At 35.9% G+C, this 66,496-nt stretch overlaps 3 protein-coding genes and 1 long non-coding RNA gene across 17 annotated transcripts; 1 reads left to right on the top strand and 3 right to left on the bottom strand.

Moving 5' to 3' along the window:
• Positions 1–8,036: 8,036 nt before the first annotated feature.
• On the bottom strand, positions 8,037–15,707 carry zgc:163022 (putative ferric-chelate reductase 1). The gene is made up of 15 exons (XM_052595422.1): positions 15,387–15,707; positions 13,516–13,652; positions 13,268–13,365; positions 12,550–12,634; positions 12,250–12,441; positions 11,794–11,895; positions 11,570–11,717; positions 10,974–11,087; positions 10,766–10,881; positions 9,880–9,966; positions 9,710–9,801; positions 9,568–9,626; positions 9,343–9,483; positions 8,817–8,842; positions 8,037–8,703 (listed from the first exon to the last, which is right to left on the bottom strand). Exons 1-15 carry the CDS (start codon positions 15,562–15,564, stop codon positions 8,614–8,616), a joined length of 1,665 nt encoding a protein of 554 aa, XP_052451382.1. The 5' UTR covers positions 15,565–15,707; the 3' UTR covers positions 8,037–8,613.
• Positions 15,708–16,616: 909 nt separating this feature from the next.
• LOC128013231 (uncharacterized) lies at positions 16,617–26,554 on the bottom strand. 8 transcript variants are annotated; one of them, XR_008183272.1, is made up of 13 exons: positions 26,407–26,554; positions 25,803–25,974; positions 24,613–24,675; positions 22,640–24,046; positions 21,685–21,839; positions 21,405–21,514; positions 21,041–21,152; positions 20,069–20,203; positions 19,857–19,950; positions 19,030–19,716; positions 18,739–18,884; positions 17,625–18,029; positions 16,617–17,506 (listed from the first exon to the last, which is right to left on the bottom strand). It is a non-coding gene; the product is annotated as an uncharacterized LOC128013231 (long non-coding RNA). The 8 variants fall into 8 exon arrangements; XR_008183271.1 differs by having other exon boundaries at positions 17,625–17,746; positions 17,832–18,029; positions 19,030–20,203; XR_008183274.1 differs by having other exon boundaries at positions 17,656–17,746; positions 17,832–18,029; positions 19,030–20,203.
• A 433-nt stretch (positions 26,555–26,987) lies between these two features.
• On the top strand, positions 26,988–35,310 carry frrs1b (ferric-chelate reductase 1b). Of its 2 annotated transcripts, none has more exons than XM_052596053.1 (16): positions 26,988–27,244; positions 28,025–28,220; positions 28,309–28,463; positions 28,651–28,745; positions 28,818–28,974; positions 29,110–29,292; positions 29,554–29,652; positions 30,030–30,180; positions 30,264–30,377; positions 31,084–31,199; positions 31,275–31,361; positions 32,007–32,104; positions 33,866–33,924; positions 34,054–34,197; positions 34,440–34,537; positions 34,635–35,310. In XM_052596053.1, exons 1-16 carry the CDS (start codon positions 27,239–27,241, stop codon positions 34,725–34,727), a joined length of 1,851 nt encoding a protein of 616 aa, XP_052452013.1. In that variant the 5' UTR covers positions 26,988–27,238; the 3' UTR covers positions 34,728–35,310. The 2 variants fall into 2 exon arrangements, with proteins under 2 accessions (XP_052452013.1, XP_052452011.1); XM_052596051.1 differs by lacking the exon at positions 26,988–27,244 and adding an exon at positions 27,302–27,434.
• A 257-nt stretch (positions 35,311–35,567) lies between these two features.
• On the bottom strand, positions 35,568–61,012 carry palmdb (palmdelphin b). 6 transcript variants are annotated; one of them, XM_052596050.1, is made up of 9 exons: positions 60,727–61,012; positions 52,142–52,193; positions 51,380–51,460; positions 50,359–50,489; positions 48,872–48,986; positions 48,543–48,567; positions 48,326–48,445; positions 46,555–47,475; positions 38,639–38,801 (listed from the first exon to the last, which is right to left on the bottom strand). In XM_052596050.1, the coding sequence occupies exons 2-9, from the start codon at positions 52,184–52,186 to the stop codon at positions 38,788–38,790; spliced, it is 1,452 nt and encodes a 483-aa protein (XP_052452010.1). In that variant the 5' UTR covers positions 52,187–52,193; positions 60,727–61,012; the 3' UTR covers positions 38,639–38,787. The 6 variants fall into 6 exon arrangements, with proteins under 6 accessions (XP_052452005.1, XP_052452006.1, XP_052452008.1 ...); XM_052596049.1 differs by lacking the exon at positions 38,639–38,801 and adding an exon at positions 43,053–44,727 and having other exon boundaries at positions 60,727–61,010; XM_052596045.1 differs by lacking the exons at positions 46,555–47,475; positions 48,326–48,445; positions 48,543–48,567 and adding exons at positions 35,568–36,382; positions 36,519–36,607 and having other exon boundaries at positions 36,734–38,801; positions 60,727–61,008.
• Between the last annotated feature and the right edge of the window lie 5,484 nt (positions 61,013–66,496).

Below are 66,496 nucleotides of genomic sequence, written 5' to 3'. Positions count from 1 at the left end.
AGCGAGAGAATGAGTGTTGGCTGAAGACAGCGTTCTTCAGATAATCAGGAGTGAAATAGGATGATGCCTTGTCATAGGTATCCTGTTCCTGTCTCTCTGCTCCTGCCATGATGAACTCGAGGAGGACTGTATCAACACTGCCAGCTAAGACTGTCTGCATTTTCACTTTAGCACCAGACAATGTGTCTGAAATGAAAATGCATTTTCACACTTTGGCACTGTAGTAAACCCTCCAGTCAGATCAGTTCATAAAATAATAAATTAGTCATTTTGGGTTTAGAGCTTGCTGAAATAACACTCCGCTTGTGTTAAAGAGACACTCCTTTCACATCCAGCAGGCACCAGCTAAGATGTTTGCATGCTTTAGAAGTCCGCAGTGAGACGGTGGACCAGGGGGTCTTGAGCGTGCCGTGACAGTAAATTAAACCATCTGTCTGTTACAACCAAGGTGTATTAGGAGCCTAATAAGCTCTGTGATGATTTCTTTATTTATTTTTCTTCTGTTAACTGAAGTTAGCTCGGCTGGTGTGATCCAGGATGCTACAGCAGACCAGATTTCCTCAACCCACACCGCTTCACTCGTCACCCAGGTTGGGTTTCTAGTCCATTTAACACCGGCATGGAAGGAATGGACATTGTCATAAATCACATATCAATCCCCAGAGAGACTATCAGACAGAATAATAGCACGAATCAGCTTTACTGAGACCGATTCCTCCATGGTGGGAGGGGCTTATCTGTAAAACAGTGCTTTGTGATTGGCTGCAGAAGAGAAAGAGGAAGCCTGACAATGCGGGCCATTGCAGGAAGGACGTGGAGAATGCAGGATATTTGGAGCCAATGTCTATCTCTGTTTCCCTTCACAATTTTAGAGACTTGGCACAAGGCAGATAGCCCCCTCTGAGCTGACAGATGATCAAAGCGTCACACACTTGCCAAATGCTCAGAGAGCATTTTCGCCCTGCTACATTGCTGCCATCCTTGTCATGACCCGCACTGTGTTGGTAATTTATAGCCTGACGCGGCGTGCTAATGACAATGCTTCTGGTGACAATACCTGATGACTTTGCTGGGCTGCACAAGCGTCATGATTATATTTCACAAGCAAAGATCAAGGTTGTGTTGTGTTTTTTTACAAAACATCTATTTTTAAAATAATATTTTTGGTTCCTGTAGAAGTTAAAGGAATCATTCAAGCTAAACAATTTACTCACCCTCAGGGCATCCAAGATATAGATGAGTTTGCTTCTTAATCGGAACAGATGTGGAGAAATTTTGCAGTACTTCATTGCTCACTAATGAATCCTCTGCAGTGAATGGGTGCCGTCAGAATGAGAGTTCAAACAGCCGATAAAAACATCATAATAATCCACATGACTCCTGTGCCTCAAATGTCTTATAAGAGATAAGTTTAACAATGAAATAGATCTTTGGAAGTCAGATAATGTCATATTTCAATCAAATCGTTGTCAGACTGAGAGGAAAAAGTAATGGCCCTTTACAAACATCTGGACAAAATAATTTTAGTTATAAACCCTTGTAGGAGTATTGATCCCCATGCACCAAGTCTACTGCAGAAATCAATAACCTGGAGACCCCAGGAGGAACAGAGCCAGACATCTGATCTGTCAGCTGTGCAAGGACGGGGCAGAGCACCGGATGATCAACAAAGAGGAACATAAGATAGAGACAGCTAAAGTCACTAGGGTCACAGGTCTGTAATCGTGAGCCACAAGGCAAGTAACTAAATAACAGAGCTGCACGGAACACACATACATTACTATTCAAATATTTGGTGGCAGAATTTTTTTTTTTTTTTTTTATGTTTTGAAAATAAGTCTCTCATGCTCAATATGGCTGAATTACCTTGATCTAGAATTAATATAGTTACAATTTAAAAATATCTGAATATATTTAAAAATGTAATTTATACCTGTGATCCAAAGCTGATCATTGATTGAGATGTAGATGCTTAATATTTTTGTGGGAACAAAATTTTTTTTAATGATGTGTGATGATTAGTAAGTTGAAAAGAACAATATTTATTTGAACATAATCCTTTTTTTTTTAACATTATAAATGTCTTTACTGTCACCTTTGACCAATTTGGTGCATCCTCCCTGAATAAAACTGTTATTTATTTATTTATTTATTTTTATTTTTAAATGTCCCCAATCCAATGGTGTATTAATGAATATTGTAGTATTTTTAGTATATAATTATCACTAGTATATAATGACTTACTTAGAAGTGCTCCCTCTATTGGCTGATTAATGTTACTTCGCACAAGCTGAATGTATTATGATTGGCTTAACCACATACAGTACATACATAAGAAAACATTATTGGAGGTTGTGATATATTATGAACATAGTAATGATTAAAGGTTGTTGTTAGGTACCTCATGCACCAGAGTAATTAGAGATCATAATTGTGGCCTTGAGTATCTTATAAAACGGTCTATAAAATAAAATAACAAATGTTGAAGACATAAATATTCATTATGTTTGTGCCATTTTTCAAATAATAATTCATACAGCACATGGCAATACATGCAAGTCTTGCTATAAACAGTAAGACCACTGCAGATGAGAGTGTGGTTCATGTGACTTGACATAATGTTTACCAACAATATCTCAGGACAACTTGTGAAACAGTTGAAAATATAGAGTGAAATGAGAGTGTGAGAGCCCGTAGCGGGGTACAATTTTATATGCATTGAAACACTTTTTTTATTTTATTTTTGTTTTATTTGTGCTCATGAATCATATGTGTTGTGAAAGCTGATGCATCTTATGAATCAGGTCGTGAGAGTCTGTTTTGGTCTTGGTGTCACAGATGGCCTGCACCCTGGAAGACAGTGTGTGTGTGTGTGTGTGTGTGTGTGTGCTCTTGTTTTTGTGACATATAAGGACACAACTCTGTATAATGACATGGGTATGACACAGGTATTACAAGGAGAGGGTGACTTATGAGGACATAACCCATGTCCCCATTTTTCAAAACACTTATAAATCATACAGAATGAGTTTTTTTGAGAAAGTAAAAATGCACAAAGTTTCCTTTGAGGGTTAGGGTTAGGGGTAGGGTTGGTGAAGAGCAATAGAATATATAGTTTCTACAGTATAAAAACCATTACGCATATGGGATGTCCCCATAGGTTTGTGTGTGTGTGTGTGCGTGTGTGTGTGTGTGTGTGTGTGTAGCTATAACAGGCAGATAAATCATTACCTTCATTCTGTGCCATATTGCTCTCTATTCACCACAATATTCAAATTTTGTCTTCCTTGATATATTTAATTCTAGTATTCATTAAAAACACTTACAGTCACACCTTTTTCAAGTTTCTGTTTACTGAAAGGTCGCATCAGAGGGCCTGAAGATCACTCTTGGGTGTCCATGGGAATCAGAAGCAGTAAAAAAATCATCACTTTTTTAACTGTGTACTATAAACCTTATTAGTCCCATTGTGTCTTCATGTATAGATCTACAGACCATCTGCATCCTCAGTATCTGATGTAGATTGGCACTAAACTGGCTACAGTGGTAGCACTGTACACTGGAAGGCCAGAGATGCTGGACAGAATAGAGGCAGCAGTGTGTGTGGCCGTAACTCTCGCTGAAGCCAGGTACCTTCAGAAACATTCAGGCATCATTAACTGACAGAAAATTATTAACTAAAATGCAAACTACAAACAGGCAAAATTTACTTTTTTTGGTATCAAATGCAAACTGCATTGTATCTTGTTTCCCTTAAAGGAACAGTTCACCCAAAAATGAAGATTTGTTGAAAATGTACCCACCCTCAGATCATCCAAGACATAGAAGAGTTTGTTTCTTCATCAGAGCAGATTTGGAGACATTTAGATCCTTTGAGTCTGCAGTGAATGGGTGCCGTGAGAATGATACAATCGCCCTGAAGCCAGTCTTCTAGACTGTGTGCTGGAGTAACTTTATAACCCCTACATGAAGAACTCACAGAATTTGTACAGAACCTGGTAAATGCCCTTACTTGTCCTCTCCATGCACATAAACTGAAAATGTATCACTAATGTGCTAAATTATGTGTAAAATATGAAATCAAACAGACGGATGTGCTGAAATGTGTAACAGCTTGTGTGGCATATGCCACCACAGTTTGTTTAGGAGTAAAATACCTCAGAGACGTAAAATCAGAGTCCAACCAAACCATTGTTCAAACCATACTCATTTTCTAAGGCATCCGAACCAGATGAAGTAGAACATAGCCAATACTCTCCAGGAGCTGATACCTTCTGTGTCCTCTAACACATGAGGTGGGCCGCAGTGCCATCTCCCCACCACCAGAAGAGCTCCACGCTCTGCCCTGCTCCACCTGCCTCTCTCTCGGTGCAGCCAGATCGGCTCTAGGGAGGATCCCTCATTTTTTAATGCTCTGTTAACTGCTCTGAAGAAGAGAGAAACACAATGAGGCTTGTTTATGTGCAAAACATCTGGCGAAACTAAGGGCTCTACAGAACAGAGGGTTCTACAAATAAATGAGGGGAAACAGTTTACACAATTCTGAAAGACTTTCACAGTCTAGACGTGACTCTAGACAAACAGTATACAAAAATGAATCATAATTTTAATGGTAAAAGACTATAAAAATGCTGAAGTAAAATATGTTAATTGCTTAACATTGTGAGTTTTTTATTCAAATAGCCATTTCTTCTTAGTTTTTCAGTTGTGTACATTAGGTTTAATGTTACATCTTATGTTGGTAAACTAATTTATATTGCATTATTTTAGTGGCATGGGTTTTTCATGGAAAATGCTGAGCTTAGCTTCTACTTGGGGCTTTTCTGTGTGTGAGTCAGTGTATAATAGAGGTTCAAAACTGATTTTATGACTTCATTTTTTGGGTAAATTTTAAATTCAATTCATAAAACCTACTGTAAATGTTGCTACCATACTTTTTATGGTCAATTTCTGGCAAACACAGCTGCTGTAGTTTTATTGTTAATTTTAAGAGTGTTAAAGTATTTTAAAATTGTGTATGAAATATTATGTAACTATACTATGTAATATGTAACTGTAACTGTATCTAAACATTCCTTTTTCTTTTCTTTTTTTTTCTTTTTAGTATCTGTCTGCTTTATTTAAAATATTTTGTGCTACATGAATATCCAATGACTTTTTGAACTTTAAATGTTGCTGTCGAACTTCAGTGAACTTCACTGGTGTCCGCTCTATCTTCTCGCTCTTTTTCAGATGCGAGTCTTGGAGGAACAGAACCTTTGGCTGTGCCTTATTGCTCAAATTGGGAAAAAACGGTGAATCAGCAGACAGCTTTATTGTACCCGTAAAGCCTCAGCAAATGTAGATCTGGCCGAATTCCCATGGCTTGAGTGCTGAATACTGTTTTATGTGAATATATTTAAAACGGCAACTATCAGGAAACCGTTGACAAGAGACTGATTTGTCTCATCAACAGATAACTTGTTTTGTGTGTGCATTTATTAAAATGAATCAAGGAGAAATTAAGGTATTTTTACCATTGTAAACCACACATTTTATCTTAACCACACTTATGATCCCTCTGAAGTCAGTGCCAGCTCTAGTTTCGACTGAGCTGTTTTTTGTACGGTTTAGCGATGCAAATTTAAATAACTTCATCTCAGTGAGAGGATATGGAGAGATAGCATCAAGTTAAAGGAACAGAAACTTATTTTGTGCAAGAGGAAGTTTCAACATTCATCTCACTTGGCACATAGTTGCTAGGGGGAAAAACAGCCGTGTAATAATTTACAGTTCGGTGTAAAACAAAAGAAATGCTTCCTAGCTGAGCTTCAAAACAGAATTTGCTAGGACTATTGGGCTTGTTTTATAGTCTAAATTGACTAGCAAACTGTATGTATTGTCTATTGTCTATTTTAGTAAAGAAGAAACCAAGTCTTTGAGAGGGGAGTGATTCCTCGGAGAAAGCTTATGTCTATATATCAGCAGTAATGGGAAGACACACCTAATGCTACAGACATTACATCAGAACGAACAGCTCTCACAGAAACCACAGAGAAACTCATACCGACATGGTTTTCAGTAAATGATTCAGTAAAAGATTTTAAATTAACTAAAAGCACATGTAATTTACTGAAAAAAAGTTCAAATGATAATACCCCCCAAAATAAAATTTCTGTCATTGTTGTCGTTCCAAAGCTGTATGATTTTCTTTGGGAAACATAGATTAAATATCAAATAAATCGAATACGTTTTTCAGCAAGCAGCATTTGTGACGAAAGCAAACCACTAAGTCATTTTCCTAAACTACTTCAAACATCTCCTGCTTTGAGAAATGAATCCAGAAAGGCATTCTGTGTAGTGAGCATTTCAGAAATGCTCCGGGCATAGCCAGCCCTGCTTCTGTTCAAGTCCAGGGGCCCCGGGGCAGTTCTGCTGTGGGCATCTCCGGTTCACTGGCCCTTTATGCTAATAAACATCAGTCAGAGTCTCCTATGATTTACGCTGCAGCTCACTGCATCAAGTCGAGCTCAAAGCAGCACAGGGTTCAGATGAGGATTGGGAAACTCTCACAAACCTCTGCGTATAGAAAAACAAATCACTTATAGAAAGCGTGATATTTTACAGTCCTGTTCTACACGCTAAAGTTTCACTCTGGTTTTTCTGTCGGTGTCAGGGTTGTTAATCTTACCTCAGGCTGGGGTGCAATTTCCCAAATATTCCAAACGCCCACTTTGTCTGACTCCTGCCCAGTCTGCTCTTTGAAATCCACCGTGGTTCCAGCGCCCCTGGCCGCCTGCTACCGTTTAATGATTATGTACATTACAAACAAGGGCGTAGAATTTAGGGATGCTATAGGGACATGTCCCTATATCCAGCAAGCACTAAAATGTCCCTAGCAATAATTTTGAACAATTTTTTTTTTTTATATATATAACCATTGCTGATATAAATTCGCCCAATGAGTTACATATATATATATATATATATATATATATATATATATATATATATTGTATATATTAATTTATCTATCTATCTATCTATCTATCTATCTATCTATCTATCTATCTATCTATCTATCTATCTATCTATCTATCTATCTATAATACCACTACATAGAGGTCAAATAAGGCACACATACACACACACACACACCTATATATATATATATATATATATATATATATATATATATATATATATATATATATATATATATGATAGTATATTAACATTACGAAAATAACACTGGAGTGAATAACTGTATCCAAACTTTGACTAACAAAATTATATTGTCTATTAATATTATTGTCTTGTATTAATATATTAAAGCCAAAAATATAACTTCTTGATTTTTAGATGAAACTAACATAAAATGGCAATTTTGAAACACAGAGAAGGTGAACAGTCCGATATATTATAGTTGTGACTCCTCTGATACAAAGTTTGAAAGGATACACAGTTGAAAGGACGGCCCCCGAATCGGGGCACACAGCGGAGTCCTGGTATTGTGCTTTTTTCCTGTCTGTTTCCTCTGTTCTGCCACGACTGCCCTCCACATTTACCAGCCAAACACCAGGAGGCCTGTGCTGAAACAGCAAGAACGGCGAGGCACACCACTGTAAAAGATGAAAGCCAACCAACTGACTTCACACAAGCTGTGAAATCAACACCAGAGTGTTTCAGTCAGGTCCTGAATGAGGAGTGTTCAAGGCTGCATGTGTGGACATTAAATCATATACTGTAGCTAGGAGTTTGATTTCCCTTCTTTTCCTAATGTGAAGGTAAATACTGTTGAAAATTGAATGGGTTTACTGGTTGACACATTTCTCTTCTTAACACAAACAATTCATCCATGCATGTTTTAGTACAATAAATTAATGATTTTGTAATATTTCATCAAAGCTAGTTAAACCTTTTTTTCTGTATACCATCATACTTGTTACCAATGTATTAGTCCATATTTAACTAGTTTAGCCATTCAGTTTAACTACCATTCATCTGTAGGCTACATCTTGTAGGGTATCCAATTCAGTAATTAATAATCCAAAAGGTAAACAAAATGGTCTATTTATTAATCAATAAAATGTTTGAATACATTTCAGTGGAAGAATTGATTTTGGCCCTTGAATAGTCTGAAAATGTACAATACAAATATTACATGCATAAAAAAACTTTTATTACACTGCCATCTAGTGGCTGAGTGCTGTTGACTTTGATTTAAATTACAATCACAATATAAATGTCTATATATATATATATACACACATATAAAAATAATAATATATATAGAAGTAAAAAAAAAAAAATTATCATGATAATGTTAATGTTAATCAACAAATCAACATGATATGTTTTAAAATAAAATATGGATAAATAATTTCCTGGCTTCTTTGTTTAAATCCTGAGATTATTTTAACTATTGTTTTTCCATCATGAATAACACATTGTATAGTAACTGTTCCTTGCTCAAAGGCACAGTGGTGAAACTCTAATTGGAAAGAATGCAATATTAACTAAAAATAACAAGCAAAAAAATCATGTTGAGATTCTACTGGACTGAACACTACAGCACAAGAGCCAAAGAGTGGCCTCAAAACCAGTGATGAAGGGCCACACAATGTTGGTTATTTAAGTTCTTCCAATTCCAACAAGAAGTGCTATTAAGAAGGCCAGGTTTCCCAATAAATACAGGAGAAGCAGGACTGTTTCAGGTCTCCTCTAACAAAAACAAAGAAAATAGTATTTCAAAACATGAAAATATTGTATATGTGCATCCAAATTATCTATATAATGAGATATATAAAGCTTATTTGACTTCATGTTAGACTTACCGATCCAAAACTGCAAATCTCAGAATCTAAAATAAAAATGACAAGCGTAAAATACACCGTTTATGCATTCAATTATTTAAATAATACATTTTCCAAATAATATTTTCCAAAATCTGAATTCCTAGAAAAAATAAATAACAAATATACACTACTGTTCAAGTTCAGAGTCAGTAAGATTTTCTGTTTGATATAAGTTAATACTTGTTCAGTGCGGGTGAGCTGTTACATAATAATTTTATTTAGCAAGTGTGCATTAAACAGATCAACACGTTTATAATGTTACAACAGAGTTCTGTTTTCAAATAAATGCTGTTCTTTTGAACGGTCTATTCATCAAAGAACACCCCCAAAATATTGAGACCCTTCAACACAGATGAAAATATAATAACATTTCACAATGTTACTGTTTTTACTGTATTTTTATAAGTTAAATTAAGTTTTCGTAAGGACTAGATACTTATTTTTTGAACAGTAGTGTAAATAAATAAATAAATAAATAAATATATTTTTCAAAATAACTTCATACCATTTTTCCTGGCCCGCAGGTTCAGATCTTGAAGAATGTATGTCAGGGCCTCCCAGGCAACAAAACCTCCCATGACTTTTAACATCCATTTATCCTCCCCATTTCCTTCAAACAGTGCCAGACCAGTGAAAATCGCAGCCACTGTTTCACAGAATTAAAAGGGATATTGTTATACTTCTGAGGAAATGCACGTTGTTGATGAAGATAATAAAGTTGTTGTTATACCTGCAAGGCCTTTGATAGCTAAAGCAATGAAAGAATGGGCCCAGTTAAAAACAAACCTCCTGCAAAGAAAACCACCACATTAACATCAATGCTTCCACTTCCTTTTTCCATTTATTATTTGGTTAAGAGAAGTTTCTCTCACCGTTCATGACTCGGCTCACAACGGAAAGCAGCAACTATGGGCTGAATAAGACTGAGGATCATCACCAAACAGCCCAGGACCGGATGAGCCCCCTACACACACAGACATTCCACTTTACACATCCGAAATAAACAGTATTTCAATTTAAAACCCTTTATACTTTAGCTTACCCCACTCCAATCCTGGGCATAAGAAAATACCAGTATGAATGCGATGGCTGTGGCGATGACTGACAGGACCATCAGAGACACGTGGGCCTTTCAAACAAGAAATAAACTACATTTAGTTTTTTTTTTTTACATTTTAAACAGGTCTTCAACAACATTAGATTCTGCTTTAAAATCAGTCCATGTTAATTCAAATGAAAACTTGAATATACTGTACATTAGCTACATCCAGCCCAATCATTGGTGCTGATATTGTGCTGACATTTTAACTACTCTATATTATCTTAGTATGTATAGAACAGTTATGTTATATAATGCAATAAAGGTAGTTAATGACAAGTGATGTTCATACAACATTACTAGCTTCTTATCTTTCTCACACTAACTGCACATACACTTTTCCCCACAACTTATTATGGTACTGCAAAGCTTTTATCAAAGAAATTTTCCCTCTGTCATGCTGACGACACAGATACAGTATGTCAACATGACAAACAAGCTGATGAGCTTGATAAAGCGGCCCACATGGGCAGAACAAGGCTTTGTTTAGACAGCATGCTAGCCAACTACCATAATCTGAATCTGATACTTAAATCTGTTTGGTTGTTTATAGTCTAAACAGCAATAATAATACAGAATCCGCCTATTTACAATCCTGATCCAGAAAAAAATCATGTCTGATTTTTTAATTCATGATTGCATGAATAAAAACCAAAAAACAAATAAAATAAAAAGCATACTTTGCATGCAACTAAAACATTTGCCAAATGCATACGCGTAAATCTGCATGCAATCTGAATTATGGTTACTAAACCTGACTACCGTATCTACATGAACGAATCAGATGTCATCATTTGTGCAGTGTGCAATGTCAATTATCATCACTTACCATAAACCAGAAATCTTTACCGAAGCAACCGTGGTCCTTGGCAACTCCCTTTAAATAGCGTGCTATGAGCATCCCAATACTGCCCGTGGTCATCCAGGAGATTAACATCAGGCAACCTGAAGAAGATCAGTATATTCAGGACCATAACAGCACTGATGTGATGCTTTAATGTGGATCAAGTGAATCCCGTCTGTAATGATGTACTCACCGTGTGCTTTAACAATCGCTGGGAATTCTTCAGCACTTGTAACAACCTGGCTTGGGTCCTGTAAATTAGCCTTTGTGCTACTGACATATTTATTTGAATGGATCAGGATGTTACCTAAAAATGAAGAAAATCATCAGTTAGACAACCCAAATGAAGATTCTGAAAGGACAGAGTGACTTAGGGGGAGTCAAGCTTAGAAAAAAAAAAAAGTCCATACTTTAAAAGTTTTCTGAAGCCAATACTTTGATTAGTATTATTGATTTTTCTTTAATGAGAAAAATCATTGGGATATTAAGTAAAGATCATGTTCCATGAACATTTTGTAAATTTTCTACTGTAAATATATTAAGACTTCATTTTTGATCAGTAATATGCAAGAACTTAATTTGGAAAACTTTAAAGGCGATTTTCAATAATTGTCCTATCCTAACAAACCATACATCATTAGAAAGCTTATTTATTCAGTGATGCATACATTCATGATGTATATATATCAGTTTTGTGGTCCAGGGTCACATATATTATCAATAGGAAATTATACTACAATAACACTTCATTACACTTGACATTTTTTTATCTAATATAGAACCACATACCTTGATTGGAGGATCCGGAAGCAATCATGAGGTAGTACTCGCTAGTGGACAATGCTCTAACACTCGTGCTAATCGCGTTACGGGACGTAAAAGAACAATTGATAGTATTTCCATTCATTAGCGTTGTCTTGATATCAGTCACATTCCCCTGTAAACATGTAGAATAAATATGAGTGACGATATCTTGTCACGAAACAGAAGGGTGGCATAATAGAGGAATATACCAGTGAGAGAATAGTTGGAGCTGTTTTTCCTGTGGAAATAGCATGTTGCACTTGGAGCTTGCCGCTGCTGTCCTTACCACAGATGTAGATGTCGTCATTGCCCTAAAAATGTCCACACACACACACACAAACACAAAAAAAACTTTTAAAACCATATTAACATAACGCTGTCTCATTGTTCCTGGAAACACTAAATCACATGAGATAAGAGATGAGAAATAAGAATATAGTAAGCTGTCTCCAGATAAGACTCGACTCAGCAGATTTAATTCTAATGTTTCAGGAAGAATGCATTATGTCCTACACCCACTTGGATGTTTACAGCATATTGGCCCATATCTGCTAGTCAGTAGTACAACATCACTCTCAAAGATCTACACATCGCCCGTTTTACATAGGCTTGTGTATTCAACATTTTTAGACAAATAAAGCAGAAAAGGCCTGCTGATATCACACCATTGCCTGGTCATCCGAAAACCCAATAGCAATGTATCCATCAGCTTGCCCAAACATTTCAATCCTCATTTCTGATTGATCAGAGGATCTCTGAACTGCCATGAAGTAGCAGCCTGCGTTGGCAGTTGGGTCACAGTTGCTGGGCTGACTGTAGCAGACTTTGGTATTCCCACAATCAGGATTTGATGGAACCTGAAATGAACAGAGCAATTTCTGCTTAAAATATCCAATAAAATAAATAAATAAATAATTTACCTGGTTTTCATGTTTGTTTAGGTTTCAAGTAAAAGCTAGACTTACAGTCGGAGTTACTGTTCCTGTATATGCCACGGTAGAGCTCTTGACACCAACCCAAAAAGTATTAGTTGTTTTCACAAATGTTGCTCTAAAACAAACCCAAATGTTCCATAACATATTACAACAAGAAATATAAATAAAAATGAAGAATAAGAACCATACAAATGATAAACTTAGTTAACCCAAAAATAACAATTATGTCATTAATGACTCACCCTCATGTCGTAAGATATTTTAGATTTAGTCCGAGAGCTTTATGTCCCTCTGTGTGTACGGTCTACTGCCCATGTCCAGAAAGATAAAAAAAACATCATCAAAGTAGTCCATGTGACATCAGAGGTCAGTTAGAATTTGTTAAGCATCGAAAATACTATTTTGGTCCAAAAAAACACAACAGACCCGGAAGAGAAGACAATGCTGAATAAAGTCGTAATTTTTGTTATTTTCGGACCAAAATTGTATTTTCGATGCTACACCCTCTGACGTCACATGGACTACTTTGATGATGTTTTTCTTACCTTTCTGGACATGAACAGTATACCGTAAACACAGCTTCAATGGAGGGACTGAGAGCTCTTGGACTAAATCTAAAATATCTTAAACTGTGTTCTGAAGATGAACGGAGGTCTCACGGGTTTGGAACGACATGAGGGCGAGTCATTAATAACAGAATTTTTATTTTTGGGTGAACTAACCCTTTAAGACACATTAAAAATGATACCTGAATTCTATATTGCCGATCTGTCCAGACGTAGGCGCGGTCCATTTAGCTTGAACTGAACTTTTTGAAGTGGCTGATGTGTGAGAGACTGCTCTATTCTGAATAAAATAATAATGTAATATAAAAATGATAATCAGGCAATGTTATTTCAATACCATTTCCATAACAAACGATCTTATTAGTAAAATGGATATGAAAGAATATTATATACAATTTTATAAACACTAAAATAATGTAGATAAACTCACAGCAGTTCCATCGCAGTTGAGGAGCTGCGCATTATTGTCTACCACATTAAAAGTGCCGATGGAAGTAGTTGATCCGACTTGACTTGCTTGTAACATAAACCCTTTAAATAGATTTCCTGATTGGCCGTTTAGTACCACTGAGAAAGAAGAAACAGTTTAGAGGAACTTCCTTACATAAAGACCGACCCTGATCTAACTTTAAATGTTGTCATATGATGACCAGCTGTAAACACAATTTGACTAATTATTGCCAATAGTGACTCAACATAACCTGACAAAAACTTATAAATTCATATAGTATAGTTGTGTGTAGTATAGTATAGCATAATTATATATACTTATACTATACCATATTTTAAAAGTAGGCCTACTGCAGTTATATGTGGAGAATGCCAAATGTATTAAACATCATAAACCCGCCTTTTTAGGCAACAACCAGTCATAGGTGTAATTTAGGCTAATAAAATATGTTTAATGCGACTGAATTTCTGAAAAACATCAGAAATTGATAATTAGGCTTTATAACATTTCCTTTCCAGGTTATTCGACAGAGTGATCACTGAAAGGTAAATGGAAGACTGATAGAGCAGCCATTTACACTTTTAGAACCCAACTTTATGTCACACATAGAAAATGTTAAGTTGCATTTAAACAGAACAGAGAGGTTAACACAAACAAAGAAAAAGAAAAACAAAAGGAGATTATTACTAACTTTGATCTATCTCGAGTAAAAAAAAAAAAATAATAATAATAATAATAATAATGGTAACAATGTATTATTAAGGTCTGATTGATTGTCTCTGAAATACTTAATGATGATTAATCAATCAGATAATTCAGTGGTCAGATATTTTTTGTAGCGACTGTTGACAGCTAATGAATAACTGACCATTCATCTGAGAAAAACTCTGCATTCTATTCATGCAGTAGCTAATACAGTAATTTAGCTTTAAACGCAGGCTAAGTATACTGTACAATTTATTATAGTAAGCTGCATAATATTTTATACTGTAGTGTAGTGGCTACAACTACTAAGTCCCTGCTGACAAGGTAATATTTCTTAAAGGTCCGGAAATTTCGGGGGCGGGACAAAACATGCTGATTGGTTGATTTCACAGCAGTGTGAGTATACACATAATTTATTCGGATAATTTTCGCAATATTACCGTTATCGTGCCATGAAATGTAGTTTTAAAAGCATTTAAGGCGAGAATGTAGTTGTTTAAAACTCAAATACGCAATTTATTTATAAAGACAGCGACTATTTAAAATGTGTTTCACCGATTTCGGAGACGATCAGCACGCGATCAGCGGCAGATCAGTGCTCTTATTTACCGACGAAAGCAGTCTCGACCCTAGTCCTTCTGACATTTGCCGCTGGCTCTGATGTCTCTTCAGTGGTTAAACATAAAATATGATTCGTTTTGGGTAAATCTAACAGGTAAATCCTTGGTCTTTATTCAGTTTATCAATTAATATGTTAAAATGAAAATAAAAAACAGTCAATATAGCCTACTGTTTGATATAATATTTTGTTTCATTGTAATGTAACGTTACGCCCACACATTTCCCTGAACTACGGTCATTTCTGCGCCTATTAATATGTTTAAATGAAAACGAAAGGAGTCCGTGGTGTTTAAAATCATATTTCGTCTTATTGTAAATATAAAGTGAGGAAAATTGCAGCAGCCAAGGCGAGCTGATTGGTGTGATCAAGTAGGCTACACTTCTGTTTGCGGAATGATAAAAAAAAAAAAGGTCCAAACTACAGCTACTAGAGCTCTAATTTCATGAGGTATTACAAATTTGTCTTCCCTTAACATCCAAGAAAGCTCTTTTCAAAGCAAAAGTAGCTGCAGTATCAGCCTCACCTGTGATTTGATCTCCCTCTTTAAAGGTAGTTTTGTCAGCAGTGACGGTGAACGGAGCAGTGCTGGTCTGAGCGTTAGACCCGTGGCTAGGCATCAAAGATCCACAAGCTGAGTTGACATTTCCATTAGGATAACAGTGCACGACCCCAACACAGCACAGGAGAACAAACAGAAACATCTGTGGAGATTTACAATAATCAGGACAAGCGAAATCAATGAAGAGCGAGATAAGAAATAAAATCTTTAGGATAATTCGGTGGATGCTCCCGCTACTGTTGTGGTGGAAACTATCCGTGTGCGCGCACTCAAGAATCCAGGCACTGCTTCACTGTAAATAGCGTGATTGTGGGCGGGGTTTACCTGAACAGGTAACTGATAGGTATGATAGATCATTAATGTCTTTCTTTCTTTTCTTTTTTTGAAACAATAAATAACATAGGCTTGCTTTTCAGTAGCTTTTAAAAATTATAAAAAGTAGGCCTGGCAAAATAATAAAAAAAAAAAAAAAAAAAAAACAGGGAAGCAGTGTGGAAATTAATCACACTGTAGAGTGGTTAATTTCTCTGATAATTTAATAACATTTTCCAATGCATATTTATACATCTATAGACCTGAAACTCCTTAGAAAACAAATTTAATGGATTTTTATTATTTAATACTGTTCTTTACAGAAGTGCTCAGCTTTGATGTTAGCATTTATTTGTGGCTTTTCCGTCCAACATAGCATCAATTTAATTAAAATACCCGATATTACTTTAAAAAAAAAATCATGTGTGAAATTTACATTACCAGTGTAGTGTATATGTATGAAATCTAGTTTTTTCAATTCCAACCATCCTGAATAACTATAAAGGAAGAAAAATCAAGGTATGGCAACACTGTACCATGGGTTAAGTACACTGAACATATGTATTTTTTATGTTACATGGGTTGTTTTTAAGTTTTTTTTTTTTTTTTTTTTTTTTTTTACCTTAGATCTAAATTGTGATTAAAAAAAAAAAAAGATTGTTGTGTAAAGTAGGTTCATTAAGGCAGAACAATGAGTTTTTGTTTACTATTGTCAGACAATGTAGCAACTATGACTTTGCAAAAAGAAAGACTGCCCATATTGTGAATTTAAATTAAGATCGGTTTGTAATAGCTATAAGATTTTGTAATATGAATTTAAAGAATGAAATAAAAGACCAGCTGTATTAGAGGTAGGGAATCAATGTTTTGTCTTGAGGGAACATCATATGTACTTTAATAATCACAAATGGGCATAAATCAGTTTTGTAACCAACAAACTAAATCAGAATATGCTGGTAGTTACTAACAAGAGTGTAAACATGACAGAAAAATCTCTCTAAAAGTTAAAATGTTCAAGTTGAACTTTATTGTCATTCTGCTACATGTGTGGACATGCAGTGGAACGAAATGTTGTGTCTCACAGGACCCAGGTGCTATACATAAATACAGAAGTAAAACAGTATAAACCATACACAACTAACCTACTGACAGATTTGGATTATAAATACTATATATTAATGTTCAACTATGCATAAGATTAAAAATACAGACAATACAAATGTTTCACATAATACTATACCTATACACAACTAACCTACTGACAGACTTTGACTTTAAATACTATCCGTGAGTCAAGCAGCTGGCTGGGGAACAGTCCAGGATGATTTGTAGTGCACGAGCATGTAAACATACACATATTTGAGTCTTTTGTGGGATTACATAGAGGAGAATTGCACAAAAAAAAAAGAATGTTTCAGATAGTTTTTCTGTGATGTGGTAAGGTTGGGGGGGGGGGGGGGTATGTGGGGGGTGGAGGAGGTGAGATGGTCCATGTTTCAGGAGGTATGGGGTTTATGTGGGAACCAGAACCATTTGGTTACTCACATTCTTTAGAGTTCAGAATAAGAAAGAAATCATTACATGTTCGGAACAACTTGAGGGTTAAGAAACAATGATGTTAAATGTTAAATGTGCAAAATGTTAAATGTGGACAAAACTATTCCTTTAATTTATTAAAACATACAGGTCCTTGGTGATAGTTGAATCCTTTCGCACAGTTGTAGCTGTCATTATCCAGGGCGTTGTCATAAACACCGCAGTCCACCAGATCACTATTAAACAAATACAGACACATATCAGATTTCTACATACAAATGACTTCACTGTTGCACAAACTTCCAGTCAGCCAGCCAGAAGAGCGCTTTTAACACAAGCAGCTGCTTAACCTACAGGCAGACAGCAGGTGTTGTTTTCTACTGACTCTGCATCCAGCGTTTTCATTCCCAGAGGACCAAGCACCTTCTTCTCTACTCCCTCTAAAGCCTTCCATGATCTTTGCACTGTAAACAACTCTGGTGCCCAGTGAAACAAAGTACTGTATAACAGAACATCCTCAAAAATTCTTTGAAAGAATCTCTTATAAGCACTTGGACTCACCACCACCATAGCGATGGTGAAGTTAGGTCTGAGTTGGTAGTCACACCAGGGAATTAGAGGCCCGTAACGGTCTTTGTAAATGCATTTCTTGTGGACCAGGATGTTGCTCATTTTGGTCTGAAGGGTCTTCTGACACGTAGAAAACCTCCTCCTGGATCCTTTGATTCCACACTTTATAGGACACTGACTGTTCTGTTCCTGAAAAAATTAAACTGTAATGGTCCTGACAAATATTTAAAATGTATGAAAATTGATTAGCATGCTGTCAGCTGAATATACTTTATCATTACACTGAATTACAATACTAAGGACTAAAATGTTTAGACTCAAAAGTGAGTCACTGTAGCAACAATCATATACACATGGCACACCACTAAAATGTTGCTTTGGTAGCTTTAACCCTTTTTTGACGGAATGTAAATAAAGTAAAATAGTACTAAATAAAAACAAAGTAAAATAAGATAAAAAAAACAATACAAAATAAGATAAAATAAAATTGTGGACAACGTAAATAAAATTGAATTACTGGCTTTATTTTGTAATAAAATTAACTAAAACTAAATATTTTTGTATTGACACTTTATCTTGTAATAAAATAAACAAAAAAATACTGGCACCTTATTTTCTAAAACTTAACTGAAATAAAACAAAAACAAATATTAATAGAAAATATTAATAAACATTTATATAAAATAACTTTGTAATAAAATTACAATATTTAAAGATGCAATAGGAGATCTTGGAAAATGCTAACATTAGCCTGATAGCACTGAAAGCGAACGTCCAACCCTCCCTGCAATCGCTTTCCAAAGCCACGCCCCCTGCATGACAAAAAATCTGATCATCTATTGCACCTTTAATTACTGGTACCTTATTTTGTAACAAACAAAAATAAGTAATCACTTACTGTTTCATTGAGAATGTGTTAAACAGGATGTACCATCTCTGTGTATTGTGACAGAGGAGTATGGGGAATTTCCATTCTCATTCATCGTCATCAGCCAGCGCACCGCTGACTTACTGAGACCCACAATCTCCACCACAGAGCCATCCCTGCACATAAACACTACTCCACCATACACTTCAAGCTATTTAATCTCAGTGTTTCACATATAAAAGCATTCTTTTATGCTAAATACAGTGGAGCATTATTACATATGTTTAGCATGACAGGTATGTTAGCCGGTAGTTATTTTACTTGGGTGTAGCTGGAACACCTCTATTATGGGCGTTGTTGCTCTGTCCCATTTTATCCATCTATGCCCCACAGTTGAAGCGATGTCCACCCTAAACATATCCTGTTGTGGGATTTACTTTGTCCTCCACATCAAAGCCTACGGGACAGGACAATAGGAAAGGTTTTAGTAAATCACTCACCTTCATCTCGCATGTTATGGTCGATCTGTGGACCTGAGTTTCTCTCTCTGAACTCTATTCCCTACGCTCTATTCATATGACAATGCATAGCCTATATAACAGCTGGTCATGAACCTTACAATTCATAAACAAAAATATTAACCGCCTTCAGTCAAAATGTAATAAGCAACAGGGAAACAAAATCATAAAAATGTAACGTTTATTTATTCCAGTGACTAATATGTTGGATGTTATACTGTTTGTAAGGTAAATAAAGTTGTACCTCCCCTTAATGTATCATATAAGTAGGGCACGGCATTGTGCTGTCAAGCATCATAAGCAGTCATAGATTTTTTTTCCATTCTTCTGAACACTGTCCCCAGGGGCTGTGCCTCAGAATCATCAGTGGGATACATACGTGACACAGGGCACATAATATCTGTACCGTTGGGAACAATATTACAGTAGTCCACTATGAAAGTGTCTCTCCCCCAACAGCAGAAGATTTCAGAGGAGAAATGCGGCAGACCTGTATAGGTGACATTTTGTAATAAGTGCGTAATATGTAGAAGTGTATAAATTGACACATCAATAAAAATTATTTTAATCACAATGCAACTTAAAGGGATAGTTCGCCCAAAAATGAAAATTCTGTTATTAATTACTCACCCTCATGTCAATCCAAACACATCTTCAGAACACAAATTGAGATATTTTTGATGAAACCCGAGAGTTTTCTGGCCCTTCATAAACAGCAACGCAACTACCACATTAAGGTAGTAAATGCATTGTTTGAATTACTGAATAAAGTTGTTATTTATGATTTCTTTGCCCACAGAAAGTATTCTCATTTCAGTCATGTTACATGTGTATATTGGTACCTTGTAGGCCTCCATCCTTCAGCAGCATCCAGAATGGTATAGCAGCATCCCACCCACCCACCATCTTCCTGTTCCTCCTCGTCACATCGGGATAACAACACTTTCAACTCAGCCAGAGTCAGTTTGGACATTAAACTGCCACATAAAACAACAGGCCTTAGTGAGAGAACTGAAATGAACTGACTCACATCATGAATTAAAATTAACTGTCAAACAGCACATCTTTTGCTTTCTAGACAAATGAATAACTTTCAATGATATTTTGCTTTCTAAACAAATGAATAGCTGGGAATTGTATTTGAAAATGGTTAAGACTCTTAGTCTAAAGCTATTTTCAGAATGAGTTTGCAAGTAGCCAACCTTTTTCTGTGAGTTTGGATCGAGACTCACCCTGTGAGATCAGTTACATGTTAAAAATAAATTAAGTTCACTCAAAAGGCAATTATTTATTTGTACTAATGTATTTTTAAACAAACAAATGCATTTTTATTTTTTTATTGAACACACTTCCATAGATTTTTCCATAAATAGAAAAAAGACAAAGTAGCACTATAAAAGCACCATAAATATGGACTATATGATTTGTGCTCTTATTCTTTTTGGAGCTTGAAAGATAAAGCGGTATGAAAAAAATCTGTGTTTCTTAAAAAGATGTGTGTGTGAATGTGTGTGTGTGTGTTTTCCATGGGGAAAAAATACTTCATGCAACCCATGGTCACAATGATTATATTTTTGTTGGTTTGTTTGTGGTTAAACAAATTGCCAGCTATTTTCAGGTTCATAATGTATGTAAATGAATGTAAATAATGAAGTATAAATAAATTACGTGTGTGTGTGTGTGTGTGTATATATATATATATATATATATATATATATATACTGTATGAGATTGAACACATGACAAATAATTAAAGTGAAATCCATTATAAGACAGCATTAAATATTCATTTCATTTGGTGTGTGTTTGTTTACCTGAATGCAATTGCACTACCAGGTGTGAGCTATTCAAACAAAACCTCCTCAACAAAATCACTGTGGCCCTCATGATGTCATCTCCCTGTTTAATGATTTCACTGTCCTTTAACTGAAAACACAAACATGTTCTATTCAGTCCTACATCAGAAAGAACAAGCTCTGCACTGACTACACACTTAGACAATACCAAAATTCCAGTAAATAGAGCATGTTGTCAAATACCCAGAATACCCACAGAACAGGTTCTCTCTCTGTTAGATGCTTCTCTGTCCAATGACAGCCATACAGATATAAATGTGATCCTGACAGCCCTCCCCTTCATGTCACAGAGCAGCTGCCACTGACACTAGTGTATTGTTACCTGTACGTGTTCACTGATCTCAACCATGTAGACCATGAACCTCTCGTCTTTCACATATGACTCAGCGTTTCTCACTGTACGTGCTTCTAACATCACCTCCTCAATTTTGCCTGCGCAATGAGATGGCAGATAGAAAAAGCAATGTTTAGCTGGTTTATGAGTATCGCTGAGTCATAAGGAACTCAGTAAAAATGGCACATAAAATAAGACAAATGAGTTTGATTTCAACAACATAATTGAAAAGCAAAAAGCTTTCAGTGATAAGTTTTTGCATTTGTACCTGGGATGTACAGTACATTGGGGCCAGATGCTTTATGTATTGGTGTGTTTCTGGGTTTTTAAAGGCTAAACGAGACACAGTCACGACAGACTGATGTGCGCTGGGACATTGCCTGGTCACAGCCATGGTGTCGTCATCCAGTTGATCACATAAACCTGTGACATGCATGATGAACATTTATAAAGACACAGAGTCATGTGCACTGATGGTGGTGTAGTCAAGTGGTGAGAGGTGAAGGTTACAGGTTTAAACCTAACAATGGGTCCTAACACCCAAGGAAACATTCTACAGCTCAAATAACACATATTGGAATATGGAAAGAAATAATAATTAAAAAAAAAAAAGTATTTTGAAAGTGAAAGATGTGTGAATGTCTTTGGATTAGACAGTAAAACTCAGGGCTGTGCATTTAAAGAAATGCAGTACACAACATAAATAAAACCTTTTTTTTTATGTTAAACACTGGATATGCTATTCAAAATGAACCCAAATATATCTGAATACTTTATCATTGTCAAATGTTAGTAGAAATGCAAATTGAGTTTATAAAAGGAGAGAAAGGTGATTTGTTTGATTGTTTGTTACTGCATATTATATACATTTCATTTATTTATTCATACATTTTTGGTTGGAATGATAAAACATAAGGTTTATACACAAATGGTGTATTATCTTAAAAATAAAAACACAAATGAATAAATACAATTTGTAGAATTTAATTAGAGATATAATAAAGAGATACAAAAAGTTTAAGTGTCTCTTTAAAGTTCAAATACTTTCTGGGCCACAGTCAGTGCTTTGAATTCACATTTATCATTTTAAACAGACTTTCCATTCTAAGCTCATCTCTGTGTAAAAAAAAAGGATAGGAGGGACAGGATAAAAATATTTCCAACAGCATGTCTCAACATGTCTAATTTCTTGTATATCTGTTATGAGTAAACATGATCCTGACCTGGGTGAAGCCCTTCTCTGCCAGCTCTTGGTGGAGTTTGAGGTCAAGTTTCCCAGACATTATACCAGTTTGGAGGTTCACCTCCCCAACAGAAGAGGGCAGTGCATCGGGATTCCATTTGGGGTACAGATGCTCTTCCTTTACTACTGAAATCTCAGTTAATGTACCAACACCATTATGTGGAATTTTTGCAGACACATTTGCAACATATTTGCCTGTTTGCTGCAAGAGTGATCAATCACAAAGCTTTTATAGCTCGGATGACTGGCTAAAAATCACTTTCAAAATCTGTCTTTGAAACAAATATGGCAGCATTTGCAATGTTGCATTAACAGTGGAGTTACTCCATTAAGATAAATATCTTTATCCAGGTATATTACAACCCTGGGAAACATTTTGTCCTGAAAAGAAGGAAAACAAATTAATAACAGAAAGGCTTTTATGTATGAATAATGTCCCAGATAGGTAAAAAGGACTCTGGTCGAGTGAGAAAAACAGAAATGATTTGTAGAGGGAGTTTTATAATCAGGTGTTGACTGAACAAATGATTTGTGTCACATAACTGGTAATGAAGTAAAAATGTTTACATAAAATACATGGATTTCTCAACATTGACTGCCATTCAAAAGTTTGGGGTGAGTCAGATTTTAAAAGAAGTCTTTTTCTATTTAAAAAAATAAATAAATAAATAAAAAATGTAATGCAATTTATTCCTGTGATGCCAAAGCTGAATTTTCAGCATAATTACTCCAGTCCTCAATGTCACACAATCTTCAGAAATGTTTCTGATTTAGTGCTCAAGAAACATATCTTATAATATATAGCCATACAGGCTCTCCTCCGAAACAATAAACCAGTCAACCTTCCTCATGACTGTCCCCTGCACTAATGGCCTCTGATGGAGACAGAACAAATCTTCTCATAACAAAGGCCAAAGTTTATGACAGTGTCTTGTTTTAGACTACCGTACATATCTTTTTCGCCGGAAAAAACAATGTTATGGATAAAGGACTCATAATTCTGCAATGGAAGTGATGGTTTAAATTTAAAATTGTCCTTAACTGTGGATCGTTGTGATGCTTTGGTTCCATTTTGAGCAAGTGATGTAAATCACACTCATCTACATCTTGGATGAATTCAGATTTCCTTACTCCTTTCCTACTACAATATATAAATACAAAACAAGCTGTGGCTGGCCTGTCGGATGATCTCTTCCTGTTTAAGTGGGCAGTTCTTGGCCAGAATATGTTGCAAAGCAGATTAGACTTTAAGCTGCCAGCGTTGCTCTGCAAGACTACATAATACTTGCCTAATCACCAAAGGGTTTGTCCGGGTGACAGGTCCAATCCCTGGGTTGTATGAGGTGAGCCTTTCATAACAAACCAATCCCACTATGCAGTTTATAGCCTTGAAGAAAGAAATGATTGTGATAAAGTAATCAGATAGACATCAAAGCTAAACAGACAGCTCAACTGTGAATCATGCACACAGAAACCAAACATCATGATGACTTTGCATTTCCTTATAGCATACCACATTCAGTTGCTCTAAACTAGACTCTTCTTAAACCAGTCACAACACTTTTAAATAGATTTGGGACCTTTACTGTCATTCTGATAAGCACACATAAGCAGAAAGTAACATTTATTAGTTTACAGAGTGCTGCAACTGGCATAATAAGAAGAAAAACATATATAAAATCTAGATTTTATGTAGAAATTGTTCAAAACGAATTAATAAATATAAAACAATTTTGTCAAATGTTTCTGTACGATTACTGGACAATGAAAACTGGAGTAATGGCTGCTAAAAAAGTCAGCTTTGCCATTATAGGAACACATCACATTGAAAAATATATTCTAATAGAAAATTGTTACTTTAATAAGTGTAATTTGTAATGACATTATACAGTAGTCAACATTTGTAGTGGATCAAAAAAAGTCAATCAAAGTTTCAACTTTCACAACGTTCACCTGTAGAAGCTCCCATAGTTTCAGTTGGGAGAAAACCTCCGTCCACAGAAGCCCTCTAAGGATCTGAAACATCAACCCAATTTATTGGTCACCACAAACCATAAAGTATATTTGGAACATAAAAACCTGCGACACCCTCACAGTAATGCGTTTGTCATTCTCAATAAAAAGTTCAGATGAGGTGAGTTTACCAGGTTATAACCACACTCTGGATGGAGTCTGATACACTTACTATTTGCAGCTAACCAAAGAATCAATCATAGAATCATAATCTATCAATTTAGGCCACGCCCACACCGGGTGTTATTCTGATAAGCACACATAAGCAGAAAGTAACATTTATTAGTTTACAAAGTGCTGCAACTGGCATAATAAGAAGAAAAACATATATAAAATCTAGATTTTATGTAGAAATTGATCAAAACGAATTAATAAATATAAAACAATTTTGTCAAATGTTTCTGTACGATTACTGGACAATGAAAACTGGACAATGAGTCATTCCAACACTCTCCATAGACTTTCTATTGTGGGAAGCTGCCTCCTTGTAATTTCTGACTTATAACAAAAAACTGAGAAATGACTTAAATCTGCTATGTGACAAGATGTACAGTAAACATGCTAAAGAACCCAGAAATACGTTTTTATAAGCGGTCGACTGAATCTCAAAGGGTTTACTGAGGTGGCTGTCGTCTGTAAATGCCAATGTCTCATACTTAAAGCATGCTGAAATCTTACCTCAACACCTACAGCTAAAAAATAAAATAAAAAAAAAATAAACACTTTTAGCACCCTGCTGAACTACTTCTAAACCCTGCAAAACCACTTTTACAAACTTACATTAACAAAGGTGGTTGGCAGGACATAGTTTTCAGTTTGACATCTTATTAACCAATAAAGTGTTCATGTCAGATTTGTTCCAAAGACATACATGCAGCAGAGGACAGCATAAAACATTAGGATGTTACAAACAACAAGGCGCCCAACTTTAATTTTCCTGCAGAACTACTGAAAAGTTACAAATCTCAACCATTGTGTAACAGATGTGACCAGCTTTCATCTACACTCTGATGGCTGAAATTTAGTTATAAATAGCATAACCACTTTGTTCTTGGTCTGAAACATGATGTAGTGCTGTAAGTTTCTCCTAGCATTATCCACTACATGCTAAAGACAAAGCAGAAACATACCTTTGTGGTTGTACACCACATCTGTGATGCGAGGCATGTTCCACTCTTACATAATGTTTTCCGTCAGGTTTCCCACATCCATCCAGGTGTAATTCTTGCCAGGTGGGGAGAAATCAGGGTTCAGCTCCAGCTGATCAGCTATGGAGTAGCAGGACCGTGATGTGCCTAGTTTCTGAAGAGGCATGAAGTGGATCATATAATTCCATCTTTTTCAAATTAATTGCCTTTTTTTGTACATTTCATGTGTAAATTTGGGCAAAATAGCTTGTTACTTGGTGTTGCCTTAGCTAACACAACTAATTATTAAAAAACAGAGTCTGTTTGCAGCTGAAAGGGAAATTAATATCAATTAAATTTTATCAAATTAGAAAACGCTTGTCCAGACTGCTAAAAAAAAAAAAAGTGTGATACTGAATTTCTGTGACACTGAAAACTTGTAATAAACCACAGACGGTCAAAGTGAATGAAGTGCAACCTGGTTTTATGTGGAACATGTCTTTGTCTTATATATTATACTCCATAAATCTCGATAGGGGGTAAATACCCATTTTATAGATATCAGTATGTTTGTCATACATGAGTTTCAACACATATTGATTCATACCAGTTTCCTTGGCCACTCTGAGTCTGTCTAGTCATTCATCCATAGGGCCCAAACACCTAGCAAGGTAAGTCTGAACAGTAATACAATCGAGAGGCAGGATCTTCCTCTCATTACGTAACACTGGAACGACAACAACGAGCCACCTCCGGTTCTTTCCTAATGCATGCATACACAGTAGGGTAACACCTTTTTTTCTTGGAAGGCAATTAGCTGCTGCCCAAATTCCAAGAAGTAAAAACAATAACACAATTCACTCACACCCAAAGTAATACTGATAAGAGCCTGGTAATCTCCAGGTCCAGTTCCCAATATTTCTCTGAATCATCCTCTCTGTGAAGTGAAATGAGAATCACATGAGAAAACAGCAGGGGGTGTTGCACATCCAATAGCCCTGTGAGTCTGAAACTTTAGATTAAATAATGTATTATCAGTCAAGATCACATTATTGTTTTTGATAACTTATGCTGCAGTGTTTAGCAACTTTTCTTTCTTTCTTTTCTTTTTTTAAGGCCTTAAATATGTACTTTTCAGGTACTGTCACTGTGTAATTATTTTTTTTCCTTTTTTTTCCGCTCATCGAGGCTTCACACTCCATCCCTGTAGGTGGCGGAAATTCACCTAAGGCTGGTTTGCCAACCGCCAATATATATTATAAAAGAAGAAGAAGAGTATCGTTTTGTAATTTATTTTAGCCACACCCACAAGGCATTCAACCAATCACACCCCATCCTGCAAAGAGACCGCCTTTATGGTTCCGCGTGCCATTTAAACTCAAGTACAGCTGTATGTTTTCGTTTTCTTCAGTGGTCCGATGGAAGTTTATTTTAGATGAATGGAGGTATGTATCATTATTATGTTTATTGTGCTTGTCTGTCTGGGCCTGCTCATTTTTGTTTTGTTTTGTTTTGTTTTGTTTTGTTTTGTTTACACATGCGCAGACGTCTGCTCAACTAGCTGCAGCTGCTACATTATCAGTGTAAAGGTGAAAGTCGCTGCTGGTTGAGTTGATGCCTGTTTTTATGGAAGAGGTAGTATTTCCCCACTTTTTTGCTTCCATTAACACTTTTATTCTTATCTATCTGTATCAATTTATGTCATCAGTCTAACGCACGAGACAGAAACATGACCTTGACCCGTTTATCTAATTTTACATTAACTAAAGACACCACCAGTATACAGTACGACAACTTGAATTTGAGGATTCATTAGTTCTGCATGCTTTTTTTATATATATATATATAGATCAGAGCAGTGACTTTGAGTGTTAAAACTCTCCAATCTTCTAGTGCTGTTCTGGGGTCAGTAACAGTTGCAGCCCCCTCCTTATCTTTATTTGCAGGTTTCTCAGAAAAACATGATTAGACAACAAACATAAAGAAAAAACAAGTAACACAGTTGACTATGTATTTTCATCAATGAATTATTAACATGATGTTAAGTTCTATTTATGCTGCTAACTCAGAAAAGTACAATTGTACAGTATATTAATGTTTTTTGGTGATGTAATTTTACTACCATGTTGCTACCAGTTATCCGTGTTACTACCACCTGTTTCAACAACATATTGATTACTTTTCAAAATATAAATGGCTTTGCAATAAATATTGATTCATTTCAGGTTCTGGTGAAAATGTGGATTTTATTGCTGCTGCTCTCAGTGTGTTCAGAGACCGTCATTTGCTACAGTGATGGAAAAGTTGAAGCGGCTTGTGGGGACATGACACCCCAACATGGTCATGATCCCAGAACCAAAAACCCTCCATTTAACCTCACAGCAGACAAATCCCAATTCAGCCCTGGAGATGAAATCAAAGGTAGGAATACTGTAGCGGAATTTTGACGCTTAATAAAATATTGCAAATGTGTATTTAATAATTTATCATATGTTATTCATATTCACAGTGACATTATCAATGGTGCCTTCTTACGAGGGAAAGAAATACATCAAAGGATTTCTTATAGAAGCAAGAGATGCTGTCAATCTCGATGAAAAAGTCGGATCGTTTAAGTTAATCAATCCTGGAATATCCCAGCTTCTTACGTGCGACAGTAAAGAGGTCAGTGATTGTAGCATCCTTTTATTGAAAACAAAATATTTACTACAACACTAAATGAATGAGTCACTCATTATAACAGCGATTCTAGTATTTGTTATTTCCTCTATTAAACTGAATACGTAAATAAAACAGGAAATTTTACGAACACCCTTTTTCATCAGATAAACCAGATTTTCAATATTCACAGGGCTCTGCTGTGAGTCACACCGATAAATCCCATAAGACCGAGGTCCAGGTGATCTGGGAAGCACCATCTGACTCTCCTTCCACTGTGCAGTTTCTGTAAGTTTTTAAAATGCTGTTTTACCCACCTTGTTTGTTGTGAAACTTGATGTACTTTGTCTTTGCTTTCAGGGTAACTGTTGTCCAAGGCTTTAAAGAATACTGGGTGAAGAGTCAAGGTCCCGTGGTGTCCCAAAATGGTTTCACTCCTCCGCCACAAACCAGCTTTGGTGGGTCCATTGGTGCCCAAACCACCCAAACCACAACTTCCTCAATACTATCACGTTCGGTGAGTCAAACAGTGCTAAAGTCACTGGAATTACTCTCTTTTACACACTTGTTGAGTTTGTGACCCTTTCAGCCTAAAAATAATTGGAATATCTAAATAATACTCATAAATAATACTAATATAACTCCTCTTCAGTTCACTTCTGAGGGCTGTGGAAGCGAGAAGTCCTGTTTGAGAGATCCAGAGGGCTGTGACCCACAAAACGACAACGCGTGTCACTTCCTGTCTTTTAGGGCATTTGAAAGTAGTGTGATGTTTGAGCTCAGTGGACCTGCGGAGGGTTACGTGTCCTTTGCCTTATCAGAGGACAAATGGATGGTAATATACACAGATGCTTATAATTATTTCTTATTTCTCATCTAATTGAGTGTAACATATTACTTATGTTCTCTTATGTATGTAATACAATAAAATAAACAGAAATACAATAAAATGTGAAAAGTACTAAAACAACTAAAACTAAACTGACTTTTATTCAAGAATAAACAAACAAACACAACAAAATATAATTATTATGCTTTTGAATGATATAATAGTTTGTCGTGGCATAAACAATAGCAAATGTGTTGTGCATTTCAGGGGAAAGATGACGTCTACTTGTGTATTAGAGACACCGACCGAGTTGAAATCAAGGCTGCATATGTTTCTGGACGGACTCACCCAGAATACTCTTCACAGGTATAGTTGGATTGATTGGACAGCGAAAATAACAAACAGTGCTCAGTGGTTTAAAGTTAAATAACTCGACCCAATGTAATTTGAAAACCATGTGACTTAGTAAACACAAAGGATGATTTGCAGAAGTTTCATGTTGTTCTTTTTCAAACAAGGTTTTTAATTAACAACAAAATGAATGAACTTCTGCTTCTCCCACAAAGCTATGGCTTTAGACCACTTGGAAAATAAGATGTATTGCTTTATAAATTTTTAGGATTAGACTTGTACCCTTGTACTTTTGCACTTTTTTTTTTTTTTTTTTGGTACAGATGAAGAGAGAATAAATGGATTTGGCATTATTCAATAAATTCACTTTAAAGTCTGTGCTCAATTTCTAGAACGTTCTGAAAGACACAGCGTGGAGGCTGTCAGATGGAGTGATTCAGTGTAGCTTCCGCAGAGACATAGTCCTCCCACCTGAGAATCTGAACAGGTTCAGTCTGGACCAGATGTACTACCTCTTCATGGCTCATGGTCGAGCTGAAGATGGTGAGATATTGCTTTTTCCTTTCTTCATTGTTGTTTGTTTTCATTGGCAAGTAGTGTCAATAGACTCGTTTCTCTTTCTCCAGGGCAAACTCATCGACATGACCGCCAGCCTCTGATTTCAACCTATCAGAGAGTTTTAACGGGACCTCCTGAGGATCTAACTGGTTCTCGATCACCCCTGCTCATGAAATATCATGGTGAGGCCAAATAATAAAACTATATACTGATTGGGATTAATAATATGATATCCAGGGAGCTATACAGTGCATATATTAATTGATTTTCACCTGGATTGCAATAAAAAAAGGGGGGGGGGGGGAGTGGCAAAAATCCTCTAAATTCACCTTGACATTTATACTGAAGAATTCTGTGGGGTTGGACATATTTGGGTTTGTTATTTATTTTTAACTAAAACAATTAAGAGTCATTTATTTGGATCATTATAAGTATCTATAAGAATTGGCAACAGAAACACAGCTGAAATTAAATTGAGCGTAAATATTTAATTACTCAAATGAAACTTAGAGAAGAAAAAAAAAATGCATGAAAATTAGAAATGTTAACTTTGCAACTTAATGAAATAAGTTTTTTGAGGAACCTGAATTAAGTTACTAAACTAAAACAGAAATAACATTTCAGTGCATATTACAAAATATTTCCATTTAAAAATATGTTATGAAAATATAAAAATAAAAGCGAATTGAAAATAGGATTTTTATCATTTAGTATTATTATTCTAAAAGTATATAAGTAATACCAAAATAAAACTGGTTAAGGCTCTTGGCAGGAAACATCATCCTAGCAAACACCATTTTAATCACATAGTAACACCCATGTGGCAACATTTACTAAAATCGATGGCATTTTTTCTGTAGAATGTTCTGAGTCTGTTTGTAACTATAGGGGCTTTCATGCTGATCGCCTGGACATCGACAGTCAGTGCTGGTGTCATCATGGCACGATACTTCAAATCAGATTGGCCCGAAAGGAATATTTTGGGCCAAAAGGTCTGGTTTCAGGTAAGAGCTCGTTTCATACAATGAGGATTTCATTAGTTTTCAAATGTGAATGATCAAGGCTTCTTGTTTCCACAGTTACATCGAATGCTAATGGCCCTCACAGTTCTACTCACCTTGGGCGGCTTTGTTTTGCCTTTTATGTACAGGGGAGGCTGGAGCAAGGTAACACACACACACACACACACACACACACACACACACACACATAAATGTCTGAGTAATACTAATGCTTTAACAGTGTGTCATATTTTCACCCCCTTCATCACACACCACTGACTGTTCAATAGCACTGCCAATGTGTCAGACCCACATGCTGTCTGCTCAGAATAAGAAAGCGAGCAAATTAATATCCCATGTTCATTAGAAGCGACCCACCATGTGGCATCTTTTTGGCCTGTTTTTGGAAAAACGTACCCACTTTTCTTCAGTGATTAATCAAGCACCGTGTTGATTGAGTGTCTTATTAAGTCTGCAAGTGCTGGTTAATTTGAGCCTCAAACCGACACGTGTATCCATCCGTAAGGCTAAGCATGTGGGACACATTTGTGACTCAACAGGGGCATCTGTGACATCCCTCTTGCCAAGTATCTGTCAGAGCTTCTGTGTATGACCAGCAGAGGGCATCGAGTTCCACGCCAAACCCGACCCCATACAAAATAATACCCATCAACCTTTTACTTTTGCAGCCTTCGAAATGCTGTTTCCTGCCATTACTCATTGCTTCAAGAAGTTTGTTGAATCAGAGTTTGTTGACAATATTAGCTTCATGTATACAGTGGATCCTAATCTGTATTGTATTATCCACAGCGGGCAGGAATACACCCCTATTTGGGCTGTGTTGTCATGGCACTTGCTGTCATCCAACCTGTCATGGCACTTTTCAGACCTGCACCAGATGCCTCAAGGTAAAGCCTAGTAACAGTGCAGCACAATACAGCCAGAAAACAAATGTCCAGAAGGAGCTACTAGCATACAAAGCAATATTTACTATGTACTGCATAATATTTTCTAATATATTTTTTTTTATATTAGGTATCAGATGTTATATTTTAAGTGTTTTTGCTATAGTTTAATGCATATTGTCACAATAGAATGCCATATTGTTGTCAAATTGGATAAAATGTCTCAATCTGGTTTAATTGTGTGCTGCACATACACTGGCAAATGTAGTGATTAGTCTGGGTTTTCTGTATAAAGTGTGTGAGAAATAGTATATGTATGGTTTTCTGAACATACACAGAGCACTTAATTTGTTTTATAAGGTTCTGTCTTTTAAACGCCTTTGTGTTTCATTAGGGGTAATATATATACGTATGTATGTATGTGTGTATATTAGGAATGTAATGATACACTTATTCGTATTGAACCATTCGGTATGAGGCTTTAGGTAGCCTACGCTTTACAAACTGAACAATACGTTGGACTAATCCTATTACATTTTGGAAAATAAAAGATAATCTTGTATCGACAATAGCCAGAGATAAACGGAGATAAACATCATTTATTGGCAATAATAAGAGGATTTGGCATCTCCAGTTAATGTAGGCCTATTATTATGTAAATACTTTTATTATCAAATTGAAATTACAGTTAATTTTCCACGCGATTAACCTACTGCATAACTGACGTGCTGCAAGGATAACAAAAGATCAGGGTATTTACTCCTCAATTAAAATGTTAAAAAAAAAAGGGTCTTGTCTATCATATAATTAAAATATTAACACTGCAGTCATCAATGAAAATCAATGAAATGAAAAGCTTCTATGTTTCTTTATATATATATGTATGTGTGTGTGTGTGTGTGTGTGTGTACGGGTCACAAGAGCAATATTAAGGGAATAAATTAAAATGGTTATCTATAATAGCCTACCATAGAATATGTTGAAGTAAATTAGTCTCTTGTCATCTCTGAGAGAATATGTAGCGTCAGATGCCAAAAGCTCCATCATGACTCCGTCATTCCATTTTTACTTTCACTTTCGTCGTCATGAATTGAGTTTAGGACTTTTTACCAGCATAACTCTTACGTAAAGTTTGCATGTTGCTTATGTGATATCCATTGGCTCACCTTCATGGTATAAAACAGAAGTATTTCCAACATTATGATGCAATTACCACCCAACTACCCCCAAACTGTGACACAGCTGTGTCGTATTAAACCGAACCGTGACTTTAGATATTTGAACCGTGAAAGCATAATGAACCATAGGTTGATACCTGAAAGTATAAAAAGGCACCTGCTGAATACGTCACCTACTCCGATGTCTGAGGAGATGTAAACAGGCTAGCCGAAGGCATGGCGAGGGGCACAGCTTCTCATTCCCTCTAGGGGAACCATGGTTACATTAGTCACCTAAGATGTTCCCCTTCAAGGGATTCAAGCTGCATCCCCCTCTAGGGGACACTTTGGGAAACAATATCCAATCATGCCATGCCGAAGCGCATGCCTGTCCACCTGGTGAGAGAGCACCAAGGAGGTGACAGACATGTACTAGAACTTTCCTCAGAAAGGGGCCAAGCCGCTGACGCCTCGCGCTGCTAACTGAATTTGTTGTTCTGTATGTTGTCTATACTATTTTAGAAACCTGTTGTGTAGGACACTGTTTTACAAATATGAATTCATAAGTCATGTTTTTAAATGTATTTTCTGTATAACCTGCTCTCAGGAGATATATCTTCAACTGGATGCATTTTGGAACAGGAACAGCAGCTCAAGTTGTGGCTGGTAAGAATAAATGCTGTGAAAAGTCTGGAACAGTTTATAATGCGACTCAGATTCATATTAACAACAGTGCTGACAGAAGAAATCACCTTTGTAAATTCAATAAAAAAGCTGTGTGTTTTCATGATTTAGTTGTCACCATCTTCCTCGGGATCCATCAGCAAGCTCTGTTCCTGCCTGCTCCGTGGTCCACAGGGGTCCTGGCAGCCATTGTGGTGTGGTTTGTACTGGCAGATTTGGTTCTGGATGTCCATCGAAGGGGATATTTCTCTATAGGTCAGTGAACTGCCCTCAGACGTGTGTTCTGTATTCATTTCAGAGCAGTAGTTTATTTTATGTGTAGTGTTTCTTTGCGCCTATGCAGGAAATTTTTGTTTAATGAATCCATTAAATTGTAAAAGGTTTTATACTGCAGTAACAATAGAAATGTTGGGTTGAATGCTAATCAGTCTGAAAGGCCACAGATATGTTTTTATATATTTAATTGCATTCACTATTTTTATACTTGTGTTTTTCAGGTAAATATTTAAAAAATGTCAAAATCTACACTGAACATATTAATTCTGATGACATGGAGATGGTGTTTGTTCCTGATGAGAATGAGACTTCTAGTGCGGTGAGTGAGTTTGTGAGTACTTTCTCATAAGAAGCACATGCATTTCATTGACGATATAACTTGATATGTCCATTGCATTTTCTTTTTCTTTTTTCAGGAATCTTGTTTTAAAAACATAGTGCTGGCTATTTATCTTTGTGGAAATCTGGGATTACTAAATGTTCTCCTTTGGACCATCAGTGCATTATGACACACTCTCAGCAGTCATTTACACATTCACTAATCATGCCTATTTTAAAACAAGCCAAAGAAATATAGAGTAGGATTTAATTACGACAGACAACCTGTCCATTTACATTGGTTATTAGAATGAAATTGTTTGATTTGTTTTTGGATTACATATGTTCAATATAGCGTACCTTTTTTTTTTCTTTTCGTAAAGAACAACTTCTGCTCATTTAAATCTCTTCATGATTCACTTTTTTAAACCTTTAGATCTGAAGAACATCTATTTTATTGTGTGATATTTGGTGACCGCATTCAATTTAGTGTTTACAGATCAAGTAATTATTCTTGATGCTGTATTATAATTTTTATTTTATTTTTTTCCTAAATATGAATTAATCATGTTTTAACCACCTTATTCTTGATTCTAGTGCCTAATATTGGTTTAAAGACTACTTTTTAAAATTACTGTTGCCTGAAATGTAAATATTATTAACAATTTGTCTGTTTTGTACAAAGACTGAATGTAGTGTGGATGACATGGATCATTTATTTGAGTTTTCAAATAGATTCAAATCACTTTTTTAAATAAAACTTTTGAAATTAAACCGTGTGACAAGCTTGAACTTCTGAAATATGTGCATACAATTTTTATTTATCTTTATTAATTTTTATTTTAATCCTTTAGGATCATGGGTTTGATTAACCATGTTTTGATCAATTATTTATTTAGACTATGAATATAATGCAGTTGTATGTATGTGTAGTAATTTCCGTGTGTGAAGTTTTTACTCCTGTGAAGTGTTATTTTAATATGGTATGGTTTCGCATCAACATAATTAACTGTTGTAGTAAAAATGGGCAATTGACTTTAATTGACGTTTATTTTTGAATTCGTATTTTGAACACAGGAATGTTCAAATGGTATGCAAAGCTCATTTTCTTGAGACTGACATGGATTCAAAGGTTAGCAAGCAATACTGTTTTATAAGCACGGCGGTTTGACATAAATATGCACATTATCTGTAGACAACAAAACAAGAGGTCATTTTCTTAGATTACTACTAGTATAATTACTAAATAGATTAACGGTTTTAATACTGACTTATTAGAGCAGTCAGATTGATTATAAAAAAAAAATGTTCTTTTGATAAAAGATACCAAATTGATGTGTTTTCAGTGATCTTTAACAAAATACATCCATTTTGTATGCATTTTCACTTAATTTTTATCCTAAAACCCTGTAATACTGCTTCATATTTTCATATAATTTAGGGATATACAAACATGGCGCTACAAGAAAATACAATATGAATATACAATACATATTCTCCTTAGCTTCGTAGACAAAACACTAAAAATATGGTCTATAAGTCTCTCCATATACCTCATTAAAGAGGAATCACAAATATGCATGAAACCGTACATTCAAATAACATTTAGGCATCTCGGCGTATGCAGATTTTTTTCTGGATCTTTACGAAAGTCACACAAGCAGCAGTAGCAGGTGTATATGCTATCACAATAAACAGACGAGTTTGAGCTTTGAAAATTCTCTTATGTAAAACAGCTGCAAATTGACGTCAGTGTACATTTCTACTCATTGTTCACAAACTCCCCTGCCTCCCAGCGCAGAGCCATGGCACTTTTTCGTCGGCCTCCAGTATAGGGTTCAGGAAACTAGTGAGAGAACAATAAAAGTGAATTAATTTTCTATTTTTTCTTTGATATAAGATGACGATAATTATAATTCCATGTTGTCGATACAATATCCAACTTTTGCTCTGACACTGAATGTATATTTGCATTTACTTACTCGATGATCACATGACAAAGCTGAACGATCCATTCTGCATGTTTTCATTGGAGATGATGGGGATGATTTACATTTAATTGGCACATCATCTGCAATTAAATTGACAACCAAGAATAAATAGATCTTGCAATGTTTGCAGTCTCAGTGATGTAGTCATTAGTTAAGATCAACAGAATGAAAAATTCTGTCTGTATTTTTCTCTTGGCATGAAATACCTGTAAACGATGAGCAGTCCAAACGGTTGGGAGACATCAGGAAGTGATCCTTCGAGTAAACACTAGCTCTTTGACGCTTGAGTTCCTCTTCTCGCTGCTTCACCATCTTAATCTCCTCATCAACTAGAGATATCGTACTCCTGGACCGCAGCTTACAAAATGGGTTGTTAAGGAACATCTTCTCTTGGGTTTCCTCAGAGGCAGAATTTAAGTTGAACTCAGATGCACTTCGAACGATGAGGTTCGATGTTTCCAAAATGATGACATTAGGGGTATCTTCAGATCTCCAGTCAGCAGATTTAGAGGACACCATTTTTCCATGCCTTGGACTTGGAGGGAAAGGCTCAGGCTCGAGGATGATAACGTTATTGGCAGCCATGTCTTGTTTTTGTGCGCTCTTGGTTGGTGAGGAGGTAATGATGAAAGAAGGTGTCTGGTTGTTGAGATATTTGGATATAACTCCATCACCATCATCATCCTGGTCTTCTAACAGCTTCCTTTTCTCATCGATTTCTTGGCATAGTTTCCCAGGGTTCAAGTTGACTGATCTCGCCCTTATCTGCACACAGTCACTGGAGTATGATTTTGACATTCCCCTCTGACGCTTTAGGTTCTCCTCACGCTCCAAGGTTAAGCGAATCTCTTTCTCAATTGGAGTCTCTGGATCATCAAATGGTGATCTGTAACTAGAGTCGTCCAGGCCTGAATCCTCAGAGCAAGGGCTGAACTGGGTGTGTGCGTAATCCTCTACAAGAGACAGGTTATCAAGATCCCTCTTTGGCCTTTCGATGTTGCGGACAGGTGTATACATGAAACTGTGACTACCTTGGCAGGTGCCGGATCGGGTTGTTGGTGTGCTTGGGTGGTGTGTCAAGTTTTTCGTTTGCTCTTCGATCTCTAGCCACTGCTGGCGAGCAACTTTGAAATCCACGTGTTCTGTGCTGACGTTCTCGCTTTTCATTTCCTGAATCACACAATAATCTTTCGGCACCTTTTTGCTGGAATCGGATTTGACGGAATCAAATGAATTGCTCTTGTGGGTTGCTCTTGTGAGCTCCTCGTCATCTTCGGAAATCTTGGACAAGACATGGCACAGGGTAGAAGCATTGTAAGATATATCTTGGGGTTGCTGAACTGGCTCATTTTCGGGTTGTTCTAGAACTTCTTCTTCCACCGGAATCTCCAGCTCTTCAGTTTCCTTTGAAATGTCCTCAGTATTCCCAACTGTAGGTTTTTGAATAAAGAGTTCTTGTGCACTTAGCTCAAGACTGTCAATGTAGGAATCATCATCTTCCCTATTTATGGAGGAAGAGAAGATGTTCCTCCATTTCTCATCGGTTTCGCTGTCTGATGACGCCGCAGCTATTTCGACCTGAAGACACTCTTCTAGCTCATCTGGGTCATGGCAAGACTCTGTGGAGACGTCTGACAGAACTTCCTCTCGGATGTAGTGCTCAAGGATGGTTTCTTCTGGATCTTCGCATCCAAAACTTTCTACAATGGCTTCCTGTGAGTCAATACCCAATTGGTCTAACATTTCTCCATCGTCAACATCATCTGGTTGGGGTGCTATGTTCTCCATTGGTTCCTGTCTTAGTGAATCTTGTCTCTTATGCGTGACATCAATCTCATACACGCTCTCAGCACTTGACGGAGTGTCAGATATTGAAGAGGTAATTGACTCGTTGCGATAAAGTTCCTCTTGGGTATCCTCCAAGACAAGCGCCTCTTTCGCACTGTAAACATCTTCCAGATCATCAGCCTTGGTCTCCGTAGGAGGTAGCCCTGCTAAAATGTCAGCCACAACTTTTGTACTAATGGACTCTAAAATGTCAGCATCATAACAGACTTGTTCATCTTTGTTTCCTGTGTCCTTGCTCTCAGGTATCTGAGTCTCCAGGACTTCCATTTCACAATCAATTATGTTAGCTGTGCTGGAGTTTTCACTTGTCTCCATGGTTACAGGCTCAGACAGGGACTTCTGCTCTGTATGCTCTGGATTCTCAGGATGAGAAAAACCTGCAATCTCTTCCAGTCTATCCCCGTCTTCAGGTTCAGTTGTAGCTCCCTGCAAGAGAAAAGGACGGCATATAAATTTGAAAGCAGCAAAAGAAATCTAATTTCCCTAATCACCAAAACATTCAAAGCATATCAAAGCTAATTTGCACCCACTCATGTTTAGTACAGTTCTTATGTAATGCTAAATTTCCGAGAAAGTTTTTCAGGGCTTATTTAAGGGCTAGGTTTTCAGTCTGAAGGGGTTACCTGAGCTTGAGCTGATTTGTTTAGAGTAATGTTCCTTGCAAGAAGTTCTGAGTTTTAAAACCTGCTTGACCGATAACTTTTAAATAAAACCACAAAAATATTTAGAAATTGTTGCACAACTGATTGCATTTTATGTTGAGTAATTCATTTCTGCTCTTTAATGGTTCCATAACCAATTTGAGGAACAGATGCGACTCTGTTGTTAATTTTAAATAAGAATACACAAAACATTTAAAAAAAAAAAGTGGCACATTGTCATATAAACAATAGTAGGCATACAGCACATATTGAATAAAATGATTAATGGAGTCGAAATAACGAAATGAACAAATTGCGATCAGTAGATTATGTGAGATTGATACTGTTCCAACTGATTCATAAGTTTTTTCATATCCCTAAAAAAACGGACTCACTTCCTGAGGGAGTGATTTACTGGTTTTGATTCACTAAAAGATCGGACTCTATGAATTCTTGTTTTAGAATTACTTTGGATTCAGGCTTTATGTGTCTTTTTTCTGTGATTCACAAAAAAGAACTGGCTCATGATATTCATTTCCTCGAGAATTGATTTGCACTGAAAAATGATGAATGAGACACTTTTAGTAGACTAACTGATCCGCCCGCATCAACGGATATGTGATTCATATGCCTTGACCGTTAACAAAACTGAACATTGTGAAATTAATTTGGTCTCTTTTTTTTTTCAGACAAAACCTGTTCTGAATTAGAACAGATGCAAAATAGTAGTTGTAAGAGGGAAGCACAAAACAGCCTATTTAATGTAAAAATAAATAAATAAAAAAGCCTGGTAGAGATAGTATTCTGAGTGAAATAACCTCGAGTAGTTTGCTGCATCCAGAAAATTTTTTCAGAAAAGAAGAAATGAGATCACACAATCACAAATTCTAATGGGAGCTGTGTTTAAGCACTCCTGAACACATCAAGCAAGTTGGATGATTTTTCCCCTAATCTTGAGGCACAAGTGTTGAAACACCATGTTGTTGTAATAGCACAGCACTCAAAAAACAGGTTAGTTAAGTGTTACTTTCATACTGCATAGAAATTCTTACCTTTTGAAGTGTCTCTGCCAAATCGCACCTTTTTACATCTGTTTAACGCATAGTGTGAAAGCCATTTTTTATGTATACAAACAGGCATTTGAATTTCACCTCGGCTTCCTTATGTAATATATGCAACATTTATGTCCTATATGAGATTATTCAAGCGTATAAGAATAAAGTGGAAGCAATTGTTTACTATTACAGTGATTTTTTTTTTTTCACAAAAGTGGTTTTTAGTAGGCAGAAATAAGTAGATTAATTATATAAGACTGCAGAACTGGCTCTTCTCCTCATGCATGAAACTTTTGTCCCGCAGTTAATCAGCACAGACTCTGGATCAGACCAGGGAAGGAAGAGAAAGAAGAAAATCCCATGAGGGTGAAATCCTCTGACTGTGAACATCCTCATTGACCACAGGTTTTTTTTATATATCTATATTTTATTTTCATATTTCTATAGATATTGAGAGGACATATTATTTGAAAATTAACAATCAATCACACACTGCATGTCGTTATTTGTCTGGTTTTGTTGATGCGCCACTGCAGAGCATTTGATCATGGCAGCTTGTGTTGTTTACATGGATTTTTCTGATCTCATTCGTACCAAGTGCCAAGAAAGAGTGTGATCTAACGCTCAAACTCTTTCCGACAGACGAAATCAGCTGCCATGGGGATTAGAAAGGGTTTTATTTTTTTTCCCCTCAGAACATCAAAGCCACAATTACACTCTTTCAGGCTGAACATAATGCGATATCAGTACAATATAGAAGTTGTGCTGAAATCAAAATGCACGAATTGACAGCACCATTCACAGATTTCATAAGCTGTTTACATCACTTTAAAATGGATTGAAATACTTTCACCGTCTAGCTTTTCCTTGATGCCCATTTGGTATAATTACCACCACTGCATGAAAGTCTCCACAATCATTCAAAAGTCAAGCGGCATGCTAATGCGGCCACTAAAAACAGTCAAAATTATGTGAAATTACCATCCACTTCAGCGCCTGCCCATTTCACTCCAATCAAGCTACACAAAGGCACAAAGCCTCATGAAAATGACAAGCGTTAAGTGTTAATTACCATGGTAACACCCCCCTACCCCGACTCCTCCTCTAGCAGCTCAGCTTGTGAGAAAACTTCAACACTCTCACACCCTCTCCGTCTCAACATTTGTGTCATGACAATCTGTATTCCATAAATTATTCAGTGACAATAACATTTGCATTGAAGGCAGGCGGCGGCACCAGCGTGTCCCAGTACCTACCGTGAGCTTTAGAAACAGGAGCCAGAAGGAGATCATCTCCACCTTGCCAAGAAAATCTTCTCAGTGAAACCTGTAAGCACTCTGAGCTTGTGCAAATATGTTGTGGATGCATGAGTATGAAGTGAACTTGGTCTGATACGAGAGTTATTGGCAGAAATGTCATTGCGAGTTGGCCTGATGTCACTGATGTTGGCGTTAATGGTCACCTCAGGGCGTCTTCCTGGTACAAACACTCAACTCTGATTGGTCGCTCCATTGTTATTGCTAACTGATCAATAAGTGGCTTTCCAGTGAGGTCATGTGATATAATTTCCTTAAATTACTTCTTTTAGGAAGTGATGTCATAGGGAATGCAACAGTTTGGGGTGGAGCTATCACTAATAAATGCACTTGAAAAATATATTTTTGAACTGTTGTGTGAAAAAGAAAAAGAGCACTTTAGGCTCAAGGTTGCTCTATTGAGAATGAAATAATAACCTGCGTGGAGCATCACAGTAAGAGGTGCAGGGGGGCCAGAGCGTAGGTGGCCATTCAGACACATGTGACTGGCACTGAGCCCTTGGATATGTTCTCAGATGAGAAAAAATGTCACTATGCGGCATGAGAGCACTGCGGACTAAGACACAAATGTCTCAAATGGAGAATTTCGAGAGCTTTATCAGCTTGGAAGGAAAAATGACTTGAATGACAGTGTTCGTTTTGTTTACACATGACCATAATAAACTGATTACATTGTACTTTTCGAGAAAATATTTTGTGAAGCTGCTTGTAAATAGTAAAAAGTGTCTTTAATACAGCAACAGAATGAATATGAATAAATATATGTGAATGAAGAACAAATAATACTTTAGACCTTGACCGAATATGAAAAGGAAAATTAAATGCATATATTATGATATAAAATGGTATATACAGTATGTTTATAAAATTATGTTTATAAAATATTATTATTAATAATAACATAATTTGTTCATTTTTATAAATATTATAACATATATGAACAAAGTTTAAATGGATATATATATATATATATATGGCATTTAGATGTCATAGAATGTTATAGTGTTAAGTGATTAATTAAAAATCTGAAATATATTTTATATTCAAGATAATAATCCATTATAATACATTACATTTTGTGGATTTTCAGTTATAAATGTGGTTTCAATTTATAAAGTATCATACCTGATTTTAAGTTGTATTATAAGCCATTATGAATACTGGATTTTATGAATAAATGTATGCATGCAGGCTTATAAAAAAAGTTACCCATATTTTTGCTGACATATTAATAGCAGTTCATGTGGCTTCATGTGGTTCTGCTCTTCTCTGCATTAATGGGAGTGTGAAATGGAGCAGGAGACTTTCTCATCTGTAATCATTTCCAAAGAGGATCCTCCCTGCCTCACATTTACCCCAGGCACACACACACACACACACACACACACACGCCTCCACTCACCCACGCAGACACTTTAATTCACTCTAAAACACACACTCACACACCTACACACTCACACACATACACATTCAGCTGTGAAGCCCAGTGCTGATGTTGTCTGTCAACATCTCAGATTCCACGTTTTCTGAAGTGCTTGAGGTTTGAACAAGCAGCTTGGGTTTAATTAAACTTTCACAGCTTCTGTTTCTCAGGTTGTTCCACAGCGATGGCAACATTTTCACACTTAAGAGTCAAATCAGAGAAGACGTTGATGAATACAAGACTAAAATATAATGGGTTTTATTGATATGATTGATCCATAATTCTAAAAAAAATCCATAACATGCCAGCTTATAAAAAATGTAACTATTATACATACCAAATATCAATGCACTGATCTTATTTCTCACATTTATAATGCAACAATATTAAGTCTCGTATAAAATACAGTAGACAGAGCAAACAAAAATCTAAATCTCTAAAAAATACAGACTGCAGATAAGAAGTGTACACTCTCACACATTTGTTTGCAAAAAATCAAGTCTCTTTAGATCATATCAGCACAAATCCAGTAAGTTTAGCATTTGTTTGTCATAGCATCTCAAAAATATTATATTTTTTACAGCACCCCATAAGAAAATATAACAGCAATCCAGCACAATCTCCAACAGCATGACGCCTAAATAAGTTTATTCACCCCATAATTATTTTCATAAAGTAGAAGTCTGACTATTCATAAAGTTCTCAGTGTCCTACCTTGTGTGTTACGAGCAGAGCGAGGACAGGGTACGTGCTCAGCGATTCTGTCTTGGCTGAAGCTTTGCTTCTCTGTAACCACAGAGACTGTGACTTACTCTGAATGTACCAGAAACAGCCAATAGCTGAGCAGCCTCAGCCGTTCCGACACACACACACACACACACACACACACACAGTCGCAGGAATTTCTTTAAATCTTTCTGTCAATCAAGCATATTCTCAAGGTTTCATGTAATGGGTTTGACATCTTTTGAAAATCGGCCATATATGGTTTATGACTATCCTCTCAAAACCTGCCCTCTGCACTGACACAGTGGCCAAGTCGAAGATCAAGTGACTCAGAAATAATACTGCAGTTGTAAACACTTGTCATGTCTTTTAGACCAATTTTGATGTGAATCATGTCAGCTGTAAAAACAACAACAACAACAACAAAAAACTACTGTATATTACTGATATATATATATATATATATATATTTTTTTTTTGTCATTTTACTGTAAGGCAGGATACATTTACTTCCTAAGAAAAATGTGTAAAATACTAAAACTTGTTTATTTAAAAATTTTTTAGCTTGTTTTCTGAATAAAAGTTTATTTAAATATTTTATTTTACTCAATTTGCCATTTTTTCCTGCTTTTATTTTCTCTAGAAATTGCTAAATTTATGGTTAACAAAAAAGTTCTTCTCTCAAAAAAATATTTTACTGTATTTAAAATAGTAGTAAATGTATATTGTTTTAGGGATGTGTGTGTATATATATATATATATATATATATATACTAGAAAATAAGACAACACCACTGATTAAAAATACAGCATACTGTATTTTTTTCAACCATTTGTTAAACAAAAGAGTGATATCAGTAGTGTTGAAATATAATTTCTGGTGCAAAAGTACAGTAAGTCACCAGATATTTTCCCTATTTGATTTAAAAAGAAAAAAAGAGGGACAAAAAAAAAAATACCAACAAACAGCATTATTTACAGAACAGTCAAATGAAGAACATTATGTACAACATGAAATGATGAACAAATGCAGTTTTGGGCACTCAAATATGATTCATGTCATGAGCATTTATTTATTTATTTTTCCAGATCAGTCTCTTAGTCCTTTTCATCCTCATCAGGAAATACAGGATGTCAGCATCTGGAGAGGTTACATGTGTTTTCCTAGCTGAGACAGTCTGATTGGCAGCGCTTTGGAGAGGACAGTAAAAATACTTCAGTTTAACCACACCTAGATATTCTGCATGCAGGTGGTTAGTTTGTTTCAAACAAATCCAAATCCAGTACAATCCAATCAATCAATTAAATCAATTGATTTGTCTTTGGCCTGTCATTAGAGAAGATGATGGGATTGCAGTTAACACATTCATCCCGCCCTGGCGTGCCAAAATCAGGGGATGACAAAACAGAGAAAACAATGAATATGCAGAATGTTGAGGATTTTAGCATTAATTTTGCGCCTTATGTAATGCAAGGCGAGGATTATTACATAACACTCTCTTTAGCAGATGTTATGAACGAGCTCTTGAGCAGACACAGCGTCTTAAAAGCTACCAAGGACAAAATGTTCAATTATAGCTGATGGACGGGAACGGTGTATTATTCTGGTGCAGAAAAAAAGAGACAAACTACCTTAAAACACACATTAGCTGTCGGAAACGGGTGAACCTATAATGAAACTAAATAATGACCGTGTGTAAAGAATGAATATTGGTTCCAAAAGATATCTTAGAAAACTATTATGTTTTATCAGCCATTACAGACATTCACCACTGCCACCATACCATAGATATTTTTACTACAATAACTGACTATGGGATTTCTTTTCTGAATCTTTTATTTTTGACAGTGTTACCACAGTTTTTACAGTTTTTTCACAGTTTTTTTTTTACTATATAGCTATCATGGTATATTTTTGTGTTATGGTAAACCCATAATAAATGTATTACTTCTTGTGTACAAAAAAAAAAAAAAAAATCTCCAAAGCAGCAAGTTAACATATCGAAGCATATATTTATGTTTTATTATTATTATTATTATTATTAATCATATCAGAACAAAACAGTTGTTATATGACAAGCAGCAAGTTTGATTTCATGCATGTCATGCACAATGTGACAAAATGTGAAGATATAGACCACTAGGTGGAAGTAAAGCAGCAAGAGTTTACCTGATGAGATGGGTTCACTTTAATACTGTTAAGTCTTATCTAGTATTTTTAGAGGTCTGGCTGTCAGTAATGTTTCTTTGCTTTCTTAAATCATTAGGTATCATGGACTGAGAATGAACATTTCTAATTGTTTATACTGTATGTGACTCATGTTTAACCATAATACATTAACTCATTTATACAAGTAAACATGTTCAAAATGTATTGGCATGTGTAAATATTAGCATTAAAATATTAATAAATGGTATGAAAGTGGTTGTTCATGATACCTGATGCATAAGAGGAATTGTCAACCCAAAAATGAAAATTCTGTCATCGTTTATTCTCATTTAGATTCAGTCTATGACTTCATTTCCTCTGTGGAACACTCCATAAAAAACTTTGAGATCCAAACAACACTGGAGCCAACTCGCTTCAGTTGTTAAGAGATTTCTTAGAATATCTTCTTTTGAATAAATAACGATGAATAATGGGGATTAAAGGCACATTCAATGATGATAACTATAACAATAACTATAAAGTTTTAATAATCATTTAAATTCTGTGATTATTGCTTAAATTTGAACCACTGATGTCACATGGACTATACGAATTGTGCAACTCGTAAAATACGTACGATTTGGCAACAATCGTATGAATTTGTACGAGTGTGGTCATACGAATTCGTACGAATAAGCCACCTTGTGAAAAATGCACGAATTGCCGTGAGATCGGGTTGGAACTATCCCTTTAATGTTAACATATGGAACTTTATTGTAAAGGGTTACAAATGACTCAAAGAAATGCAAGGAACTGAAAGTTAGTGTGGAATTAGAAACCAGATTGTCTTCTCACTCCTCGAATGGTACCTGTGTCTGTCGGGTCTCTGGTTTCATTTCCAAGCATCTGTCTTTCTGAGCTGGAGGTTCTGATGGCACCAGGCCTGATCTCAGAGCAGTACACCATATTGTTGGGTTTGAAGATCTTGCTGCGGTAGCCCAGAGGGTGGTATGACAAAGAATCTTCATCATCGTCATCACTAATAACTACCAGTTCAGCCTGGATTCCTTCATCTTCTTCATCTGATTCAACGTTCTGATAACCCATGAAGATCATGGTAACAGGTTCACCAGATTCCACCTCAGGAGGAAGGAAGCTCATAAAGTTGGCACTAGAGTCTTCCTTTTGATGCAGAGGGGAAAACCGTCCGAATCCCAGCCCGGAGTCTGCTGTTGGTGTTATCCGAAGCTGTTCCTCATACTCTTGTATGGGAGAAGATGCTGAGCTGATCCTGGTTACGCCGCTGTATTCACTATTAGCATATGATCCATTTTGAGCCAGTTGGTTGGTGCCCAAATACTGGTTGGTTTTAGTGGTTGGAATGTAAAGGGCTTCTCGTTTGGTAAAGTTCTCAGCCTGAAAGGGACTCTGGTTCTTGTTGGGCATCTGAAGGCCATGAAGGCTGATGTAGCCTCTTTCTGTCCTCTGAGGGGTTGTAGGTCGACTGAATGGGCTTGAAAACACTGCTTCGTGGTATTCCACATCTGCTGGGTCTTTCTTCTCTGAGGCTTTCATCAGAAGTTCCTCTACTTCAAGAGGGCTCATCTCATTCATGTCGTTTTGGGAGCCCTGTCCATCAGGTGCCAAGGCATAGACGGATTTATGCCCATCATCATAGACTTTGATGCCTTGGTGTTGGAGATCCAGAGGTGCGATGGTGGCGGTGGAAAGGATGTGACTCTCACCAGTGCGGAGATCTTTTTCCACACTGATCTTCATGGTGTGTGTAGCTGAAGGAAATAACAGTGTTAAACACAAACCAAATCAAGAGATCTAAAAAAAATATATATTAAATGTATAAAAAAAATATTTATCAGTAGTTAAATGGTTTTAGAAATATTTTTTTTTACTATATTTACTAAGGCTGCATTTATTTGAAAAAAAATACAGTAAAAACACTAATATTGTGCATTATTATTTTTATTATCATAACGATTTACTCAAAAAGTAAATATTTTTAAATGCTATTTATTTCTGTGGTAAAGCTGAATTTTCAGCATCATTAATCCAGTCTTCAATGTTTCATGATCCTTCAGAAATGATGATAAAATGCTGATTTGGTGCTCAAGAAACATTTCTTATTTATATCAGTGTTTTGCTGCTTAATATTTTTGTGAAAAACATTTTTTTTTTTTTAGAAATTTCAAAAGAACAACATTTGCTAGGAATAACATTTTAACTGTTATGTACTTGGTGGCGGAAATATTCTAGATAATATGATTAATATGAATAAAAACACTGTAGCACATGGGCTCTAGTGGCTTATTGCTTTAATAAAAAATGTGTCATCTTGCAGTCTGTAGCTAGATACAATATCCTGTACAGCTGGTGATATTTTGATTATTGGGTCTCTTTCATAATTCTGTGTCATGCTCATAATTACAGTCATGAATAACATCTTATTATTATTTTTTTTTCATTAAAAATGAAAACAGCATTTACATCCCTTGAATTACTATAATTACAGAAGTGGACAGTTCGATGACATGTTTACACTTTCTAAATATTTGTGGAATATTTCAAGTGCTCATTATATCATCAAATAGTTAACAGTGGTGTAAACAAGAGCCTTCGCTGTACCCCTTTTCTCCTGTTCTTCATCACTTTCATGTTTTCCTGGCATGACACTTCTCCTCTTGGTTTTGGGGGTATAGGACTTTGGGACATCAGGTATGGCCGTGTAGATGTATTGGACTGGCTCTGTAATAAGCAATGTTTAGGTCTGTTGAGGAAGTTTCATGGGAAAGAATGCTTAACAAATAGCAATATAGCAAGAAAAAAGAAGAATTTTCTTTACCTGGCCAGATATTCGCATTTACTTCCTGCAGGGAAATACAGTAGTTTGTGCAGTAGCAAAAGCAGATTTGATGAAGAGATGAGAACAAAACCATACAAAACACACCAGATCACATATCACGCAAGCCGATCCCTTCCTCACAGCAGCAACTGGCATCAAACTATTTTATCTTGACGTCAATTTGAAACCGAGGGGCATCTTCACAGCATGCTGCATTGTAATGATTTCCCTTGGTCCCAACTCAAAAGCTGATCCAATTTAAGTGGCTCGCTGTTGTAATAAGCGGTAAGGAGTCTCCAGGCCTTTGAAAGTGAATACACAAGCAATACCTTTATGATGTCCTCTGGAGTTTTCTCCACCTCCTTCAGTTGCTTCAGAAGAATCTCCTCTTTCGCGGAAAGCTCCAGCTCTTGTGTCTCAAGAACCGCAATTTCCTGCTTTATTCTGCAAAAGATGCAGGTGATAATATTTATATATATTATTCATACACATATTTATTGATATTTTTTACTGATTGTTCAGTTGAGCTAAGTTATATTTGCATGAAATAATACAACACATTTTATTTTTTACTTATAAAAGCATAGTTCATCCATAAATGAAAATTCCGTCTTGATTTACTCAACCTCATATCGATCCAAACCTGTATGACTTTATTTACACTGCAGAGCACAAATACAACATCCACATACAATGAAAGTGAAAGGGGTGTAAAAACATTGGACACTACTGATTTTTGGTTGAATGGAAAACAAGTAATACTGAGAAATTTTACATTTTCAATGTATTTTCTTCAGTGTTTTACAAAAGAAAAAAAGTTACACAGGTTTAGAAGTAAACAGGTGAGTAAATGATGATGCAATTTTAAATTTAGAGTTAACTATGCCTGTGTGCAAACGATTTGAATTTATAAAGAGTTTCCAGAAATCCTGATTCAGACCCAGACCAACATGTTGGAAACTGATTATTATTCATGTATTATTTGTTTGCATACAAACACTTGATTTCAGAACAACAGACAAAAAAAGTGCTGCTTTCATCAAAGTCACTCTAATTGCACCTCCTTGTGTCATTTTTCAGTATTGTTCTATGATACCGAAAATGGAGTTTTAGAGTTTCAGAATGATTACCCTCATTTATGTTTTGTTTGGGGCCATGAACCTATACGTCAAGATTAGTACTTCCAGGAGATGACAAGCCTCCTCTGTCCTGGGATTGTGGGGATTCTCATCAAATTGCTTTTTCGCTCTTAATCCATCTGATTTCAACAGCAGCCATCATACTGTGGAGTATTTATCAAGAGAAAGCTCTTTGGAGATTTGAGTCCTTTAAGGCCTTCAAATCGATCTAAGGAGCTGCTGGAAAGCACACTTCCTTTCCATCCTAAATAAAGCTCCACAGGAAGAAATCAGACAGGGAGAGTGTCTCCCAGCACTGTATGAGAACTCTTATTATAAGTAAAAGTGTGGTTCTAGCTGGAAAAAGATTTTTTTTCTCTCTCTCTCTGTTATTTTGTCCTTTTGTTGTATTAGTCATCCTTCCTGCTTCAGGTACGACCTCTTGCATAATGGTTGTTTTTTTCCAGACAAAGCTTGTTGTAAGTCAGCAGGCTCTCACTGCCAAGGCGGGTTGCGTAAGTGGACAGTTTATGTAATACTGTGAGTGAGGTCTGTCTGTCTAACCCTTGGCTAACACTGAAAGCCCATCACAGTGGTTAAACAAGAATAATCTTTCATTAAAGAGGAAGCTGTGAACCCTGCACACCATTAGTGATCAGAGTTTTTTTCCCTTTTCATTTGTGGAGATGTGAGAGTACCTGTCGATATTGCTCTGCAGGAGTTTCGTCTGCTGCTGGTTATCTTCAGTCTGGGCCTTCACAGATTCCTGCTCCTCTTCGCTCAGGGTGCTCAATCCGTCCATCAGCCATTGTTCCCGTAGAGTTTTTTTCTGTATGTTCGAGGAAGGCCATAGCATCTTGTGTCAGCCAGTTTATTTATTTATATTACAGTGTTGTAAAGTAATAATAAATGACACCTTTACACATTACCTTACAAAATCACAAAATGCAAAAGCATTCTGCTGCAATAATTTAATGATCATATTAAATATGTTAGATATTTATTAGATATATGCTGGAAAGATATTATATATTTCAGTATTTTCAAACATGCATCAACTGTTCATCGATTAATATTTATTATTCTTTTTATAATAACATTTGTATTATTACATATTAGAATATATTTAATAACAATATATATTCTATGTCTATAAACATATATGCATGCATATGTATATGTATATATTATTTATACATAATATATTTGTAATATTATCATATCATATAAACTATAAAAAAAACTAATTCCATATACACATTCATATATTCCATATACAATTATAGAGAGAATATATGATTTTTTTTAATGATTTTTAGGTAATTTTTTATTATTATATTTTTTTATATAATATATCACTTTTATATATTGTATTGTTATATTATGTATCCTGTAATATTGATATTAGGATACCAATATAATAGGATACATAATATAACAATACAATATATAACAATGATATATTATATTAAAATATAATTAAAAGAAATATATTAAAAGAAATGCATATGCAACTTTTTATGTTTTGATTCTACACTATTTTTGAATACATTATTTATAAATAATATATTTGTAATTTATTTTCAATAAGATTATACTGTTATTATAAAAATGTATATAAAAGTAAATATATTAAATACTATTGCATGATATAAATTGTGTGTGTGTGTGTGTGTGTGTGTGTGTTATTATTAATTATTACTCATAATCAAAATATACCTTTAGATATTGTAGTTTTAATTTCTCTTCTTCAATATTTCTTCGTTTCTTTTCTATCTCCTCTCGAATTCTTCTTTTATCCTGTTGAGAAATCAGAGTCATCTTATGTGAAGTAAAAAAGACCCTAAACCTTTTTTCATTTCACCTTGACCCCCCGTGTTCTTTTGTTGTTTATTTTTCTATAAGTGGCTTTTAATGTCTTGCTATTAACACAAGCATGCATGCTAGAGAGAATTAATATAGTCTTTTTGAGAGGAAGGCTTTGCAGCATTATTTTTAACTCTCTAATAAACCGTGACTTCATGTATAATATGAACAGCTCAAAGGCTGAGTATGGACAGAAATAACACATAGACCGATTTCTCTATAAACACTCTTCAAGTGTTCTTTGATAGAAAACATATACTGACAGAAACCAACAAACTTTTAAAGCAGGTAAACATAGATGAATCTTTCGGATTTGTTGGATGGCCAGTAATGGTTGAGTGGTTCATATCATAAAGGCTGATGAAGTATCATGACTACACTGTTAAGAGAGATGCTTTTCCCTGATTTTAAGGTGATCAAGGTTACCAGACATAATTCAAATGCAAAATTCATATGTTATATACTGTACATGTTTCAGACAGGTTTTGTGAGCATCAACTTGACAACAATGCCAAATAACAATGTATACGGTGATAATATTTCACTTGCCAATATAAAACCTCAATTGTCTTTTACACAAAACCAAAAAGAATACACATCCAGCCTGATACTCACTGTTATAGCCTGCAGTCTCTCTCTCAGCAGGGTTTCTTCCTCCATAATGATCCTGACACAGAAAGAAAGAGAGAGGGTATAAACAACCTATTCTTGCTAACAACCTAGCGTCAATGTCTGTCTAGAAGACTAAGAACAGGTTGGTAACAAGCTGTGATTGGCACGTGTGGGTTGGCATGAGAGAAATTTTGGTAGGGGGTGACTTGACGGTGGGCGTCAGAGCTGGAAGAAAGAAAAGAAGTGCTGGTGGGGCTCTTCTTTCTGTGCCTGAAGGATAAATGTGAACATAAAATATGAAAGATGTACTGTATGTATGGTGTACACAAGTGTGTGTATTTGTGTGTGTGCTAGCTAACCATAACTGTCATAGCTGGAATGTCACTCTTTGACACTCCATGCACCAGATATATCCACATTGAGTGCTTTGTCTGGGACAGTGTAACATAATGTCTCATGTCAATAAATAATAGATAAAGAGCGCTGTTGCACAGACAGGACTAGCTGGGTCATTTCATTTCTACTTAACAGAAGAGGTTGTTAAGTGCTGTCAGCTCAAATAGTTTTCATGATGCCATGTATTTAAAAGAAATAGTCATTTAAAAGTGAAGTGTGTAATTGACGCACCAAATGATAATAGTGGCACCCAATGGAGTTGCAATGATTTTTACATTTACATTTACAAAAATGGTACTTCTCTGTACAGTTGGTCTGTAGCAGATGTAGCCACTACAGAATGTTCACAGAATGTATTAAATTCATTATTCAAATGGATAGGTTATCCAAAAATGAAATTTCTGTCATTAATTATTCACCCTCATGTTGTTCTAAATCCGTTCATTTTCAGAACACAATTAAGATATTTTTTGATGAAATTCGAGAGCTCTCTGACCCTGCATAGTCAGCGATGCAACTATCACATTCAAGACCCAGAAAGGTAGCAAGGATATAGAAGTCCATCAGTGGTTCAACCGTAATTTTATGAAGTCAGGAGAATACTTTCTGTGTGCAAAGAAAATGTATTGCAAAGTTTACCACGGTGAAGACTGACATGGAAGAGAAGAAATTGTTTATTTTTGTTTTCTTCACGCACAAAAAGTATTTCATAACTTTGTAAAATTATGCTTGAACCAAACGATGTCCTGACTATGTTTTTGTGCCTTGACCATGGTAGGACCTTTGCTGTCTATGGAGGGTCAGAAAGCTCTTGGATTTCATCAACAATATCTTAATTCTTGTTTCGAAGACGAACGGAGATCTTACGGATTTTGAACGACATGAGGGTGAGTAAATAATGACAACACTTTCATTTTTGGTTAAATATGCAGTCATTTAATGCATTTGCGAACACTACTGATGGTTTCCAAACAGGTTTCCCTATTGCCAATTATGTCTCTGCACATTAAAAGGGAAAACAACAAAGTATTTCAACGCTATCTCACGACCAATTCGTACGTATTTTACGAGGTGGCTTATTCGTACGAATTTGTATGACCTCACTCGTACAATTTTATACGACCCCAGTGATGTTTAGGTTTAGGGGCGGGGTTAGGTGTAGGTCATTCGTACAAATTCATACGAATTGTGCAACTCGTAAAATCCGTACGATTTGGCAACAATCGTATGAATTTGTACGAGTGTGGTCATACGAATTCTTTCGAATAAGCCACCTTGTGAAAAATGTACGAATTGCCGTGAGATCGGGTTGAGTATTTTCACATTAATTTCAGCTTTAAATCATTTTTGGTGCATGAAAAGCAAGTGTTGATCTGATTTATGAAGAGATGAAGCTGAATCAGAAACGTTAAAACATTACAGTGCTCTGTAAATATCTGCTTTGTACAATTGCCCAGTGCAGTATTGATGTCATATACCTCAAACTTCATTCAAGGCCATCTCTCGGACTTGCAGAGCAAATGTTGTAGGGGTAAGAATAACCCGCTAAAGACAGACCTCACCCCCCTTTGTACAGAAATAAATACATGGCCAGCAAGATATACACTCTGCTGTCACAGGTGGACTGCAAGGTTACATGGCATTCAAATTACGACATTTAGTTATGAAACACACGTGAATGACATAGCTCTCTGGGGCCAAGAACAGAATATGACGTATGAATGTGAACAAACAAAACAAAGCAAAAACCGAGCAAATATTTCTTTCCCCTGATGTTGTCATATTTTCTATTGAACCAAGAAATTTGTGGCAATATGTTGTTATTTTATTTTATTCATGCATTCAATTGTTATTTATTATTAATCATTTCCACAATTTTCCATTTTACTTTGCATTGCTTAATGTAAAACTAAAGTAAAAAAAAGTAATAATTATAAAGTTTACTTTCAACTTTAAGGTGGACACTAACATATAGGCTTCAAAGCCAACACATATGGACAAAAAGTCACAGATGTAGATTTAAGAGGTCACATCTTTTGAAAAACATCAAACTGTCAATATTACAATCCATATTTCCTGGTTTTGCCCCTCTTTCTCCAGCTGAAGTGTAATTGTAGCCCCGTCTGACAAGTAAAGGGTTGTTGAAAACAGTGGAGAGGCCATTGCAACATGCATGCTAAGCACTGTCACATGTGACCTTTGGTTAAAAGGTTGAGTTTGTTATGTCCATTTCTTAAACACAAACTGTTCTGAAGAACATCTGACAGCAAATGTGTACAGGCTGCGCTGAGTGTAATAACGCCTGCTCAGATTGCACCCTTCTGCTCTGGTTAGTGACTGGGCACCTATCTAACAAATAGATCTACAAAAAAGCAAACAAGCACATGTTTTTGTGATCTCACGCCACTAGTGACCTTAACACGTACCATCAGTGTCTTATTTACCCTGCAGATTCCCAACGGAACCAGCAAGTCGCAAACAAAAATGACATTTCCCCTGATGACACTGGTGTTCGTGCTGACAGTGACCCATCATCTCTTTAAATGTCTTACCACTTAACAAGATGCCTTACTAATTTGAGGTGCAGCTTAATATGTCAGAGAGAGATGCATTTACCCACATCAGTCCATCAGGTTTTGTGAGAATGTGCACTCAGAGATGTCCTCACATACCCTTACACTTAAAAATTATTTTTATTTTATAAACAAAATAAATATATAAATAAAGACAAACAATAATTATTTTCTGCTTTGAATAACAAACACTTTAGATTGTATATTGGACATGCTACCATGATAATATTGTGTTTTACTGGACAAGAACAAGGAAAATAATTACACTAACAATTAAAAGTTTAAACACTATTTATTTAACATTATCTTGGGGTAATATTTTCCAGCAATAAAAGCTGTGAATAAAAAATGTATTATTTCCTGAAATTACACATTAATTTATCATTATTAATATCACCCCCCAAATGTTTTTTTTTTTTTTTTGCTTTGATCACATATTTCCTTTTGAAACAGAAAATTTGTGGAGAGACATATTCACATATTTATTATTCATAATTACTAATATATATATATACATATATATATATATATCCAGTTAAACTCCAGTTAAACTTAAGTAATTAAGGCTATTAAACAACAAATGAATGTATGGCATTTAAAAATAAAATAAAAGTCATTCTATAATGGATATTTAAAAACAAAAAAGTCAACTTTTGGGAATAGACTAGAATAAATGCCACCGAAGCTAACAAATATGGGCTTAAAGTCACAAATTTAAAATAAAATAAAATAATCCAGTCATTCTATAGTGAATATATATACAGTATACTTTTTCTAAAAGCAGTAAAAAATGTGTAATCATTAATTAAAGCATTTAGAACATTCAACCATTTAAAATAAAACAAAACAAAATAAAATCAAATAGTCCATTTATTCTATAGTGTATATATATTTTTCATAAAGTCATATTTTTCAATTTTTATAATTAAAGATTTTTTTCGATCATTATTTACGAACCTTAGAAATGCGTGACATTTTGACTAGTTGTGTACTTTGCACAATTAAACAAATAAACAAAACAGTATATTAATATGTTCATACTGTCACTCTTCTATAGTTCCACTACACTATAGTAATAGCGCTACAACAAATTTCCAATGAGACCAAGTAGTGTGACACAAGAGAATTATCATTCTTGTATAAAAACAGTGTACAGGCATGAGAGCTTCAGTTTCATTCGCAGTACAATAATGAGCTCACAGTCACAGTTAGATGTACTGTGGTCATACAGGGCAGGTCAGGGTATGGCTCCTTGCCTCAGAAGATATTTACCTGCTTTTAATCTGACCTCTTTCTCTGTCCTGCTGCTGTACCTCCTCTAAAAATACCACACCAACCATGAACAATAATAGAGCTAAATACTTTGTGGATTATATGACTTCAAACTGCTTTGTTTAATTTTTAATGAAAGCTACACACGCTCCTTTAATTTTATAACTGCAGTGTTTAAAAAAATGCTCACAGGGAAGAGCTCATTGATGCAATAAATCTTAATAAATTATGCCTGTGAGTGGGTGGATATTATAAACACATGCGCTCACACACACTCACTCTCACATACACCCACATGTGCTTCTGCATATAAATGTCTCCTAGTTTAATGTTCCAAAGCACTCCAGATCCATAGACTGGAACTCTAATTCCTGCATCCAGAATTCCGATGCATTATCATTCCTCTCTGCCTCAGTCAGCTCAGATTACAGCAGCCTGCCAGGGTTCAGACAGAGAGGGAATTAAGACGCCCAGTGTGGCGACAAACAGGAGAAGGTCATGCTGGTTAGTCCTGCCCACGCTGCTTCTCACTGCCAGGCCTGAGATGGGTGCTGCGGCAGAAAATAGCGTCCGTCTCACAGCTGGACTGTCAGCAGAGGCTGAACGCTGGCTGAGTTATGGGCAAATGCTGGCCCTCAGCCTAGCTTTATGGAATTATATATATATATATATATATATATATATATATATATATATATATATATATATATATATATATATATATATATACATACATACATACAGTACAGACCCAAAGTGGACACACCTTCTCATTCAAAAATGATCCTATTAAGAGTTTTCTTTATTTTCTTTATCTTCACACTGAAGGCATCAAGGACTATTTGACCAAGAAGGAGAGTGATGGGGTGCTGCGCCAGATGACCTGGCCTCCACAGTCACCGGACCTGAACCCAATCGAGATGGTTTAGGGGTGAGCTGGACCGCAGACAGAAGGGAAGGGTCAACAAGTGCTAAGCATCTCTCTGGGAACTCCTTCAAGACTGTTGGAAGACCATTTCAGGTGACTACCTCTTGAAGCTCATCAAGAGAATGCCAAGAGTGTGCAAAGCAGTAATCAAAGCAAAAGGTGGCTACTTTGAAGAACCTAGAATATGACATATTTTCTGTTGTTTCACACTTTTTTGTTATGTATATAATTCCATATATAATTCCACATGTGTTAATTCATAGTTTTAATGCCTTCAGTGTGAATCTGCAATTTTCATAGTCATGAAAATAAAGAAAACTCTTTGAATGAGAAGGTGTGTCCAAACTGGTCTGTACTGTACTGATAATGTTTATGGATAATCAAAATAATCAATAATAAAAATTAGTTTAATTATAATTCGAATGTTTTTCAGATATTAAATATTTTATGACTTATCTTATGATCTTCAGCTGGGGGTGCTCCGATCACGATCAGCCGATCGTTAATGCGCATCTCGTCAGTAAAGCCAGTTCTCTAATCAGCGGTAAATTCCATCAGGTGCGTGATTTCACATAGAGCAGCTGTTACTACACAGAGCCGTTGTTAATAGAGACGATGCGCAAATCCATGTTCATTTTCAGCGTTTATTTGCGCATCTTCTCAGTTAACAACGGCAATGGAGAACCGGTTTTACTGACGAGATTTGTGCATAACGATAGGCCGATCGTGATCGGCACAGCCCTAATTTTCAGATATTCATTTTAATCATGTTAATTTTAGAAAGACATTTACAGAATATGATCTGTTAAATTAAATTAATATAAACATAATTTATGACCTTTTAACATACAAAATTGTATTCACTATAGATAACTCCTTTATATAATTATTTTAATTATAATAATATTCATTTTCATTACTCTTTTTTTTTTACATTTTCATTAAAATATATATTTTTTTTAATCAGAAATGTCTATAGTGTATATAATTTGAATAGATGTATATTATTATTTTTTTTCTTTTCTATTCTTTTCATTTCTTTTTTTCTAAAGTTGCCTATATAAACTTCTTGATGTATCATTTTATTAATTTTGACAACTTTTGCTTTTAAAATTCTATAATATTACTGGGTTTTACATGACCATGGGATCTCTGTATACACTATGTAATGAATTTATTGAATTGATGTATTTATGAATATGGTAATCATTATGTTTATCCATGTTAAATCCATGCTATTTATTACACCACTACCATATCTAAAAACCAGTGTAAATCCATAGTATTTTGTAATTAGGGAAATACCATAAAATATTATATGACAAAACTATGACAATGGCTGTTAGACACTATAGACAGCAAATTATATACTCCATCGCATCACAGTACCATTTAAATTCCAAGGTATATAAGTATAGTAAAAAAAAGTAATACCATGATATATATTACCATCAGTAACTACACAGCAACTTCAAAATCTGAAACGCAATAACTCAAAAATGTCCTAATCCTGCTGTAATCACAGCAAACAGACAGACGGACAGATCAGAGATCAAAGGTTTCACGTTTAGTTTTCAATAATTTGACAGTCTGATACCAATTATTCCGCTTACACCACAGGCACGTGTGTGATTTCAAGTCATCAAACAAGAACTACTTCCTTGTACACCGCCCAAACTGTTCTAAATATTTCTAAACTTTGTTGCAATTCAAAAAGAATATGGTAAAATGAAATTCAGTGTAATGTAGTCAACATATCTGAAACTAAATCAGAGCCCTGCAGTATAAAAAGTATTACACAGCTCTCTGCATACTTGATTCTGATTGGAAAATTGCAATCTTCTTCTGTCAAATATTTTGTATAATGACCGTTAAGCATTAATATCGACTGGTCAAGGTTACTTATTTTCTCTCACAAACCCTGTCATATTTTAACAAATGGTTTAAATTTGTTTAATACATTTGTTTAATGTCAAAGTCAGTAGTTGCTTTTTACTAACATGTTTTGCTAAAAAATAATAATTACTTCGTGCCATTACAAATTAAAAAAAAAGGTCTATTGATTAGAGACATTTTATGACTTTATTGATATTAATTTTACCTTATAATCTTAATAAAATCACTAGATATTTCTGATATAAATAAGTACTGACTTCATTACTTTTTCATGAATTTTAGTGAATAGTGAAATTCTATTTAATTTTTATTTCATTTATTTTTTCTAAAAATATTAATGTCTTTTAAAGTAATGGTAATGTATATAGTGGATATAATTGTATAACTTTTTAAGATTATTATTAGTTTTCATCATTTTTTTTATTTTTAAAATTTCCAAATATTACCATATTTTACTTGGATAGCAATCTGAGGGAATGTAATAATAATTGTGCGCATGTTTTAGTACATCGAGGGAACAAAATATTTCTGTAAATCGTGGACACAATTTTTTTTTTTTTTGCATGCCATGTGTAGTGCTCCATATAAATTCATATGCACACCATTAAAAAAAATACTCAAATGAGACTTTATAACATAAATATAAAAAAAAAAAATTGTACATAGCCATACTTTCTCCCATATTACACACTCTTCATTTTTACATAATAAAATAATTTCAACTGCAATAATATGTATTTTAGATTTATTTATAATAATAATTTTGTAACTAGCCCCATAATGAGACAAATGATGCACAATCAATCAGTTATCACAAAATAACCCACTCCGCTTCATGTTTGGGTCCTTATCACTGTCAGTATTTTTATTTTTTTTAACTTAATGGCCAGTTGACTAAACATTATAATCACTTAAACACTTTCAGAAACCCATCAGATTAAAAATAAAGAATGTATAAAATGAGATACACAAGTATCAAACTTGTATAGAAGCAGTGTGCTAGAATAATCACATGCAGTCTGATTCAGAAATGTGGGTGGAAGACAGAAGCACAGCCTCTCTCTCCTCTCTTGTGATTAACTGTGTGTGTACCGTTCACAGGTACAAGCCTTTACAAGACTTCCTGTCACTCGCTGCGGTCATCTGAAAGAGAGGGGATGTCCCCGGTGAGGGTGATGCCATCCCAATGACGCAGTAAGCCTCCTGACACACAATAACAAACTGACCGTCTAAAAGTCAGACCCCATTAAATCAGGCTTTACGCATCTTCTGTCATCTAGTCAGGACGGCGGGAATAAAGGCAGCAGGCTTAAAGGAATTAAAAGCCTATAAATCACTGACACAACAACTGCATACTTACTTTCATTAAAGCATGACTGTACAACATGATTGAACTAACCGGTTAACCAAGCAGCACAAGTCGTCCAAGTACTATCAGATTTTTAAGTGGCAAGCAGATAATATTGTCACATTAAGCTGAATGACATTAAACAGACGAGAAACACAAAGGGAACGACACTCACCGTTTGCCTTCTGCTGATGCTTTTAGTTGGGATGTGCTGACCACAATTCAGTCCGTTCATTCCAGCATGGTTGCATGTGTGTATAACGAGTGTGTGTGTGTGTCCAAGTGCAGTTCCTGTAGGTTGAGAGTTGATCCTGTGTTACCATTCACTGGCAGGCTGCCCCACTCTCTCTCTCTCTTTAACTCTCCGATCCTCTCGCTTTCTGTCATGCTATCACTCTCTCTTTCCCCCTCCTTTTCTTTGTCCTCTCTCTCTTTCTGCTCTCAGGCTTTCAGAGCTGAGCTGCTCTACCATGTGTTAGCCCACGTACAACTGCAACACAATGTGCCTACTCACACACACGCTCCTAGAAAAGCTGTTGTTTCCCTGAGACGAACATGCTGACACACAATTGGCTAAATTACTCTCCAAAAGTAGTAAAAAACAAAAAACAAAGAAAAAACGGCACAAAGGGTTCGCAAACACTCTAGGGCTTTGTCAAGTGTGTGTGTGTGTGTTAGTGTTAAAGTGAACAACCTCCTGCTATGATGGTAATATTTTGTCTTTTTTTCTATATCCTTCTCACTTTCATGTCACAGTAGTGATATGCATATAACCAAGTTAAAATTTATGGCAGATGTTTAAACTAGGCACATTTTTTGTGAAGAAAAATCATTGTAAAACATATTTTGCACAGTTTAAACATAAAATATTCGTGCATACTGAAATTTATGCGTTGGAAATGTGAATGATACCCATCAATATACGTATTCGAGACATGGTGTGCTAGAATATTTCTTAGCTATATGAATTACAATATTCATCTTGTGGACAGTTCAAGGGAAAAGCTCAAATAACCTTATATTTAAGGAGCTGTATCTAGGGACCAGAATATCACAGATCACCATAGCAACCACGAGGACAACTTAGCAACTACATAGAAACACTTTAGCCACTTTAACCAAATAATTGAGCCATATCTGGGAAGCAAGATACCATGAATCATGGTTTGATGTATCATTCATTGTAGTACTCGGCTAAAAAACGTCACCATAGCAACTGCATAGCAACACCCTGGCAACCACCCAATTAGGTTGCTGTGCAGTTGCAACATGCTAGTGTGTTCTAGAGTGTTGCTTGCAGCAACTCAGAACATCCTAGTAACTGCATAGCAGGTATTAAAAAAAATCACAACACACTGGCAACCGCATAGCAACAATGACAACCACCAAATTCTATTGCTATGCAGTGACTGTTTTTAAGCTAAATGCTATGCAGTTACTAGGATGTTCTGAGAGGTTGCTATGATGTTGCTAAAGCAAACATAGAACATCCTAGTCCTGACATCCTAGCAATGTGCCATAAAACAGTCAAAACAGTTTACCAACAGTATAGCAACACCCTGGCAACCACCCACTATGTTGCTATGTGAGTTCTAGTGTGTTCTGGGCAGTTACAATTATGTTCTATGTGGTTGGTAGGATGTTGCTATGCAGTTGCTAAGTGCAAAAACAACCACTGACAATGACCTAGTAACTGCATATCAAATGTGCATAATCATCTAGCAACCATATAACAACATCCTGGCAACCACCATACTATGTTGCTATGTGGTGACTCTTTTAAGTTCATTGCTATGCAGTTATTAGGATGATCTCAGTCGTTGCTAGGGTGTTGCTAAAGAGATCACTTTGAACATCCTAGTCCTGACATCCTAGCAATATGGCCAAAAACAGTCAAAACATCCTAGCAACTGAATAACAACACCTTGGCAACCATCAAACCTTTTTACTAAGCAATTGCTAGTGTTTTGATTGTTCTATGCAGTTGCTAGTATGTTCTATGTGATTGCTAGGGTGTTGCTAAGTGCGAAAACAACCACTGAGAATGCCCTATTAACTGAATATCAATGTGCTTAAACAGACAGAACACATTAGCAACCACATAGCAACATCCTGGAAACCACCAAACTATGTTGCTATGTGGTGACTGTTTTTTAGGACATTATGCAGTTACTAGGGTGTTCTAACTAGCCCCGGAACGCGATCATGAAGGGACAGATGGTTTGATTAATTGGTGTGCTAGGACTAGGATATTCTAAGTGATCGCTTTAGCAACACCCTAGCAACCACTTAAAACATCCTAGTAACTGCACAGCAGTGTGCTTACAAACTATCACTTTGTAGCAGCATAGTTGGGTGGTTAACAGTGTGTTGCTATGTGGTTGCTAAGGTGTTCTGAATGTTTCAGCACATTGCTGTGCAGTTGCTAGGATGTTCTAAGGGGTTGCTAAGGTGATATATGATATTTCAGTCCCTAGATATGCTGTTCTTGGAGAGTTGTCTATTTGCTCCAGGTAGTCTATGTGAATCCCCAAGAACATTATTGTTGTAATTAACTTGATGAGCTCAGAACTCATTATTTTTTTTATTGCTCTGCCACCCCCCGGCATGAATCCTGTTTCTCATTATTGCCCTAATTAATCAAATCACACATTGTAGTTGATGTGTGTTAATTCATGCAGCATTTGGGAAATTAAAACTAACTAACCTTTGATGATCAAAAATATAACTGATGCACTGTTCATCTGGCCCCATGGATTTATTGATCAGATGTAAATGTGAGCTAGATTTTGTGATCTACTGTGTTGTGCGGCACGTGCTTTCACTCTACATTCACGAATCAGCAGCCTGGAGCTTGTACAAAAGTGTCCATGGCAACGGGCTGAACCCATGCCAAGTTATTTGGTCCTAGTGTGCTAAAGATAGATGCACAGCACACGGGAAAGTCTGCACTGCATGAGATTCCTAAACAATCAGCATCTGTACCTCTTACTGTAAAAACACTACACTAACAAGACACCTATGCTAAAAGAAACCACTTAATAGAGGAGATCAGTTCCTACTGACAACCCACGGTATAGTGATAGTAACTGAATATTTTACAATTGTATTTTATATCTAAAATGGTACTCCTAGGTTCTTTGTGTTAGCCATACATACAAAAACGTGCTGTGGGTTGTGCCATAGTGCAGTGATGGTGTAGGATGGTAAAACTATTGTATTTCGAAAAGAATATCAATAATACTACCATGGTACATGGTCCAAAATGTCATTGTATTAGCACACTACCATGCCCCAAAAAACTGTGATAGTAGTGCATTAAAGATTGCCATATTATTTATATTCCAGTATATTTCCAAGTGTAGCCCTAAAGCTCAAAGAGTACCATAGTATTACTAGATTCTAAAAGTTTGTTATTATCACAGTACCATGAACAAAAAACATAGAAATACTATGGTATGTTTTTAAGTGATAAAAGTGAACTTCAGTGTTGTTTTGATGCACTTTGATATTTAAATGGGTACCGTACGATTGCAGTATTTATTTACCATGGTATTTACATGGTACTACAGTAAGGTACTTCAGATTCTACCGGAATGATTACCATAGTCATACACCATGGTATTCCAAATGGTACTTCTAAGTACCATTGTATAGTGATGGTGAAGGATGGTAATACTATTGTAGGTAACACTTTAGAATAAGGTTCCATTAGTTAATGTTAGTTAATGTATTAATTAACATGAACAAACAATGAATAATACATTTATTACTGTATTTATTCATCTTCGTTAATGTTAGTTAATGAAAATACAGTTATTCATTGTTAGTTCATGGTAATTCACAGTGCATTAACTAATGTTAACAAGCACAACTTTTGATTTAAATAATGCTTTAGTAAATGTTGAAATTAACATGAACTAAGACTTATAAATGCTGTAGAAGGATTGTTCTTGCTTAGTTCATGTTAACGAAAGTAGTTAACTAACATTAACTAATGGAACCTTATTCTAAAGTGTTACCCTATTGTACTTTAAAATACACCATGCTACTTAAGTGACGTGACATTCAGCCAAGTATGGTGACCCATACTCAGAATTTGTGCTCTGCATTTAACCCATCCAGAGCGCACACACACAGCAGTGAACACACACCCCGGAGCAGTGGGCAGCCATTTATGCTGCGCACCCTGGGAGCAGTTTGGGGTTCGGTGCCTTGCTCAAGGACACCTAAGTCGTGTTATTGCCGGCCCAAGAGTCGAACCCACAACCCTAAGGTTAGGAGTCAAACTCTCTAACCACTAATCCACGTACTTCCAAGAATATCAGAGTGTGGTTGTGTCCCCTTGATGCGTGTGTGACATCATCTCTAAAAATCATTATACTGTTGTATAGGATATTGATTTACAACAATCATCTTTAGTAATGCACTCTCTCTCTCTCACATACAGACACACATCAAGGGGACAGCTTGCAGAGTGAACACAAAAAACTGGGACATTACTGCAGGCTACGCCTCATACAACACCCTCGCAGCCTGCCACATTCCCGCTGGCCCTCTAATGAACGGAAACCCAGGGCGGATCTGTCACCAGAACACTGTCCTGCGCAGCCTGGAAATGGTGGAGCCAAGCAGCCTACACACAGTCTGTCACACAGGGGAGGAGAGCAGAAGAAATCTAAACATGTAAAATAACACTGTACTTCCATTTGAACAGCTGTGAGAAACGCAGAACTTTTATGAATCTGTCCGTTCCAGATGCAGCTGTGATGTTGAGAATGCAGTTCGGCTGGACCCACAGAATGAAAGCCTGATGTCTTTTAAGCAACAGTCAATATCTGTATGTTGGCTCAGACAACCCTTCAAGAAAAGGGGAAAAGAGAAAGAGAGATCAGTAAAGTCTTTTGTGAATGACAGATACATTTAAATGGTACTTTGAGTTGATTATTACAATTTCAAATAGACCTTTTCTATTTGAATACATGCAAATATGTAATATATTCCTGTGAATTTTCATCTTTATTATTCCAGTCTTTACTGTCCTGCAGAAATCATTCTAATATGTTGATCTGGAGCTCAAAAATGTGAAATAGAAAGACTATGAATATTATGCATCTTTACTGTCACTTTTTATTATTTTGGTTATTCAGTGCATCTTTGCTGAGTAAAATATGTATTTTAAAATAATTCAAAAATGTAGTATGTAGAATTCACTATGTAACCAATAATTCAGTAATTCTTATGGGAGATCTGCTTACAGTCAGAGCTCGAGCTGGTGTAAGTGTGTTTATAGTGTGAAACTGTTGTGCAGGAACACTTGAATCCCTGCATGTGGCTGTGAAAGAGAATGAACAGAAGACAGAGTTAACCTTTACTGTTAGACATTCAGATCAATACATTTATAAACCATGTTCTATTAATTAATTTATCTCTGTCTTATTTTAAATGCTTTCAGGCTGAAAGTTATCTGAGATTCTAAACATAAGTACCTTTCGGTTTAGCACATTTATTTTTCAGCTGGGTATACTAAAACGCTCTTTAAATAACAAAGAAAAAACATTGCGCCAGACTTTAGACCAGGTCTGAGTTGGTCTATGGCGCAGTCTATTTTCAGCTCCTTAAAATAACATTGCGCCAGCAATGCGCCTGAACACACCTCTTTTTAGACCAGCACGCTGATGGGCGCACAAATGAGTGCAAATGCATTTGCTAATTAAACGACATGGAGCTGGACAGGAAAATGCGAACAGCACCGGACTGAAACTAGCAAACACACTTGTGCTGCACCTTGCGTTGCATTGCGCCGGGTGTATGATAGAGCCCACAGTTGCAATCGAATTGTACACGCGAGAACCTCTGAGTCACAATGGCATGTGAGCATATAAAGTTTGATAAATATTCCTTATACTGTTTAGGATGTTTATGACCCTACAAAGCTCCAGCTG

The sequence above is a fragment of the Carassius gibelio genome, chromosome B24, assembly GCF_023724105.1.
Source record: "Carassius gibelio isolate Cgi1373 ecotype wild population from Czech Republic chromosome B24, carGib1.2-hapl.c, whole genome shotgun sequence".
NCBI classification, from domain to species: Eukaryota; Metazoa; Chordata; class Actinopteri; order Cypriniformes; family Cyprinidae; genus Carassius; species Carassius gibelio.
Note: the sequence above shows the minus strand (reverse complement) of the source record. Positions and strands in the feature narration are given on the sequence as shown.

What these genes read in the sequence shown, in the direction of transcription:
- zgc:163022 (XM_052595422.1), bottom strand. Translation starts at nt 15,564, where the DNA reads ATGTTTCTGTTTGTTCTCCTGTGCTGTGTTGGGGTCGTGCACTGTTAT. An exon ending in ATGCCCAGGATTGGAGTGGG is followed by an intron (nt 9,802 to 9,879) that starts GTAAGCTAAAGT and finishes CTGTGTGTGTAG; the next exon opens with GGGGCTCATCCGGTCCTGGG. An exon ending in AGATTTGCAGTTTTGGATCG is followed by an intron (nt 8,704 to 8,816) that starts GTAAGTCTAACA and finishes TGTTTTTGTTAG; the next exon opens with AGGAGACCTGAAACAGTCCT.
- frrs1b (XM_052596051.1), top strand. Translation starts at nt 27,414, where the DNA reads ATGCCTGTTTTTATGGAAGAG. An exon ending in TTACGTGCGACAGTAAAGAG is followed by an intron (nt 28,464 to 28,650) that starts GTCAGTGATTGT and finishes CAATATTCACAG; the next exon opens with GGCTCTGCTGTGAGTCACAC. An exon ending in AGCAGCTCAAGTTGTGGCTG is followed by an intron (nt 33,925 to 34,053) that starts GTAAGAATAAAT and finishes TTCATGATTTAG; the next exon opens with TTGTCACCATCTTCCTCGGG.
- palmdb (XM_052596045.1), bottom strand. Translation starts at nt 52,186, where the DNA reads ATGGAGGAAGAAACCCTGCTGAGAGAGAGACTGCAGGCTATAACA. An exon ending in AGAGACTGCAGGCTATAACA is followed by an intron (nt 51,461 to 52,141) that starts GTGAGTATCAGG and finishes ATTTCTCAACAG; the next exon opens with GATAAAAGAAGAATTCGAGA. An exon ending in CTCCAGAGGACATCATAAAG is followed by an intron (nt 38,802 to 48,871) that starts GTATTGCTTGTG and finishes TTTCTCTTGCAG; the next exon opens with GGAGCTACAACTGAACCTGA.